Here is a 72,089-nt window from a genome sequence, read left to right on the forward strand (position 1 = left end):
TGAGGGACAGGCTGAAATCAGAGTTCCCTAACATTTAGAAAGGTCAGCAGGAAAGAAAAGGAAGGATAGAATAAGGAGAGGAAATAAGAATAATTAATGCTTAATGTAGTCCCCTTTCCAAAGACCAGGCAGCAAGGGCAGCTATGACAGCTGTAACATTTCCATTTCCTCCTGCTCTAAGTAGTGCCACTGGGGTAAGTGAAGGACAGCAGTGGTCTTGGAAACACTGCAGCATGTAAATTCAGTTAGCATGACTGCAAAAAAAACCAGCAGTGAGCTACAAGGGCAACGAGTGAGATGTCACAGGCAGCCAGCACAGACACAAAAAGGCAGCAGATTTTTGTGCATGATATTTTTGAGCTGGCATTTTCAGTCACATTTCCCTTATGAATAAAACGGTAGGATGTGCTGAGAAGCAAAAGACTGCAACAAGGAAGCAGAAAGCAACCTGTCGGCTGTGCAAGGACTGAAAAGCAAAACTGCAGACTCCTGCCATCACCTTTACCACAGTTAAACACTGCTGTAGGTCTGACATTGAAGTGAGCCTCTCCTTCTCCTCCACTCACTCTATTTCCAGCTCAGGAGAGACAAAATGATGCTTTGGGCAAGGGTGGGATATTACTGGGAGGAATGAAAAAATGCAGAAGTGAATTACCTACTGTGAATTTGCTAACTTTCTCACATGCTTGTGTCCAGCACAGCTCTCAGTTCCCTTCACACACAAAGGATAAAAGTAGGCCCCCAAGACAGGGCGAGTAAATACCCCTACTGAAACTAATTTTTCTCCAATAACTATGAAGAAAGTTTGTGATGACTATCTCAGACTTTCATGTTCAAATTATAAATGTTTGGTACTCAAGAGAGAAGAATCTGACCCCAGAAACAAAAAAAAAAAAAATGTGGAAGCCATCTACTCCTTGCATTGTCACAGCTGAAACACAGTTCCTTTGCCTCATTCCCAATCTCACTCACAATGAGTAATAACTTATGAGAGGAATATGATAGCAAAGAAAACAAGCAGGAAAGTCGTATGTCCTGCCAGCTGAACCTTATCACTGAAGTAACCACAGGGTATAAGCAGCTCTGCGGGAAAAAAAAACCAAGATAGAATTCATATGTGTACCATGTGCACAGAAAAAAGAAAAGAAAAGAAAAGAAAAGAAAAGAAAAGAAAAGAAAAGAAAAGAAAAGAAAAGAAAAGAAAAGAAAAGAAAAGAAAAGAAAAGAAAAGAAAAGAAAAGAAAAGAAAAGAAAAGAAAAGAAAAGAAAAGAAAAGAAAAGAAAAGAAAAGAAAAGAAAAGAAAAGAAAAGAAAAGAAAAGAAAAGAAAAGAAAAGAAAAGAAAAGAAAAGAAAAGAAAAGAAAAGAAAAGAAAAGAAAAGAAAAGAAAAGAAAAGAAAAGAAAAGAAAAGAAAAGAAAAGAAAAGAAAAGAAAAGAAAAGAAAAGAAAAGAAAAGAAAAGAAAAGAAAAGAAAAGAAAAGAAAAGAAAAGAAAAGAAAAGAAAAGAAAAGAAAAGAAAAAAAGAAAAGAAAAGAAAAGAAAAGAAAAGAAAAGAAAAGAAAAGAAAAGAAAAGAAAAGAAAAGAAAAGAAAAGAAAAGAAAAGAAAAGAAAAGAAAAGAAAAGAAAAGAAAAGAAAAGAAAAGAAAAGAAAAGAAAAGAAAAGAAAAAAGAAAAGGAAAGGAAAGGAAAGGAAAGGAAAGGAAAGGAAAGGAAAGGAAAGGAAAGGAAAGGAAAGGAAAGGAAAGGAAAGGAAAGGAAAGGAAAGGAAAGGAAAGGAAAGGAAAGGAAAGGAAAGGAAAGGAAAGGAAAGGAAAGGAAAGGAAAGGAAAGGAAAGGAAAGGAAAGGAAAGGAAAGGAAAGGAAAGGAAAGGAAAGGAAAGGAAAGGAAAGGAAAGGAAAGGAAAGGAAAGGAAAGGAAAGGAAAGGAAAGGAAAGGAAAGGAAAGGAAAGGAAAGGAAAGGAAAGGAAAGGAAAGGAAAGGAAAGGAAAGGAAAGGAAAGGAAAGGAAAGGAAAGGAAAGGAAAGGAAAGGAAAGAAGAAAAGAAAAGAAAAGAAAAGAAAAGAAAAGAAAAGAAAAGAAAAGAAAAGAAAAGAAAAGAAAAGAAAAGAAAAGAAAAGAAAAGAAAAGAAAAGAAAAGAAAAGAAAAGAAAAGAAAAGAAAAGAAAAGAAAAGAAAAGAAAAGAAAAGAAAAGAAAAGAAGGAGGAAAGAGGGAAAGGGAGGAAGAAAGGAAGAAAGGAAGAAAGGAAGAAAGGAAGAAAGGAAGAAAGGAAGAAAGTTATGTGGTTTAATATAGACAACCAATTCTGTCTACACTGGGGGTCTTATTCTCTGCAGTACAGATTCATGTGTGATCATTTACATTTGTGCTAAGGGAAATCCTGAATAAAGACTAGAGAAAACTGGGTTCACTCACTATCTCAAAGGCACATTTTCTGGGTGTCTATGAACAAGCTGGGTGATCTTGTCTCTGTGCCTTATTTTCTCTCCCAGAAATAGTGATGTGTAGTCTGATAATAACACTATAATAATAATAATAAGAAGAAGAAGAATGCTTGCCTATTTCTGTAGTGATAGCATTCTGCACCCTGTGAATGCTGTTTCTGCATAAGAATAAATAAATAACCAGTTATATGGCTCTAAAGTTCGTACCACACATTAGTCATTGTGAAATAATTTAATGGCCTTTGATAGCACAAAAAAAAAGGGCTCCAGTCTGCAACAAGCATATTCACAACCAGGTCTTCTCCTTGCAGCTCTTTTACCAAGCATATAATCAGATTCTTACATAAGCACTTTGAGGAGTTCCTTTTAAAATGTTGAGGACAGGAAGATAAATATGTGGTTGATATACTCTTAATCTCAAGAGAGTGGTAGAAACACCTCAAACTAAAGTTTATCTGCTTTGTTTTCTTAAAGCAAAACACTCAAGAAGGTGAACAAAGGCAAATAAGGGCAATGACACCCTAACTCTCAAGTTCCCACTGCAACAGCTGAAATTCCATGAATCATCCTATCAGTCACCATAGAGCAGACAATGCTCCTCTCAACACAAAAATCCAGTGTCCACACAAATCAAGCAAAGGGCAAAACCCCAAACCAAGCACAGAATCAGATCAAAAAGTAAAACAAATTTTGGCTTTGTGATTGCATATCAGCCCTCTAAAACTTCAGATTTAGGAGAAAACAACACTTAATAAAAAACAATAAATAACATTTAATTAAAAAAAAATCAGGAAACAGGCAGCAGAAGCCAAGCCAAGCTGGAAATTCCACATCTGATGCAACATCCTTCAGTGTTACAATGCCGCTCAAGACCCTAAAGTGCAGATGCTCACTAATGGAAAAACTTGTGGATTCCTTAGATCCAAAAAGGGGAAATGACTGATTTCCTCTCCCCTTCCTCCAAACTATGCAGTGCATAGGAATGTGGCATCCTGCTTCTTGACTGAAATTCCCAGAAGCTGTGCTGTCTATAAATAAAAAGCCTGATCATTTTCCCAAGAGGAATAGGCATGCAGACATTCCCTGTGTCACAGCATCATGTCATGTGAGGGTTAGGCTTGATTTCTTTTCTTTAGCTTTAGAGCCCAGAAAGGGGAAACACAAACTCTTAAGGAAAAAAGCAAAAGCAAAAGCAAACCAAACCAACAAACTAACCAAAAACATCCCCAAAACCACTGAGAGAAACCTAAACATGGAAAAAAAAAAAAAAAAAAAAAAAAACAAAACCAGGAAGAAAAAAGAAATAGAAAGCTAAAGCCTCATTTATATCACATTTGATCTCTCCTAAGTTTGAATATCATCCCTCTGGCATCCCTTAGTTGGGACTAAGGTTCCACTAGACACAACTGAATGGGAAAAAGCATCCGTTGAGCAGTTCTCAATAGTTCCTTTCTACTGCTAACAAGGATGCTCAAAAAGGGAGAAAAATAGCCATGGTCCCCTTTAAGACTACCAATATATGCAGGAGGTGTGGGGGTTTTCAGGTGTCTGATGATTATTGGGAGAAAACCTTAGTTATGGATTTCCTACATTGTAGGGATAGTAAGATGGGCTCTTTACTGAAGGATTGCTGCTACCCAAGTTGAGCTTAGACTGCTAGTTGTCAGAGAATTAGTGTGAGTTTACTCAGAAGGAGAGGGTAAACAGGGCTGAGGATTAAAGACCCTTCTCCATGTGGAGGGTTCGCTGAGAGGATATATCAAATGGGTGGAACAGCAAATTAAAAAGCAGGTTAACCCCCTTGTGAGAAGGGACAATCAAAACTCCTTGGAATGGGGATATGTGTGATGCAGTAAAGGGGTTTAGGGAATTTAATGACTAGTGTCTTTGGTCTGATATAAACTTAGGTCAAATGAGATAATGACTTCTTACCTTAGTACAGATTAGCTCAGTTGCTTGGTGCTAATAATGCCAAGGTTGTGGATTCAGTCTCTGCATGGCCCATTTACCTAAGAGTTACACTTGATGATCCTTCTGGGTCCCTTCCAATTCAGAATATTCTGTGATTCTGTGATCTTTAATTAGGTTTATGCTCCTAAACAGCTGCATTAAAGCTAGTGTAGGAAATACTGTTTTCTTTCCCATTGAAACCAACAAACTGTAAATTTTTCACTCCAGTTCTGAGCATATGCACGAGTATCATAAGAAGTAAATCTTAGCAGCTTGTTACCAAAATGTTGCTCTGACTTTGCAGGAGCAAATGAAGGAGAGCTATCAGAGTGTTCTTTTCAGGGTCACAGATTGTTGTCCTCCACATTCTTAAATATGTTGGTTTCCTTATCCAAAAAGAGTCTCATTCACATCCACATTTGGAAGGCTTGACTGAGTGCCCACCTTACACAACACTTAGCAGACCTTATTGGGTAACTAAAGAATTACATCATGTATATTCTACAGTGTCATTATAGGCAATGCTGTCAAATATTAACTTGTCAAATGCCCTACAAAACATGGCTTCACGGATGTCTTTCAAGGACACTCTGCTTCAACTTCCTCATTATCAACTTTACAAACCTTTCCAACACAACTCATTAATTCATTACAAGGTTAACTGCTCTTGTTACTTCATTAACTGAAACAACATGATTTTTCTTGTGCTTTAATAGAAGATTCAATTTAATAATTTAATGCAATTTATTTCATTCATAATCACAGACAAAAATATTCTTATGACTACCAAATCTAAAATATTTTCAGTAAGGCTGATCAAAATTATTTTCTGTTTGTACAGTCTTTGCTTCAAAAAGCTTTACTTTAAGCAACAAAGATTTTAGTATAGTCAATACAGGAATAATACTTGACCTACAACAGCCTGTGGAGGAAAATATTAGAGGTGAAAGGCGATTAGAGAGATCTGGCTCTGCTGCATTGGGCCTTGTTGCTAAATTCATCAGATGTTTTCAAGAGAGCCTACCCTTATTTGCCTGCAAGAAAATATTACAGCAAGCCTTTTTTCTTTATCTTTGTAATATGAGATACTCTGATGATAATGTTCACTTTATAGACAATATAAACCTGAGGATATCTGAAATCAATGAAGTTTCATGTGCAGCAAACAGAACTAAAATCATGTGGAGTTCTTGGTTTTCTGCCCAGAGTTCTTCAGGTATGTGGCAACCTCAGGAATCAACATCAGCAATAAAATTTCATGATGTAAAACTCATGGGAATATATTGTCTATTGCTGTAAGCTGGCAAAGCTCCATTTAAATCATTACAACAAGAGAAAATTTGACCCAAGGACTAGCAGTAACATACCGTAACCCTCTTCAAGGATTCCTAGAAAAAAGATTTCTATTAAAAGGATTCCCAAAATAAAAAGCAAGGTTTCAGGTCAACCTCAGAAAAAAGAGTCAGAAAAAATGAAAACCCCCTTGATGTTAATGCTGCAGAGAACATATTTGATCTCTGTGGCCAAGGTGGACTTGACCTATGCATTTATGGCCTGAGATGGTGAAATTTAAAACTGAAGCAAGAAGAATGGCAATCATAGCACATTTCTGGGGGTTATTAGTACATTCCCCTGACAGCTTCCACCAGCTCTGTGTCTATGGGGACCTTGGAGCTGCTTAAATGCTCTTCCCACTCCTGTTCAAAGGATTGCTTTTAAAAATACTCTTTAAGCTGGCAATTTATACTGTAAAGATGGATTCAAGGCCAAAAATGTATCCACAGAATAAGAACTTGAAGCAATAATGTTGTCTGACCCCTTGGTTGCCACCATTAGATGCTGTTGTTTAATGCACATTGAGTGATTTATTTTGGGCTGGTTTGGTATTCAGCAAAGAACATTTGCAATGGTTATTAACCCCGTGTTCTACACTTCTACTGCAGCAAATATTTTTGGTAGATATTACATAATAGTAATGATACATTGTGGATGTAAATTTTTCTTGGGAGCTGACCTCTTACTCGATTAAACAAGTGGTAGGAGGTTATTTGCATGTGCTGTTTCAAGATCATCTTCCTCTTCTAATTCTGTATGAGAGATTGTTTCCTCTCCTACAGTGAAGGATATTAGGGAGCAGATAATTTAGATTCAAGGTCATCATCCTTCAAAGCAAGTAGCCTGAGCTATTGCAAGTAATCCTATGACATGCAAGGGAATTGCCTAATATAAGTAAGATTGCAAAATCAGGTCATGACTGGACTGATGATGTTGGGAAACACGAGGTATTTCCTTCCCTTAAATGACCTTGTGGGATATTACACACCCAACCTTAACCAAGAATGCAACTGAGGAACTAGCATCAATTTACAAAACTAGGCTCCCACTTAATGGTACAGACTGTGGAAAATGCCACTACTTGTAGGCAGGATTCATTACACTAAATAAAGGAGCTGTCTAGTTACTGTTCATGCCAAACAACATGACATACTCACCTGTGAATTTTCCCAGCTCGGGATAACCACAGTGGTTTAAGCAGCTCTTTGTTGCATTGCATGAGAATGTGAAAATGAGTCATGAAGAAAACCTACTGAGAACCTTGATTGAAAAGAAACCCAACAAAAATCACAGTACATTCCATGACTGGTGATATATTACATGCGACACAAACTTTATTAGAGCCTTGTATAACCTGCGGGCTGTAATCTCTGTTCAGGTGAATGGCCTGAGCTATATATGTTACATAAATATTCATAAATCCTTTGAGGTCTGCAGTATTCGTCTTAATTAAAGCAAAACAATGTTTGTAAGTCAGTTCATCAGGTGCTGATCATGCTGTTCCAAACTGCAGAACTCCATGTCAGAGCTGTACTCTTTGTACATATACAACAAATCCCAGGCCAGTCTGTATTCTTAATTTCTCAAACTGTATCCTTTAAGTGTAATTTGTTAATCCAGCTGTAAAACCTACTGGATCACGATTGTCTCTCTTCCTGCCCCATTGCAGTGCTCCATGTCTGGCCAGCTCTGGTGGGATTTTTGCAGTGCCTGTTTCCAGCAAGCACAGCCCTGTCCTGCCCCGCAGAGTCCGTGTATGGTTCCCCACAGCTAGTGCTGAGCCAGTAGCAGCACTAACTTTTCTCCTGAGCTACCCAACTTTATTCCTACAACACGAGTGCTTGTTGGTTGTACAGTAGTGTGCAAAAAGCTCACTCTGAGATCTATTACATGGCACAACAAATAACACAGACGGAATGTGGAGGCAGTGTTTGATGGCAGGCTTCCCAGCTCACGTCCGCCTCTCTCCCGAGCTAGAGGGAGGCTCATCCTTTGCTACCAGAACCACATTACTTATATTTTCCTCGCAAAAGTGAAGTGGGATTATTAATAAATCTACAGAGTCTCTCAACTGGAAGAAAACTTGTATCCTAATTGCAGTGCCTCCTTACATATGGTCTGAAATGCTGAGGTGGTGAAAGGCTTACGCCTCTTTGTGTATATTTTGCAGTGCCAGGGAATTACGCTCTGCAGCCCAATTGCAGCTCAGCTGTGCACAAGCTGCCTGCGTGCAGCCTGGAGCCAGGCAGCTCAGCTTGAAAGCAGCCTTGGATCACACGGGGACTGCTACACACCTCCTGCATCACTGGCCTCAGGCTTGCATAGAGAACAGACCCTTGCTTTGGGGAGATCAGAACCTCTCCCTTCGCTATTTAGAATCCAGCCCTGCAATTCCTCCAGTGAACAATTCCCATGGCTCTCCTTGACTTGTCATTGCATTAATTGGCTCCAACTGCTCTCTATTCAAAACTTCTGTCCTATTAAGACCAAGACTTGCTGTTTCCTTGCTGAAGCCCTGATTTTACAACCTTTTACTTGTGGCATTCCCACTGAAATTGATATGGATAAATCTGCACTGTCTAGTTGTTTCTCAGGCTCTGCATGAAGCACAACTAAATATAGAAAACAGACATCCACAGAGGAAATGATCTCTTTTTTTGCAAAAAGAGTAACCACCTATCCACACTATTGCTGAGTCAGAAACTTCCCCACAGGTGCAAAAAATGTGTGTCATAAATAATTGTTTAATTATGTTAAATTCCATGCATCAGGAGTGTTAGTATAATATGTATATTTTTTACTGAGAGAACTGATACTGAAAACCTGATTTTTCATTGAGAGGGGGAGCAGAGTGGGACAAAAAAAGGAGAATGGAATTTCATCAAATTAACAGTGACTTAAATGAATAGTATCTCTTTGACTACAGGGTTTTTTTGAATGAAAGTTTCACACTGTATTTTAGTTATATCCATTAGAGAAGTAGAAGAGAATTTTAGATCTGAATTTTTAACATCACATCCTATTGTTTCAAGACTACAGCTCCACATTTGATGTGTTTTGAAAGAATAGCATGAAATTATCTTAAAATGAAATATGAGTGTAATTACAAAGTGCTAAGCACTCTCCTAATGCACTTGTTGAATATACTATGCCAGCATAAAATATGTCACAATTGATAAAATTTAGAACATGCTTCAGTAATTTCACTTAACTCTTAAGAGCAGGATAGAATAAAAGAGCTTCTGTGCACCTTTCTTGCTGCAGTTATAAATGTTTCATTGTTACTTTGGGAGACTAGATTGATCTGGAGTATTTTAATTCTCTTTGCATCAGCAATACTAGAGCAGATAGGGAATTTAGGCAAGTTAAAAATAAATGGTAATATTCTCAGATAGCGTAAATCAGCGCTGAGATCAATACAATTATGTCACTTTACACTGGGTTAAAATCTAAGGACATGGGTGCTAAATCACAGCACCTCCCTGCCCAATTAGCTGCTCTGCCTGCAGACAGACAAGATCACCATTGCTTTGCCTCTGTGAGAAAACATTTGACTCTCCTTGGAACATTTTTGTTTTGCCCGCTAACTTCAGAATAAAAGCAAGGAAATTATTTCACTATAGCACTTCATGGAAAAAAAAAAAAAATCTAAAATTTCCTTTGATACATGAGGGTATTAGAAGAGCAAATGGCACAGCAGCTGAGCTGGAGGTGAAATGTTGGAGTGTTGTGGCCAGAGGCTGGTGATGAAGAGGGGCACAGCCAGGGCCCTCCTGCCAGGCGCCTGCAGGAGCACGCGCTGGAGGAGGAAGCTCTGGTGCTCCCCTCTGCCACACAATCCCTGCTGCGTCCACAGTACAGTTTGCAAACTCACAACAGGGTTTGAAATGAAGTTTAATGAGCCACATTATCCTAATTAAGGACATGCTTTCTGCACACCTTAGAGCTGGTGGTACCATGTTCTCAAACCAGTATCCGAATATGAGTGCATGGTGGAGCATGAGCAAAGCCCACATTTATAAAATGAACCTGAGTAAAGCAACATCTAGATTGGATTACCAATTATTTAATTTGTTTTCTCCAATGTTTTCACACAAAATGCATTTGCAAACAATACATTTAACAATGCAATAAATCAAAATATATATGTGTTCCTTACTACAACTATCAAAAGTCTTCAAGAAGTGCAATTTTGTCTTTGATCACACCCAGAAAAAAATTGTACTGACCATCCATTGTTCAGTCAGATAACAACAGGACATCACTAGAAGTTGTAGTCCATCTGTAGACTTTTTAATTTTTATATATGCAAGTGGCATCAAATGTCACCAGTATCTTGCACATCAGGAAAACTGCAGAACTGTAGAAAAGTTCATACTAGACCAGACCTCTAGAAATCATCTAGTCCAGGGCATTTTCCAGCTGAATTTTGAAAGTCTATGGGTGGAGATTTAATGATTTCCTGGCAGCCAGTTCCAGTGCTTAACCAGTCACACGTTTTTCCCTTTATATTAATGAGAACTTGCATTCTCTTTCTACATTCAGAGGCTCTCAGAAGTGGAATCTAAAGCCAAAGATCTCTGCTCCAACCTTAGAAGCACAATATTGGCCATAAAATTTCACCCATTTATTCCAGTATTAGTGTCAAAATTTTATTTCCTAGAATCGTCTCTTTCAAAAGAGATCCAGTCTTTTTCTGCAGACATCAAAGTTCCCCCTGGTTTTCTTGGCAAATTGCTCCAACAGCTAATCTTCCTCTTTCTTAAAACTGTGTTCCTTCTCATTTGAATTTGTCTGATTCCCTCTTCTAACTACTGGTCTCTTTCGTTTCCCCCACTTCTAAATTAAAAGGCTCTTTAGTTTTCAGTGTTTGCTCATGCCCTGTGATCACATGACTTAGAGGCACATTCTGCTATACAGGAGTGGCTACAACTGCCTTTTAACAATGTAAATAATAAAGGCTGAGGAAAATTAGCTCTGGAAAACAAGTCATTTTTTTACTTCTGTCTTATTCACCTGCAGGTGTGAGAGAAATTATTTGGGTTTTTTTTAGGTGCTGTAAACAAGCTTCCTTTCAGTGTGTTTTTTGTTAAATTAAACAGACTATCATTGTGATATCTCTCAGGGTGTGGCATCTATCTTTCCATCTTCCCTAATTTATCAATTTCTATTTTAACATATGGCTGAACAGAACTGAACATTTAACATATAACTGAACAGAAATAGTTTTACAACACCCCCCCCCCCCCATACATTCCTGTTTATCAGCCAAGGATAAACGTTTACAAGCCTCTTGGTATTTTTTTCTTTTAGCACATTATTCCATTATTCTGCATTCTTACAGTTGCTTGCAAACTGACTTCCACCATATAGTCCCTTATTGTAAATATATGGTCTAGCATCTTTATTCCTAGAAATAAGTTGCTTCATTTGGTATTTTAAAATGCATGTGTGTGAAAGGGAACTTCTCCCTTCATCTATTTGTTATTATTTGCTTTTCTTTCCAATGTTGCTCCATTAATTTATTTCTCAATAATGGCTTTATACTTACTCCCAGATTATGAATGGAAATGTTAAGCACTACTGGACAACATATAGGCACTTATCAAACACGATTAAAGCATTCAATTATCATCGCAGATGTCTGGGCAGTAAGGAGTTAATGTGTGGCTGTGCCTCAAACAACAATGGGGACACAAGTGGGCAAGTTAGAACAGGATGTGGCTGGAACAGGGGCTGTATGGAGGTGGGGCAGCACCTTTCTGGGGCTGACTTTCCTGTTCTGATCCACAACACAGAACAGCACAAGCCCAGGAATGGGGCCAGGGAGCAGGCAAGACCAGTAGAGGGGTGCCAAGAATACCAAAAGACCCTCAAAGCCCCTTAAACAATTTCCAGAAAGGTCCAGAAGAACAAACTGCACATGCTCACTCATTTGCATGAAGAACAAGAAACCTAATCCCAGGGTGGGGAAAATTTACCTGTGCAAAGGAACCCCCACAAAGTGCAGGTGGTGCCTTGTCATCGGGATCCAGGCTGGACCCAGGATTGGTGATGTCCTTTTCTCTCCTATCTGATCTCACTTCAACTTCCTCTTTCTTCCCTCTCTTCTTTTTTCTTTCATTAATAGGAAATAGAGGCAAATATATACCAATTTCCATGCTGAGTGTGCAGTTTGCTAATAAAATTTTGTGAGAATTTTTTTCCGGATCTTTCCGTCTTTTGCCATTCTTTTTAGACCACAGGCATCTATGAATCTTGGGTGCTCCCTTCTGTGTAGGAGTGGAATGCTACACCCATAGATGACTATTATTTGAGACTTGCCAGTTAATTAGTGGTTAACTCATTCAAAGCATGATTTATTTGAAATTAAAGTATCTCATGGAACTAAGACAAAGTATATATCCATGGGCCAAAATTACCATTGAATATCAGATAGGAGCAATCATACTAAAGACTAATAATGATGAGCTTATAAATATGTATAGCCACATTATTATTATTATTTTGGAGCATTTCATTCTGCTGCTCTGAGAGAAATCAGTTCCCTGCTTTAGTTCCAGATGATTGACAGTTCAAGGGTCACACATTGGTCTGTTTCTCTTCCTAAAGAAGGAAATCTAATTTTAGTCTGAAAGAGACTTAAAAAATCCTAGAGCAAGAGGTCATCCAGCTTTATTAACTGCTCTTTGGGCTAAAATCTTTGATGGAGAACTATGAATTTGGAGGTGTAAAAAAAGATTTAAAAAATGTTGATGCCTACCCAGATAGCATGTTAGATCTTAAGAGCCCCACAAGTCATGTGAAAATGAAATGCACTGGTTTTATCAGAGAGTCTTTCAGGCAGCAGGAGGAAGGGGAAGGAACTTGTTCTTGTGAGCACACAATATGTGGCCCCAGAAATACTGCTTTTGTTTCCTTCTCAAGTACTGAAGGCAAGGAAGGAATTCCTAGAGATCAAAACTGTATTAGAAAAATCTTCAAGAATCCAAACTCAGCAATCAACCCCTAAAGAAACAAGACAAAACTAAACAAAAGTATGGATGCATAGGCACAAAGCTACCAATCCTTTACTGTTATAAGTACACGTGGGGTTTTGTGGTTACAGTGGAGAAACCAGCAACACATGTCATCCCAGAATAACAGACATGTAGGTAGCCATGTAGAAAGCTTACTGGAGTTATTGGAAGGATTACCTTGGCTTTGGATGGATTAGGCTACTTCTGCATGATCTGTAAAATTCCATTGATCTGTACCTGTTACACAGAAGTTCAGAGTCTGACATCCTCACGAAACCAAGCCATTGAATTGCACCTGAGTTCCCCACCCAGCTAACGTGCTAATCTGAATGTAGATTCTAAAACAAGACTAAAATATTTAATGAGTATCTCTCCCTAATTTCAGAGGCCTGGTGGTTAAGGGATTCTTTTAAGTTAGGCTTAAATTCAAATGTGGTATTTTTCTGATTTCAGATGTAGAGATTTAGGGGTTAAACAAGCATGGAGAAAATAACTCAGGAGATTTTATCTTAGTGAGATAAAATTTCAGTCTCTCTTTCAATTAGAATTTTCTTAATTTATATTGAATTTAGCAATTCTAGTTGAATACTGAATTTCAGCACCATTCCAGAATTCTCCAAGGAGAGTGATTTTTTTCTGAACTGTGGAAAACATTGGTGCAATTTCTTGCCCCAAGTGGGTTTCAGAGATATATGAACATGGATCTCACATATACCAAGAGAGTATCACTTCTGGTCTTTGCAAGAAAAGATGAAGCTGACAGATGAAACTAATTCCAAGACTCATTTGTAGCTGCAAATCCAAAATGGGAAAAGGTGTTTTCCTGTAACCCTGTGTTCATTTAACAACCTTTGATGGCAGAGCAGAAGTCTGAACATTTCTTTGTCATTTCCTACTGTTTAATACTTCACACAAAGCACTGGCTTCCTTGAACCCTATTTTTAGGTGTCTTGTTCTGCCCATAAATTATAGATAGAGCTCTGATTTCACTAGGGAGAAGGCCACCTGAATAAATGTTCTAAACCTTTTTAGTCTTCATCATTTTTCCTCCTTCAGCCTATTTCACTCTAACAATAACTCTAAAAAGACTACAGACTGAGATTCAAATGCAGTATAAATTGGTTCATCTAGTGAGCTACCCTGGCTCACATTAGCTGAAAATAGAACTCCAGTCTGGAAGGGACAGTGCAGTATCATCAAATCGGACAATGTTGTAGAATAATACTATGAAGTAAAGCAGGGCCAAAGGCCTCATAAGTATTGTGTGAATTGAGCCTGTAAAATAAATTAACCTGTAAAATAAATTAACCTATAAAATATATAAAGTGTGGTTTGGTGTTGGTTTTTGCTTCTTGTTTTTTTTAATGAAAATTAGGTCTTCAGCAGGTAGCTGAGCTGTCATGTTTGGAGATGTGCTGATTTAAACAAGGCAAAGAGAACATATAATTTTTAAAACTGTTCTCCCTTCTTAGCCATTCCATCTTTTGGTGGAAATGGACAATAAGCAGTAATTTCACTGAAAGGAAGAAAAATAATGAGAAATTAAAGGTGATTCTTCATGCATTATGGAGAAATTTTACTGATGATATTTACCTCGTTTTCACATTCTTCTCAAGGGAAATAAAAACATTCTTTTACAATAGTTATAAAAGAATTTAGAAGCATATTCTTTTACTCTTTAAAGGTTGAAAATATCAACCTTTAAAATTGACAATATATTGTAAGTACACTTCTGGGAGGAGAAAATGTCATTTCCTAAGGGTGAGTTTGTCAGTGGCAGGGCCAACTCAGCAAAAACTGAGTAATTTTTATCAAATGAGTCTAGTATCAGATTAAGGAAAAATAACATGTGGAGACAGAAAGGTATGTACTATATATTTTTACTCACCCATACACTAATTGCCCATTGTCTTAAATCCTACCTTCAATCAGCTGACTCATTTGACCCACCAATAAAAATAAAATATCATGAAACTTCTGAGGTACCACATAGTGACTCATTCAATATCTTTAGCCACATGAATTCTCAAATAGGATATGTTTTGCTTTGTTGTTTAAGTCAGTATATAATGTTCCTATTTATTTCAAATCTACTTTTCTTGTAAAAGTCAATGACAGCGAGCTACATAGCTTAAAATGCAATGTATATATATATACATTCAGGCAGATAGATAGCCCTTATGACATTGACTACCCAAGAGCAAGATTTTTGAAGAAAATGTGTTAGGAGTGAGCACAGGGAAGGACCTGAACATCTACAAAGTGGTGTGTTGTAGTTTTAGGTGACTGCCTCCCAGGTGGTTTAAATCAGACCCTGGTTTATCAACATATAGTGTCTGTACCATGTACAGGCAGACTTAGGACCTTCATACTGAAACCCAAACTAGACATCTACAGCTGCCTTCCTCAGCTGGTGAGGATGATGCCCTGTTTCCAGTTCTGCCAAACCACTGCCCAGGAGGGTGCCTGGCAGTGGGGGTGAGCCTGAGTCTCCAGGGCTGGTGGTCTGAGCACAGAGCTCTGAGGTGTGGGAAGGGCACCTCCTGCTCCTCAACGAAAGCCCAAATTTGTATCTGTACACAGCTTAGTCTCTGTGTGCATGAGATACGCTCTGAAACTGCTGCAGTGATGGCACAGTGCAGAAGATCTGGGTGGACTAACATTGAGATCAACACTAAGCTCGCAGATGTTTTTCAAGTGCAATTCTTTGGCAGCTATGCCTTCCCCAGAAAACAATATAAGTCTGTTTATTATGTGTGGCCCAAGTTCAGTCTTTGAATTGATGAAGATGGTAGATGTTACACAAGCAGGCAGGATCACATCCTACTATCATGTCAGTTTTACACAGCTCTGACTCCACTGGTTTTGATGGAGATATCCCCAAATTTAAATTGACACCAGGGGAAAGAGTCCATGATATTTCTAAGGAGCTAACGTCCTTAGACAGACAGTTTTATGCTCATCTGACATATTATTCACATAGGTATTATCTTGGTTAGATTTAAAACTGAAGTTGTAGCTTCATTTTAGAGCAGATATGTCTTTCTCTGCTTTAGCTAGGAGCTAGGAGCTGTGAGTGACAAAATACTATTGCTTGCCAGAAATATAGGTTCCTATTTCTCATAACAATGCAAAAAGGAAATCTGGGTCCCTTCAGTCATTTGCTTCCATTAATAGTTAATGTGAGTTATTGCCATTGAAAGTATTCTAAAAACAGGGATTTTATATTTTTCTGCATCTCACAAGCAAATAACAAAAAAAAGATATTTTAGTCAAAATAATCAAGAAATCTTTCATTAAACAAAACTTAAATTTGCCATGATTTTTTTTCATGGAAACATGCTGCTTCTGATTTTTATGTAAAACCAAGATTTTTATACAAAGCTCTTTCCCCAGAATATCTGCTTTAAGAAGAGTCGTGGTTCCCTGTGCTGCAAAAAGAGCAGGGGGGAAGAAGAATCCTTTAATGTATGTACAACCAATTTCAAACCTAATAAGTTGAAGAAAAGGGTTTCTGACAAGAGGAAACTTTGAAATCTAGTTGCTCCTGCTGTTCCAGTTAGATTCCTTGCCACCTGCTTTTGCTGAATCAACATTTCTAGAAAGCTGGACCAGATTCAGCACAGTGGGGCACAGGTAGGCTAATTTAATTCCCTCATTCCTTAGCAGCTCTGACTGTTTGACATTCTTTTTTCTCAAGCCTTAACGACAAATATACAACTTTTGTGCAATTCTTTCTTACTGTAGTCTGTCATTAGGAACCCACAGTAAAGAGGCTGGGACTGCCAAAATCACTGTGAAACGCTGGTGCAATAGTGATGCAGATGATGAAATACTGTGTTACAGTAATGTTAATGTGGACAGACACAGATGTATCTGCCAGAGCGGGAAACATCCACCCTCCGCAGGTGTGAAGGCAAATGCAGGCAAAGAGATGGGGCAGCAGGGCTGAGGGTTCCTGGGAGTCACCCCCACTGCCACAGCCAAGGGACAGCCACTGAGCCTGCCCAGCTGCAGCAGCACAACCCCATGCCCAGGGTTGTCCTCCTGTCCACTATCCCTGTAGCAGTGTGATCACCAACAGATGTTGTTTTCAGGGACACCACTGCCGCGTTCTTCCCTGCGCTGAGGCTGAGGATGGAGCTGCCTTCCAGACTGTGCAGCCACCTTCATATCCACAGGACCTCCATTTTCATAACATTCCTACAAGGCAAAGGGGAGGTAAGGAAGAACTCCCCTGTGTAGATAATAGGGCTGTTGGACGTTTTCAATACAGTGTTAATTTATTGTTATCACTGGTTGTATCTGTGTCCTGTTGACTCCCCCCTGCTCTCCCCCACCACCACACCCCTCCCCCCCCATCATCCCAAGATTTTATTGAAAGCAAAATTATTTTGTCAGAGTAAGAACTTAGGTCTTGGCTAATATTTCACTAGTTGCGCAGCTGAAATCACAAATAGACAGTATTTCCTTTTGAAGAAGTGGCAGACTGAAAAAGGTGAAAGATAGCAGGGCAAAACCCTGAGGATAGATTTGTCCTACTCTTTCTGAGGAATTAAGAAAGGAGGAGGAAGCAAGAAAGATAAGTAGAGAAAAAACCCAAGCATATACTCTATGTTGAAATCTTGAATTTGGAAATGAAGAGTATAATGTTTAAAAGTATTATTTGTCACTCTATGATCCCTCTTCTCTTCCTTCCCTTCCTCCAACATTCCCTCCCCCATGCCAGCTCGATCTCTTTGTGTGTGTGTAATAATAGATATCCCAGCAAGGCATCATCTTTGTTAACATGCTTCTGAAGCTCTTCTAAGCTGCTGTTTTCAGTGGAAAACTCTGCAGCTTTATGATATGATATCTTTCAATATAATTTCCCTGAATGATTCATATAATGATTGTGGCTACTTGCAGGCAAAAAAACCTCATCCATTATGCCCTCAAGAATTGCATGACAAACCCTACAGACACTAAACACACATGTCAGTCTGTAGCCCATACACTGCTTGACTCACTCACATTTTGGACTGACTTCTGAGCAGTGATTCAGCTAAGTCCTGCCCAGCCTTCCATGATGATAACATAGGAAAAAAATGAGAAAGCAGCAACATTAGACTCATTGTATTCTCTCAAAACCAAGCAAAAGCCTCACTGTTTTTCTGTTGCAGTTTTGTTGACACTTCCTTGCTGGGTCCACAGTATTGGCATATGCTCATTATTCACTGCCTTAAATATACTTTCCTCAAAAGTCAATTAAGTGACAGTGAAATTTTCAACACATGTTACTCTTCCACAGAGTGCTAAGTTTATTGTTTTTACTGTTGAGAGGTTCTTATAGACCAAAGCCACAGGAGAATGCACACTAGTGATTTGCCCATGGAAATGAGACATGATAAAATAGCATTTTCTTAGCAGGGAGATCATCCTGAAGGATGATGGAATCACTGGAGCTGGTCTCCCTTCCCAGGAGAAGAAGCCCCTGTTCAACAGCTGGGAGAGAGCTGGTGTCCCCCACTGCTCCAAAAATCACATCCACATAACTCCTCAGCATAAAAAGATTCACCTCTTTGAAACTGAACAACCTCCACTGCCCTTTTATTGTCTCAAACCCATCCACCTTGAACATGATAACTTAATTATATCCCAAACTGGGCAGACTGAAATCTCATTTATGACATGATCCTTTTGGTGTATAATAGTCTTAACAAGCCTTAATTTTCCACTCTGTCTTCCTGTCATAGTTACTTACCACTGCTAAGAATAATGAGATAAAAATGTGAGGTTGAAGCGCATAAAGGAAAAAAGAGTCAGTACAGAGCAATGCTCATTTGGACTTCCCACAGAGGAATATCTAATGACACTCCTTAGGCACTTCTAAGACTCTGCTGCTTCTCTGGACTTCAGGTGAAGAAGGACCATGTTGCCAGAATTTTGGGGTGGTTTTGCTTTAATATCTTTTTTTCCCGGACATTGTCAGCCTGAAAGACATGGCTCATCCCTTCTGGCCCATGAAATCAAGGAAACTACCTATCTACTCTAGCGAATGATTTCATTTGCACACACTTGCCTCAGCATGACCAATTCACACCATTTCATTGTATGACCTTGAGTAACTTGCTTTTTTTATTTTTTAGTTTCATAATTTTCATTTTTAAAACAGAAGTTTCTAACTTCTATTGTAAAAAATATCATGAAAATGTGTTCCAAATGCACTCTGCTGGATCCAAAATACAGAATTTAAATTTGTAAACAAAATCCCAAAAATATAATTTTCAGACACTTAAGACAACCTTTCACTTAGTGATTTGTATTTTTAAAAGAGCTGGTCCCTAACTTGTGGAAACTAGGATCTATGATTCATTGAAAATAACCATCAACAACTTCAATGTTGATGTATTTACTTACTCATATTCCCACAAAGTGTTAGATTAAAAAACCAAACCAAACCAAACCAAACCAAAACAAAACCACCTTAAAAGTTGGCTTTATTTTTTTGCCTTTAATGTTTTTTGGTGTTGTTTTTGGGGTTTTTTTTTCATCTGTTTCACTATAACAGACTGTTTGATTTTGTTTAGTGTTTTCAGCTTGTTTCACCTTACACTCTAGGTTAACTCTGAAATACTATTATCAATCCCACAGATGACTCCTTAAGGACACTGTTCTATTGGAATGTGATATTACACAGAAAATAAAAATCCTAGACAAGAAAATCTGTTTCCATTTATGCATGTGTGTGCACATGTATATAAATTTTAAATAAAAATATTAAATTCTTGGGGTCCTAATAGTCTGTCATTATTTTTTCTTTGTTAGTGCCTTCATATTGAGTTCTTTAGACTTAAAATGTAAGCTCAAACTTACATGTCATGGGCCTAAAGGACACAGCAAAGCATATGGGGGTTCTGCTTCCTTTTCTGGTAAGGGGTACCTAGGCAGGCGTAAAGCTGAGCACCTCTTACCAAACACTGACAAAAGCCAAGTGTTACTGTATGAAGGCTGAAGGTTTTGTCTCAGCGCCCTTGCTCTAATTTGTGTTTTCAAACACCAGTATCACAAATATCTACATTCTTCCTGAAGCTTGACCACTTTTTCCACTTGAGTTTATCACCTGCAGGGTCCTGGTGCACCCCAGACTTTGGCTGAGGACATCTTCCTCTTTCTGGGACTTCACGTCCCTTTTCAGAGATGGCCCCTGTCCTTTGGGGTGTTCCAAAGCAGTCCTGTATGGTTTGGGGTATCTCAGGTGGGGGTCAGAAGGGTGTGTGCACAGACCTTATTTCATAATTGAAGCTTAAATCTGCTCTACACTGAACCACCTGAGCAGACTTTGTGTGCCAAAAGGAGCTGTATCCCACAGCTCTTCTTTTATGAATGTTCTTCTCTCTCCTGGCCAAACACATTAGTCTTTTATGACCTCATTATCCCAAGATATTTAATGTCTAATGAAAAAGATATTTTTTAATATTGAATTACACAGTTACATTTGTTTGGTGGCTAGCAGTTTTAGCTTCTCTGACAAAAATTCTAACTGTAATGCCTTATCTGCTTGGATACATGAAAGAATATGCAGTCCTTTTTTTTTTTTTTTTTTTTTTTTTTTTTAAGTTATCCATTATAATTAAGATAAATAATGTCCTGTCACAGAGCACAGAGACCAGAGTCTGGGTAGATCCCATCTGTGTAAGTGCTGGAAACCTTATTGCAGAAATCTCCTTTAGTCAGCTTCTTTGTTGCGTGTTACCACATAATTTTTACCTACAGGCATCCAGGCTGGTTTTGCCTGATGAAGCATTCGGGGATGGAAATTAGGAGAAGCTACAGAGGACTTCAGAGGCCCTGTGCAAACACTGCATCCCTTTGTCTCCTCGCTGCCCTCTCCCTGGCTGGCGGAGCCGGGGCCGGCCGGCAGCACATGGATAGCGGGAAGCACAGGCTATGGATTTCACCTGCAGTGCCTTGTTATACAGACCCACTGTGGCGTTCAATGCCTCTCTCTTCTGCTTGATTAAAGATAATAAGGGACAAGTCACTGACAACCCTTTGAGGCAGGGTGGTTTCTGGAGATAACTAGGGGATGGATTTGTATCATCACATTTATATTTAGGATTTGATTAGTTTTTTTGCTTATAATTCTAGTGATATTTTTAGTCTAGCTTATTGAGCATTAGAGCAACCCTCTCTCCAGTGACCAGTCTAATACCTCCAAAGCCCCATAAGGGGCGGCTAGGACACTAAAGACCATCAATCCTTATGAATAATGCATCTATTTCCTACCAAGGCTCAAATCCCATTAATACTATAACATTATTACATCTCTTATTTACTCCTTTCTATCTATGGGATAAAAGATTAATTCTGAACAATTTTTCAAATTAAGAAGAAATATCAGTAGACCCAAATAATTTCACATAGAATTTACCAAAGTTATTGACAGAAGGAAGTTAGAAATAGAAAACAAAATTATGAAATAAGAAATAACTCAATTATGTGAGAAAGGGGTGGGCATTATAAAGTCCCACCTAAAAATGCCCACTAAAATGCATTGGAACCCCATGCTCTGCATGGGGATTTCCCATCCTGGGGAGAATGAGTCCAGAGTTAATCCATCTGTGACAGACAGGGGGACTGAACGGAATTATAATATGGATATTATAATATCACCAGGGTTATCTGTCTGACCAGAAAAAGAAAAAATGCTGAGATCATCAGAACAGGTTGTAAAACTTCTTTCTCTTTCTTTGGATAGGGGTAATTCCAAATGTGTCGTGGCCTAATTAGGCAGAACCTGAATGGAAGAGCCTCTCTCCCTGTAAGGTTCACAACAGCAAGATCTCAGCCTCCTCTGCATGTCTGACTGCTGCTGCTAATACCTCTACTGCTGATGAATAATTAATTACAGTGAGGATCTACTAAAATCCAGTTGCCCTCAATGTCCTCTTCATACTTAGCAAAAACAAATAAAGTAAACCCCAGAAGACTGAGTAACTTGCCTACCAGAGCTTGGAAATGAGCATTAGTCATATTGGTGCATGTTCAAAGATAAATCTTATAAATGAAAAAACATACTACTGCATGTGTAAGGTGAAGTACATAAAACTCAGAAAAATACAGCTTTGCATGCATAACTAGATTTTTGATATATTCAGTATCAAATCCAAAAGGTAGCACATTACAAGAAAAATATATTACTGTATCCAGTGCAGATCTGCAACCTTCCTGAATTATTACTGAGCTGTTTGCTACAGAATTCACCAATATATTGCCTTCCCCAGCCCCATTAGATAATTTGCCTTTGTCCAGAACTGACCACACACTCTGCTTCTGAAATGCACAGAGGCAATAAAAAGAATATGGAGGTTTAGCAAGTAAGGCACTGAGGGACTAATATTCAGCAATGCTAATTCCAGCTAAATTTATATTGTATTGAAAGAAAGTGCTGTTAAAGAACAGCTTGGCATACATCGAGACATGTGGTTACCAGATTACTTTCTATCTCCACTCAAAAACATTTAGAGAATTTCTCATTAAAATTATTTAAAGTGAAACAAGTAAAATAAATCTACTTAAGCTGTTGTTGCATTGCCTCATTTGTGCTGAAAAAACGTTGCTTGTTTTTTACATTCTATTTTAATTGTACAGATGAGGCTTTACTCGCCCATTAACAAAATACATCACCTCCCAATTGCTTTCCATACCTCCTTAAATGTTAAATATAAACATATATACCATCTGTTTCCTATCATGACACCGATCCAAAATGGCTGTACTAGACACCTCCACATAATAGATCATCTTAAAACACCTTAGCGGTTTTGCTTTATGGAGTTATTTTCCTGTGACAAATTATAAACCTATACTTCAAGAACACGACCGATCTGTAGCTTCAATTGCAAAGTCTGAATAGTTTCTCTCCATTTTAACAAAATGTGCTGGCTCATATCTGATGCAGCAATTTTTTTTAAAGCCATAGGCCACCTTTGTTGCTATGGTATCCTACAAATCCAGTTAATTTCTCCAGTTAATAATTCCTCAGCTAATACTTCATGAAGCATTCCAATTGAAACCATTGCAGTTTAAAATAGTCACTGCTATAACTTACAAAATTATTATGTAGCTGTTGTGTAAGTGAAACTGCAGAACAAATTACAGGGTTTATCATCAGTCTGCAATCAAAAATAAATTTCAGAAGGAAAAAAAATCACACTTCTGTTAAAAGAAAGATCGTCTTTGCACCGCTTGTATTTGTGAACTCCAGCTATCAAATGTGCAACAGGAAATGGACAAAATATAGTCATAAATGTCATTGAGTGAAAATTTGGTTCTGAATGGATTTCAAATGTACTTTCTCCTCAGGTTCAGCTCTATGAAAAAATGACTGTGTGTGGAGCAAGTCGAATTCAGTGAGGAATTTCTCCTTGACTTAAACGAGCTTTTGACCAAGGCCTCGCAATATTAATGTATGAACCTGCAAACCCTTATTTCCCAGGGTAGCTCCAATGAATCCTAGACTGATTAAACCTCTGTAGACCTGTGTGCAAAAGCAATACTCTGTCTGCTCATTCTCCCTTAAATGTACGGGCTCAAATGGTTATGAGACAGTATTGCTACAGGTTTGATCAAAAATAAATGCCATATATCTAAGGACCATGAATAAGGGATGAAACAGCCAGTGTGGAGGTAAAAGAGCTAAAGGGAAAAAATATAAAGATACCATTGCTTTGGACTGTATAATCTCAGCAGAGTTTCTTGCCATGTCAGGGGCTTTATTTCAGAAGTACCTGTTAATGCCTCTTGGCTACACAACCCCATTTGATGAGGCAAAAGCAGGCAGACTTCTGTGGAAGTACGAGCTGCTTGGTAACCTCTTGTCACCAGAAATAAAGAACTGGAGTACTGGTATTGTTGCTGAGTCTATAAACCAATGCTACCAGAGGGGACAAATCTGCAGCAGCTTGAGGAAGAAATAGTGCAGAGATTTCCTATCTAAGCCATTTCTTCTCCAAGGAATTACTGAAGAAATGGAGGAACAAAGAAGAAATACCAGGCCTTTCATTCTTTAAAAAGTGGAGGGGAAACCTTTTTTACCTGTGTCCCCCCACACAATCTTGTGCAGTGAGAGCTCCCCTTACTGTTTCAGCCTACCTGAACTCCACTCTCCAGACAAGGCTGAGGAGACCTCCAATGGATGGACCATGAAGCTTTCCTCTTATCAAATGTTGTCTCCCTGTTGTGTGAATATGTAAGGTCACGTACTCCTTTGGTGCTGCATAAAGAACACTCAGCTACTTTTTGAAACAATAGCCATAGTGTTCTTCCTTCTCCTTGTTTCAAGTTTTGCAGCTGCTATTTGTGTGATTTACAGAGGTTGTTTTTTCCTCAGAGCTTTCAGAGCAATTAAAGAAAATAAAGAGCAAATGCTCAGGTAGTTGAGAAGAATGGAAGACGTAAGAGATAGACATGAAGGCAGAGATACCATTAGCAACTCCTAAAGAGGAAAGAATAAAATACAGCTTGTTTTCAACATGCCTTAACAAGCACAATTCCAGACTCAGTCTATTTCCAACTGTGATATGGTTTGAAGGAGAGACAATCAGTAACTTCTAAAGAATATGAACATCCAATTTAATAAAACAGTAATCATTTGTCTATTGTGAACTTCAAAGTCATGCTGTATTTATAATAAACAGTTGTTCAAATAAGTTGGTAAACTGTGATACGCCCTACTTGCACTGACCACTTGTATGCCTGGATTTTTCACACTCAAAAGGATAAAAAAAACCCCAAACACACACCCAAATGGGTTGTTATGGGATTTTAACGTTTCATCTTGACCATTGCACAAACATGCCATATCTAACCTCTGTGCTAACACATTGGCTCACAGGCTCTGTCCTCCTTTTCACCTTTCTAACCTCAGCTGAAGCTGTTGGAACTTGCAGAGGCTACTAAACCATGTCCATACCTCAGCAATCTGACTTTTTCACCCTCAAATTCATGTCTGCTCCCCTCTGCTCTGCATTTCAAAATCCAGAATTAAGCAAACCTGCAGTAGATGTGCATGTTGAAATGCACTATTGCTTTCTGCTTTGTAGTTTCCTTGTTGCCCAATAGCTGTCAGTACTTTTTTTCCTGCACACACTGCTGTTTTTTTAGTACAATCTGAGAATTAAAAAAAAAAAAAAAAAAAAAAAAAGTGGGATCTCAATAACATCCTTAATAAAGGAGTTTTCAGACTTTTTTTTAAAGGTAGAGTATGACACAGCCCTAGATGACACACACCAAATAAACAGGAAAAAATTTGCCAATCCTTGTTCTATATTACACACCCACTGAACATTTTGGGTGGAGAATCTCCAAGGAGGTCAAGCTCAGTTCTTTAAAAATATTTCCATTTCTACATGAGAAGGCAAAATATCTCAATCCCTAAACCTCAGTAACCTTTTCTATTTCTATTGAAACGTTAAGTTTCCCAGAAGACTACTGCATTTCATTATTTGAAATATCATACCAGTTGTAAAATTTAATGTACCCCTCCCATTGCAGATCATTAATTTGCTTAAATTACCATTTCTGCCATGCCTAACGGAGGCATTCTGTCTATTTACTAGTCCACTGCAGGGCTAACTGAGGAAGGTGGCATGGGTCCCTTTTCCACATTGCTTCTGCCTTAACCTGTATTTATTGTTCCAGTTCTTTTGCATTATTTTAGACCATTTCTAAATCATCTAAATCCAGGATATGTTAACATGAACTGAATTCACATGTTCAAAGCCAGTTTCTCAGCATAAAACTCTGCCATTTTGCCAATGTTTTTACTCGATGCTTGAGGGACTTTTAACACCAGCATGAGTGAAGCAGGAGCCACAAGGCAACATCAAACAAGTTCTGCATGGGTCCCGAGCCAGGGTGCATGCCACACATGCTTTGAAGAGCCACTGCTCTGAAAGAATGTGGTTCAGAGAGGCTTGTGTTCAACTGGTTGAAGGTCACCACCACCATATGGGTCAGGTCAGCCCTACAGCAGCCTCGGATGTGTGTCTGGAGCAGGCAGATCGGATGCAGTTCCTTCCCACAGCTGCACCTCAAGGTTTTGGGCTTGCTTCCCCATGGACCAGGCAGCTCCAAAGTCCACACTCTGCAGCCACTGCCAAGGACAGGTGCCTGCCTGCAGCCCTTTCTGGCTTTGTCCTTCCCTTTGAATGCCCACTGAACCTCCTTTCCCACACGCCAAACTCGTCCCATGTGCATTCACCTCTCCAGAACAAACGATTTGAAATGAAGGTGCAGTCTTGCAGCAACAATCACATTAACTATTTATTCCGCTGAGACAAACCATGAGTCAAGAGCAGCTTTTCAGATATGGAAGAACTTCTAGTTTCTACTGCCAAAATTATTTTCCCAACAGGGTTTGTCTTCCACAAAGTGACCTGACCCAAAGGTGTTTGTACCCGTGACCAGGAGGGACTGAAGACAAAGCAGCAACATAGTACTTGACATTGTTTGGTGTATAAGACTTAGAGAGGAGAAATATGAAAACAGACACATGATGCTGATAAGAATTTCTTTTTATGTTATTCCAATAAAAAATACATTCATACAGAAATATAACAATCTTGCAAAAAACAATTTCAAATAAAATCTTGTAAAACAAAATTTTTACAAAAATCTTACAAAGAGATTCTTTAGATAACAGGGTGCTTCAAAAACAAAAAAAGAAATTTCACTAATAGAAACTTTTTCTTCTTAAATTTCAAGCAAAAATGTTTTATTTTTTTTTTATTTTTCAGCTTGATTGAGGCTCAGTTATCACCTGAACAAAATGTACTTGCTTATTAAGAAAATTACAGGCATTTGACATATGGCACACAGCCCCACCCCATCCACACAAGTCTGATGGTATTTCACAATTGAGACAAGCCAGTGCAAGTTTTTTTTTTGTTTGGGGTTGGTTTTTTGTTTGTTTGTTTTTGCTTTTCTTTCCTTTTTTTTTTTTTTTTTTTTAATTTCTTGTTTATAAGAATTACGGCTAAGCCAAGGACAATGCAAACAAGGAGTTAAAAACACAACAAAACCCAATCGTAAATAGAAATCCATTTTCTGGAAAATTTTGTCTGTTTGGGGGGAAGAAAAAAAAAGTGCATATTCAGGCAATTTAAACCAAAAATGAAATGAGAATGATTTAAGCCTGTGTGTTCCATAGAACCAGATCACTTGCATATACTTTTTTTAAACCACTTATCTACATACATTTCCAGGAAGATATACCAAAATATTAGCAGAGTAAGCAAGACTGATAATTAATAGTAAAAGAAACAGGTCACATGTTTCATTGCATCGACTGTAGTGAGCTGGTTTAAAAAAAACAAAACAAAACTGGTTTTGGACAGACTATACCTACTCTAGGAAAAAACAGTCTTTATTTTAGCTGAACTATGTAAAATTAGAGCTCAACCACCACAACGACTAGCTCACTTACAGGTCCTCCAGTAAGCTGGAAGGCCAAAACCCGAGTGTACTTCTTCTGCACACAGCTAATATTCTTTTAGCATGCCAATATTCGGTTCATATCATTCTTAAATGGCCACAGATACGCTATTCCAGACAACCTAATAACTACAAAACACAGTCAGCAGTCTGAGAAGGACTGAATGCCAACAAAGCCTTTAGCATACCATTAAGCTAAAGGTAAAGCCTCTAAAAATGCTAGATTTTAATTAACTGTATCTTTCATTTCTTTGTCTCCTTAATGACCGTATTGCGGGGGGGAAGGGGGAGCGGGAATATTTTGATGGGCTGTGGCATTTTCTAGCTATGTGTTCTAATTTTTTCCTTTTAAAAAAAATATTTATATATTATCTATATATATACACACATACACAGACTGTACACACAAATATACATACACAATTATTTTTCTGCCCACTTTTAAAAAAAAAAAGTAATATAGTTTCTTTCTGTATGACCAACAGATAGCTAGATATATAGATGTGAAACTTGTGCCTTTTAAGCAAATACATCTTTTAATACTTCTGTATCTTTAATATGTATGAAAACTGGACATATTAAGTACAGTTGGGGTGTGTATATACACAGTTGTTGTGCAAGGTCAATATAAAAAAAGTCTCAAGGTGGCAGAACTGGTCAGGTATTCAATTGGCATATGCATTATACTGTAACACAGTCAAATTGTCTAAGTTAAACAAATACTGTACTGACATGAATGACTTTTCTCTATATTTGTCTTTGTGAAGGAGGACCCTGGAAGTAACCTTTTTTTCCCCTCATATTATACATTTGATACAGTACAATGCCAGGTGAAAAGAGAGCCTTAATAAAGCATGCATCACCCATACCCCTGTATAAGACCCCCTGCAAGAGAAGGTCACTTGCATAAGGCACCATTATTAAGGTCAACAGTGCATTAACAGCTAGAAAACCAGAAGTTAGTCCTCAAGGCATAAATAAGAGAAAAATTAGCTGCATGAGAAAAATCAGTTTCTAACCAATAGTGGTTTTATCCACCCAACAAAAAAATTATTCATGTTCCATACATTATGTAACATTAGACCAATTGTATTTTAGCTGCTCTTAACTGGAATCAAAACTGCAGTCCTGATTAAAGAATGGAAAAGCATATAGTTCCCCAGAACCATGCAATAACCTTTGTATTATAATGAAAAGTTATAGTTGTGTTACATTTGTAAATACACAGCTTATACAATGGATTACAAATGAGCTCTGTAGCAAGTAAAACAAGCTACTTGACACATTGCACGTTTAATAGCTGCACCAGACACCTAAAGCTCCTCTCACACAGGAACAGGGAGGTCCCCCATTTCCATTCTGGCATCCTGACTCTTTTTATTCCCCCCTTTCCCCTCTCAGGTTTTCCCTCTAAAAAGGTGCAGACACCCCTCCCCCCACCCCTTGGAAATGATTGGTGGTCGTCCCATCTCACAAGATATTCCTCACATACAAGACATTCAGACTATTTTTTTTCTCTTACAGTTATAAAACAACCACAAGAAAAAAAATGTGCCTCAGCATACAGTCATCAAGAGATCCTCATCGCATACAGTCGCCCAATCATTAACATTCTCAGTGCACATGCTCACGGCAAAGGCTTAGGAGCCACTCAGAAGGTTAGATACCAGTGTATGAGTCCAGGAAATCCCAAACATCACGCACCGCGGTTGCTATGCCGTTCTTACATGACTTATTAGCCCTCAAAAGACCTTCAAGGAAGTGAGGTCCTGGAGGCAACTGGGTAGGGTGCAAAATGGCATGCTTTGGCTGGAACACGCATCCCTCCGCTCAAGGCTCTTCAACCTTGACGCCTCTTAGCCCGCAGGATTCACCTCTTGACCCATTCAGAGGTGTCTCTTCATGTGAAGGGCCAGGTGGTCAGACCTGGAAAAACACCTGCAAGGCAAGAGTGAGGCTGTGCGTTAGCCCACGGCCGCCGGCACACGCGACGCAACACGCGGGGCTGAGGCACCTCCCCTTGCTCTGCTGCTCCAAAACACAGCTGGTGGAGGAGGGATTTGGCATTCCCGGGATACACGGGAGTACTCAAGGTGTCTCTGGGCACCCAGGAGCTCTGCAGATGGGTGGTAACACTGTGGACTTCTCGACATTCATCTGCAAGATCAGGCTACAAACCACTTCCCAATGATCAGTAAAATGGAAGGGTTTTTCTAGTCTAAATATGCAGTAGTTCCTTAAAACTACCAGACGCGGTTATGTTCCCAAATAATTCCTACACAAGCAAAAAGCAGCCTAGACTGGCTTTCCAACAAGCATTAAAAATAACTATTTAAAAGGGTGCACTTCAGTCACATACCTGTCACAGTGACTACATTTAAAAGGCTTGGCACCAGTGTGCTTTCTGAAGTGTCTGGTTAATTCATCACTTCTTGCAAAACGCCACTCACACCCTTCCCATGAACATCTGTAAGGCTTTTCCCCTACAAAGAAAGCAGATTACATGTTAGTCATGATTTCATTCAAAGACAGGTTCTATCATTTTCTATGTAAACCTCCTTCACTTCCCCAAAGACAGACAATTTTATTTAACCTATCTGAATGCTTCAGAACACGTAAGCATAGAAGGCTCAGAAAATTCACCCACGATTCCTACTTACCTTGCTGCAACATCACATCAAATAATCTCACTCTTACGAAAAATATTAATTTAAAAAAAGTGATTTAACAGGCTTCCAGGAAACAAAGGAATCCAGCCCTCTACCATTCCTGTTCATCCATAAATGGCAGGCTTACTCCCAAACAGGTACCATTCACCTCATAAAGGTGATTAAAGACAGCACAGCTAGGCTCCAAAATGCAATTAGGCTACTGTATTGCATCAAAGTCCTCTGTCACTCACTCATCTGCATAACATGCAACCTCCTTTCTGCTGAGCCACTTATTCTTGGAAAAGCCTGCATACCGCTTTGAATACTGCTATTTCAGCATTCAAGAAATACCACTTCCATTCACAGGAACGTTCTCAACCAGACAGCACCAGAACACCAGTTCTGCAATACTTCTGAGTCTGGCAGCTATTTATGTCTGCTCAACAACCACGGTTTCAGTGGAAGTTGTTTTTTTCTCTTGAAATAATCCTGTTTTATCTGACTTCTGCATGACAATGGGAGCATCCGAGCTTGCTCAGACTTCCCATAAAAGCCACAAAATGCTGAGCACATGAGTCAAAATAGAATCTTTTCCTTGAATTCTCTTTCCCACATCTTAGGGGGAAAAAAAAAAACAAAACAACCATCCATATAGTTGTTTGCATTGGTACACCAGGAACAGCAAACCAGCTCCTCACATTAAGCCATGACTATTGAGCCAAGGCATAGCTCTATGCATCTAACTGCTGTCATAAAGAGATGTCAAATAATAATGCTCAAACAAGCACATCAGCACGCTAGTTCAACCATAAAATATTTATAAAAGCCCTGAAGTGTCTATCTTCCTCACTTTCTTTCCCAATAACACACAGGATTGTTATTTGTAGTTCAGGTTTCATAACAATAAAATGCTGTTGCTCAGTAATTTGGCATCAAATTATACAGTAGATGGTGCATTTTTAAGTTGGGCAGATATGTCAGAAGGACAACACCATACAGTGGCCTTCCAAGATTTTTTGCTGTTGACACGCATTAAAGTGTTAAACGAGTTACAAATATAGCTATACTTAATATAATCAAGGCCTTGGTATGTCTGATAAAATAGACCCGATGTGGTCTGAAGCATAAAAACAAGTTCTTAGAGTATTTAGTGATCTGACCGATGTTTGCATATACATCCCTTTTTTTTAGTAATAAAGTCATAGCACACTTTTTCTTTAGAAATAATCATCAAGAAAGGCCTGGCACCTATTTTTGGCTGGACCTTTGCTCCTGAAGACCACGTGCTGCTGCAGCTTCCCAACTACTGCCTGCTTAGACAAGTGGCTCCTATTTGCTATGACAGCAGTCTAATCCACCACCAACTGCCCTGGCTCATGAAGAGAATGAGGGAGTGATGTCGTCCATGCTGGTAAGCCTCTGCTACTATTACATCATCTCTCCAAACCTGGGCTACCACCCAGTGATTGAGTAATGCCGTGACACCACTACCACCACCAAGGGGTATTCCCTACAGTAGTTGCCAGCTCTTAAGAAGCATAGGGTTACTAACCTGTATGAGTGCGCTGATGTGCTTTCAGATGTGAACTTTTGGTGTAAACTTTTCTGCAACCGTTAAAATGACACCTGTGAACACGCCTTCTGCCATCTGGCGAGGTGTCACCATTGGAGGGTGTACCTTTTTCTGCAGTCTTTCCAGTGGTACCGGTACGGATTTTCCCCGGTGAATGCAACTCACCCGGCGTACAATTCCATATCTGGGAAGAAGGCTCCTTGCTCAGCTCAGGAGACGAAGGGGGAGTGGAAGTGACAGATGAACTCAAGTTTCCTGAACTGGCTAAAACATCACTTATAGGGTCAGAGGTAAACTTTGTCGTGGGTGAGAGCTCCTCAGAGCTGTCTGAAGATTCACTGCTCACATCAGAATTCAAACTGTTGGTCTCTAAGTTCTGACTAGCAAGATTGTCCTCTTTCGGGACACATGTGTTCTTCAGTTCAGATTCCTCCTTTTTCTCACGTGCCAGAATAATTTTGGTCCAGAGATCCTCCTGGCTATCAAATTTGATTTCAGATGCAGAAACATAACAGGGTTCACTCTGAAGATACCGTTCCAGCTCCAAACATGTCTACGTAAAAGAGAAGTAAGAATAGAGAGAAAAGTTACAGGCCTGTTTAAAAATAAACCAAATTATTTTACACTTCAAAAAGCATGCAGGAATGTAGTATGTTCGATTTGAGGTTTCTAGGTTCAAAACAAATTAAAGGCTCCTCAAGCTGTAACTAGGTGACTGTTACGATGAAAAGAAATCAGTTTTCGAGACCTGGGCAGGAGTTCAAACACACAGCTGAAGGTGCAAGTCAGCTTTGGTTTCCAAAATAGCATTCTAATGACTCAGTCAAATTATCATAGCTCTCATCATAAAATCTGTGTTTTCAGTAGGCTGATGTTGAAAACGACCATAGAGAACCACAACATATAACCACGCTTCGCTCCTGCACCTTGACTAATTTCAAATTGTTTTGTATCTCTCTCACACAATCATGAGGCTGAAAGGACCCAACTGAATACAATGTGCTCTGACACCCAGTAAAAACCCTAACTCTGCGTCAGAAAACAAAGCCACATTTCAGCAAGGCTGCGGAGCTGCCGGCCTGTCTTCTGGGAACATCAATGGAGCAGCAGACATCCTCCCATTTCCTGTGCATGAGAACACAGCACACTCGACTTTCAAAGAATGTCATTTCCAAGCGCACTGGCATGCACACCACATAACTCAAACTGCTCCCATGCGTGTTCAGATGAACATGGAGAACTTCAACAACAGAGGAGAGGGGAGGAAAAAAGTTCCAGAATAGAAATGTACTGTTCTATAGGATGGGACACGGGAAATTACTCTGAGGTCCTGCTGGGAGTCCCACAATGAACAAGAACTTTATCTACTGGCCAAGAGTGCAACTGTATGAGTCATCTCTTTCTTTCACGCAATGCCAAAGGAGACTTCCTTTTAAAACCATGACTATCTGCCAAGAAAGTACTCTGCAAATGTACATGTAACAGTACATGGACAACTTACCCCCGACCACATTCCCCTCGACTCCATGAAACAAAACAAAAAACAAAACCACCCTAAATGGGTGAAACTGTGGGTTTCAATTTCAATTCACCCTGCTGACTTTCTAGCCATTTTCAGAGAACAAAAAAAAAAAAAAAAAAAAAAAAAAAAAGAATGTGAACTGTTATGGCAACAAGCTGATGTTTTGGGATTATTCTTTCCACTATAGGAAACGAGCCATATGGAAGCTTTACACAGAAAATGGACACACCAAGTTTCCAAATCAAACGCGACTTATTTTAGCTAGATCATATTTTCCAAGCCCGGTAGCAAAACCTGGTCCCAAATGCCACACATTCCCCTCACAGCCCCTTTCCATCTGCCCATGAGCAGAGCCGCCATGGGAGCAGCCTCTTTTCTCCCCCAGCACCGCTCCAGCAAACGGGGTCACATGCTCTGGTCAGGCTCGGAGTGTAGGCAAAAATTGGACAGAAAAATCAGAACCACAAACAACCCCCAAAACCAAACCCACTGTTGCACACGGTATTTATGTATCTGTCTGTAATTAGGGAACTGGGTTGCAATGCTGTTAAAAACAAAAAGGGTTTCTACAGAGACAGCACAATAGTGCTTTGATTTTCCGTGAAAACAAGCAAAAAAAGCATTTATTAAGATCTTGTTAAACTTTCATATCCCCGGCTAATTTAAATTCCTCATTAGATAGATTAGTAATGGGGAGCAGAGTGAAGCTCTCCGAGTTTAAATGCCTCTGAAGGCTACTGGGAACGAGGGCTGGCGCTTCGCCAAGCGCCCGAATGCCTGAAGGAAACTACTTAGCTCCATTTCAATCACGTACTATGGAGCTGCCGCTCTGAAAGGGGAGCGGGGGGGAGGGAGGAAAAAAAAAGTCATTGCATACAATTAGTAGGCATGTGAAGGTTGCAACACTTTGCATTTCAACCTTCTGGGAAAGGCTCCTTCGGTCGTTCTGCAAAGCCAGCAGGTATCTGATCCGGTGGCCGGGCTGAGCAGCCCCCGCTGCGGGGCGAGCGGAGCGGCGGCCGCGCTGCCCCGAGCTCCGCACGGCTGTCAGACCCTGCCAGCCCGCTGCTTGCATCACAGTAAGGAGAGAAAGGGATTAAAAAAAAAAAAAAAAAAAAAAAAAAAGGGAAAAAAAATTATGTCCATTAAAGGGAAGGAGCCTCTGTTCTTCTCCCTTCCCGGCCAGGGCAATTAGCACAAGGGGATCGCTGTCATATGACTGACAACTCACGGGCTCGACAAAGCTCCCTGCTCTGGGAACAGCCACGCTCTATACATGTATTTACACATGCACACACACAGACATGTGTACCGACACTCCTGGAGGGCTTTTTCTCCCATCTTCGCCAGGAACAAAAAGAATAATAGTATAAATTTGCAGGAAAAAATTAAACAAAACAAAAAAACACCAACACCAGCAGGGGAAGAAAAAAAAAAAAAGAGAAAGAACAAACCCACAGCACAGGGCGCAGAGCAGCCCTTGGCCAAGGCAGGGAGCTCGGATGACAAGACCCAGCTGTGGAGTCTGGACCTGGTACAAGCGCAAAACTTTTGCCAGGACTCGGTGTGGAGCGAGCGCCGGCTCCGCGCGGCTGCGGAGCGGAGCGGCCGCGGGCGCTGACAGCCCCCGGCAGCGCCGGCGGTAAACAACGAGAGACGGGGATGCGCAGCTCCTTCCATCCGCCTCGGGACTGTTCCCCCCAGACAGCCGTCTGCTCAAAGCCGAAACACCTGCTTCAAAACATCTCTACACATTTGTGCTGAATTCTCCCCAAACTCCTCGCTGACACTTGGGCTTGATTTTTTTTTTCTTTTTTTTTTTTTTTTTCTTTCTTAAATCCGCTCATCCTTTATCCTTTAATACGGCTTTAAAAAAAAATCCCCGACAACAACAACAACATCGACATCCTCGTTTACCTGTTGCCAATATTCCTCCAGGGACGGCAAGGCTGAGAAGTAACCCGTGTCGTGCACAATCTGGAGTTCCTGGAAGATGCTGCACATTGGGAGAACATCCATGTCTCAAGTTGCAACAACAAAGTCAGTGCTGGTTACCAAAAATACAGATGCCTCCTTTATGTGCAGGGGTTGCGGGGTGTGTGCGGGGGGGTGTCAACCTCTGCTCTCAGTTTCCAAGCCCCCCCCCCCTTCCTCCAGAGATGAAAAAAAGAAAAAAAAAAAAAATTGTATATATAGAGATATATATTAATTCCTTGAGGAGCTCGGGGAGGAAAAAAGACCCAAAGTTTCATGCAAAGTTTAATCGCACAGCAGGGCAGGACGTCTCCCGGGGCGGGCGCGCGGCTGTCCCCCCTCCCGCGGCCGGCGGACCTGGCGCAGGAGCGGCCCCAATATTTGCAAACACGGCGCGGACTCTGCGAGCGGAGCCCCCCGCAAAACTTCCCTATTCAAAGCTCTGCCCGGCCGCGCCGCCGCCCCGCCCCCGCGCCCGCCCCCGCCCCGCGTGATCCCGGCGCGCCGCCCGCCGCCGCCGCCCAATCCCCGCCGCGCGCCCCGCGACCCGCGTGCCGATGACGTCAGAGCCGCCCAATCGCCGCGCCGCAGACATCGCGGCTCCTCCTGGCGTGACCGAGCCCGGCCGTGACGGCTCCCGCCATTGGCCCGATTCGAAATTCGCCCCCTCCTGATTGGCCGGCCCGGCGGCAGGCTATTTTTAGCAGGGTATATAAAGCGGGGCAGCAGCGCCTGCTTTTTTTCCGAAGGGGCGGTGTGCGCGCGCGGGGCGGCCGCGCGGGGGAGGGGAGCGGCGGGCGCGCGGCGCTGCCGGCGTTGGCCGCGGGGGGCGCTGCGGGGCCGGGCCCGCTCTGTGGCGGGGCTGTCCCGTGAGGCGGGGGCGGCCGTGAGCCCCGGGCCTCGGCGCGGTGTCCCCAAGTGTCCCGGCTGGCCGGGGGCAGCCGTGACCCCGCCGTGTCTGTGCCGAGGTGCCCCGTGTGACCGGGGGTAACCGTGACCCCCCCCCGGGCCTGTGCGGGGGTAGCCGTGACTCCCCAGGCCTGTGCTGGGGTGCCCCGTCTCTCCAGGGGTAACCGTGACCCCTTCTCGGCCTGTGCACGGGGTGTCCCGTGTGACCAGGCTGACTGTGAGCTCCCCAAAGCGCCTTCCCCAGGAGGCTGCAAAGCAACATCCACAGGCGCTGGGGCTGCCCTGGGTTGTGCTTTCCCGGGAGCAGGAGAGTTTGGATGTTTGTGTCCTTTGTACCCCGAGGGACAGCTAGGGAGGCCTCAGTGACACCTTGGAAGGGGAGCTGGGTCTCAAAGCATCTGGACCTTGGATAATGGTCCTGGAGCTTCGCATGGAGAGTGATCTTTGCATGAATGGATACCACTGTGGATGCTCCTGGCCAGCACCATCTGACACTGCTTCTCCCAATTCCACCTGTACAGATAGCGTTGTTGTTGAGCATTAGCTTTTTTAAGATTAGACTTGTCAATGATAGGAATGCCTTAATACAATTTAAGAAACTGTGGTCATTAGTTTTCCAAAGGAGAGTCCAGTACATGGAACAAACAGTCCTAATGTGTTCTGGTTTGGTTTTTTAATTATTAAAGGACTTCTAATTTTCTGCTGATGTTTTTATCATAATCTCAGCTCTGTTCTTTTCATTTCCCCACTTTTCTCTGTATCTGTTGCTGGTTACCTGCAAATGGTAACTGAAGTGTTTAATGTATATTTCTTCTGCCTACTGTCTTCTGTAAGCTGGTGATTGCAGGTGTGAAAATGTCAGTCTAACTTTCCATCCCTGGGCCCCTCATAAACTATTAATATGGTGATTCCTTAAACAAACAGCTGGTGTTCATGGTTGGTTTTCCTGTGTCTATGGAAAAAAAAAAAAAAGTGTAAGGTCAAATAGAGCATTACTTTATGTTTAGAAAAACAAGGCGATGCTGAAAACACAAAACATCTAAATACAGATAATTATGCACACTTGGTTGAATCAGTAATTCTTTACTTGGTTTCACATGGCCAAACATGTAAATATATATCCAAAATTGCCTTGCAGGCAACAGATAGTGCAGGTAGCTTTGTGTCTACTTGTGGCCAAAACTAGATCCTCTGAGGAAAAGTGCAGAAGGCAAAAAAAGAAGAGCCCTCTTAAGTAGATGAATTGTACACCTTACTTGAGCCTGCTTTTAGTTTTGTGGAATAAAAAATTTTTTTGGCCTGAAATGTGGTGTGGGCTCCAGTCAAATATAACCTGGTAACATAACTCTGGGAATTATTTGTTTGTTTTTTTTTTAACTGACCCGCTCCCTGTTTAGAGCAGATTTTTATTTTCAAACACAGTGACAGTAAATGCAACTATCCACTCTTTCTATTTTACACTTGTCCCCTTTTTAGCTGTGTGTCATGTCAGAGAAATCTGGGCTTGTCAGTGGCTGGATGAGGTTGGCTCTGCCCACATGGAGTTTGAGGCATAAGGATCTTATTTTGTATGGGCAGTATTTCCCAGTGAAGGACAACTGGAAATAGCAGATGCAAATTAATGGAGATTCAGAGGTCCTTAAATGAAATGCCTCTTTAATAAGTAATGTTTTCTGCGCTGCTGTCAGTCTGTGATTGGTTAAGTGAGATGAAGAATCCTGCTGTAGGAAAAAATGAACCAAATCAAGGAAAACTATGGCACAGATGTGACTATAGTGCAGTAAAAACTGTTTAAATTCTGGTTAAATGATGGCCTTCATTAGACAACTATCAATGGGCAAAAGAAAATTGACATATGTGTCACTGGATGAGTTGGTTCTAGATTGCAACTGTACTAACAAATTTTAATTTCAAGTATCAAAAAGCATCGATAGAACTAAAGGTCAAACCCAGATAAGAAAGAATGGATCGGACTAGAGAGTGAAGAAAACAGGCGAAGTGTTTTTGCCCAGTATGTGTTTAATCAGGAATTAAAATGAAATGGTGAGTCAATAGCATGCTGTGGTTTAGGAGACTGTTCCGTGGAACACAGGCTGAAGGGAAACTACTGGCACTAATAGCAGCCATGTGGAACGAAGGGATGGTGTGTGAGTTGAAGGGAATTTATTGTAGTCTGTGGAGGATAATAAATGTTAGGACAAATTTTAATAGGCCCCAAAATGAAAGAAAATGAAAGAATGAGCTAGTGAAGATACTTGAAGATATAATTTAGTCCCTAATGACTTTCTTTAAGCTATACAAAGCATTTAAGTTTCAAATATCTGTTTTATACTACTGGGATTTTTTCAGTCGTGAGCCAGGATGGAATTTACCTTGAAAACCTTAAAAGAAAACGTGCTAACTTTAAAAAATCCAAAGCAATATCAGTCAGTCTCTTGGGACTACACAACTTTATTTAGATGTGCCAACCAAGGACAAAGACCCTGATTTAGAGCAGAGGCCTCTTCATTTATGTATGTGAAGGATACTGAAGTGTGTGTACTGACTGGACAGTGCTAGTGAGTTAGGAAGGAATACAGCTACCAAATTCCTTGGATGATTTTCTTGTCACTGCCATACACTTAATTCATGGTGGATACCTTTGATTACATAGTCACAGACTTACTTCCAATTCTGTAAATGTTCCCTGTGTTTTTAACTCTGTATGATCAACACCATTTATATAAGTAGCAAAAATTAGTATAAATTATATAGGATATCTCTGAATGTCAGAGCTTTGCCTGTGAAGTTTCACAATGGCTTTTAAGTAGGACTGTCCACAATTTAGAAGCAGCCTATTTACTGCTTTAAGGCTGCTAATTTTCAAATATGTGCTGGAAAAAAAAGCCCTGTGTGCTTTTTTTTATTTTCTTTTGCTTCATTAATTTTGGTAAGGTTCTGTCTGAAAAGCTGTATTGCCACATTACATACCCCACCACTTCTCTGTAGTAACCACTTTTGTCAGGAATGGTGGACTGTTCCTGGAAAATCTGCTCTCTGAAGTAGCAGGTGACAGACGGTGTTTTCCAGGTGGGCTGAGCTCCACATGAGACAGGGGGAGCACCTGTTCTGTTCTTAGAATATTCATGCATTTTTAGAGGACACATCAGCTTGGTTTGCATTGTGTTCTGTGTTGAGAGTAAAAAGAGGAGAAAACCTCCTGAAAATGGTTCACATATAGCCAGATGCAGGGAGGTTAGATGAAATAGGCAGGAATCAATTGCTTTTGGTTTGATTAGAATAAATGGACTTTAATAGGGAGAAAGACAGAGAGACGGTGTCAATTGCGTGAAAGCATTGCCAGATAGATAGCAGAGAACACTACTTGAAACAATCTGCTTCTGAGGTGGCAAGTTGCTAAATCGAAAACTAGCATGCAATGTGATTCTACCACAGATAAAGTAAATGCTCTTTGAGGATATATAAATAGAACTGTAATGAGTAGGCAAGCAAGTGGGGTGATTCCTGATCTGTCACTCTGGCAGAGTTAGAGACTTACATTTCAGACCATAAACTAGCCTAAAACTAGCGAAAGGCGAATGAGTTTAAAAGACATGATAAAAATACAGTAAGGAAGAATTTAGGTAAACGTGACCTGAACTTGTTCAGCAGACACAGAAAACAGGAGAGGTGATGTTTCCCTACAAATACTGGTAAAAAATTAACCAGAATGGAGGGGTAAAAATGGTTGTTATCAGCTAACGTGAACAGGACATGAATCAATGACCCACAGCTGAGGCAAAGAGGTGGTGTGCTGTGAGTTTTTTGTCATTCTGGTTTGTTGTTTTTTTTTGCTCTTCAGATGAAACCCACAGCTGTGTAATTTCTACAGTTTACCTGCAACAGAGCCTTGGAGTTCATGCCTTTAAACTCCTGTTTTGTTTTCACTTTGATTCTCCTAGATGTGCCTAAATAGTCAGTGAGAAGGTAGCACTCTGGGAACTGGTCTGTGATCCCAGTCAGCACCCAGAAACAGCATTAGAACAAAAGATGTCAACAGACAGTCCTTTTTCAAGCAGATGTATTGTAGAATGTCTTCCTTAAGTGTCTGTACTCTCACCTTGAAGGCAATTACATTTTCCATTTCCATAACTGGCACTGGAAAGGTGATTCTGTCTCTTGCTGCCGTAGTTACGAGTGATGATCCTGTAGTGGCCTAGTTGCAAACAGGTTATTAAATCTGTTTCCTCATGTACCCATGTTGTCTTTATGTTTTAAATAGGTCTTTTTTTCCTCCCCAATGCTTAGCTGCTGGACATATTTATGAACAAAACATATATTCACTTTTCAGCTCCTTATTCTGTGACTGTATTAGGACGAAATTAGACCTTATTTGCACAAGAGGCTCAGTGTAACCGTCTGCTTAATAGTACACAAGAGTATTAGTAATAGGAGTTATAAGTCCTAATTGAATGGGAATTTCATGGGTTTTATTATAATAAATATCATGTATCGTTTCTTAAAGTATTTAAAAGCACTCATCCTATACAGGGTAAATAAAAATTGAACTTATAAAAAGTTAACAGTTTTCATTTTTGTGAGATCTGAACTTTAGGGTTACTACTTTTCTAGCTGTGCATAAAATCTTCCATGATGTAAAAAATCTTCTATTCTTAAAAAAAAAAAAAGCACCTTCTATTCTAAAGAAAAAAAAAAGGTAGCCTCCCAGACCTTTCTTTGTAAATATGAGTAATCTGTAAAAAGAAAAGCACTTTCGTTGCAAAGCATCTTCATGAAAGATGGGGTTTAGGGTGAGCAGCCTAATAAGTAACAAATCAGAACAACTGGGACTTGTCTGATGCCAAGTTCTTTGGCTGATTTTAGGAAGTTTACTGACTGCTGCTCCAGGTGGAGGAGCAGAATTTGCTATGATTAATCATTAAAAAAGCAGCTTGAGCTAACAAAAAAAATAAAACACCTGTGACACTTGGCATTTTTTCATTTTCATATGACCAGGTTTTGTTTTTGCTACTGCTAATTAGTGAGTATTATTTAACAGAGCATTAAGCTGGGAAACTTAATTCAGACCTATTTTGGAAGCTGTGAGAAAAGGAGCCCAATAAGAACCAGTCATTTTGTGACGCAAGAGACTGGGGGACTAATGATTGTTAAAAATAGCTGGACTGTCTCACTAGCTGCTTGTGAGGCTTAGTAAAAGTACATAGCTGCAAACTTTCATAGGAGAATGCAAGGAAGTATTTCTAAGCAGTGATGCCAATTAGACACAGGGCTGGCTGGCCGGGGTGTTTGTGAAACTGCCTTTTCTGGGAATTAGTCATGGCAAGACTAGACAAGGAGTTGTGTGGAAACCTCAGCCAAGAACGGCAGACCTTTGCTTGGAATGAACTAATGGCCCAGGATAGCTTTTCCAACTTGTAACATCTCTGCTCTGACTTTACATGAAGTGCATTGTATGGGTTGTAAGTTTTGTAAAGGGTTTTAAGGGTTTCTCTGTGTCACAGTACTCCTTTCTGTGGTGCATGGGAGGGGAAAAAGTGCCTATTACTCTTTCAATAGGGATCTTTTAACAGGGCATGGGATGAACTTTTTGCCCTGGCAACTTGACTTTCCATGGCACAGGAGAGCATTCTCATTGTGTTGCTCCATATGAGAAATGGGAGTCAGTGCTGATTCACCCCCCCCCCCCGCATTAGCTTAAACTGCAAAATTAGATACAGGGTCTGATATGCACATGGCCATATGTCCATATTTAAGAGCAAAATGAACTGTGGCCTTCTTTGGGACACAAGGAAATAAACACAGTCATTAAAGAGTCAGCACCATTTACCACATAGTGAACCTTTACTCACTGTTCCCACCTATTGTTATTTGAAATACCCCATTTCCTGTTTTCCGTAACTGTTGCCAATGCTCAGGATTCAGATCTCATTCACATCAGTGTAACTCTAGTAGCTTTGGGACATCGACAGGGAAAAGGAAGTGAAAAGCAAGTGACTGTGATGAAGTAACCCTGAGTTTCCACTGATGTGCTCAGGGTTTAGTCCCAGTCAGTGCCAGAGCTCAGACTGGTGTGTAGGAATTCAGGGAAATTGCTGTTTGTTGTGTAAGCCCCTGTCAATACACTCACACTGTCATCATTATTACTATTGTGCACTAGGGTGATAGCAAAAATAAAATAAAGATACTTACTCTGCATCTGAGATGAATGGGCATATATACCATATAAACACACATAATAGCTAGTTACTTTTTCATTCATGGAGGCTTCTTGGATCCTCGTTATGAGACTACAAAGTCAAGAAAATTTTAAGTGACTGTGTAAAAAGTATTTTTTAATTGATTTTTTATATTTCAGCCTGGTAAGAAAAAAAGAAACAAAATTTAAAAAAAAGAACAACCTTCCCCCCAAAAAAATTAAAACAAAAAACCCCAGCCAACCAACTAACCAAAAAACCCAACCAAACAAAAAACCAAACCAACAACAACAAAAACAAAAACAAAAAACCCCCACTAACAAAAACCCAACCAACAAAACCCCCCACCCTTTGTTCAGTGTGGGAGAAAAGATTTTCATCTGAATTCCGTAATGAGGGAGTAGATACACTCATAACTGGAGGATCAGACCCACAGATGCCTCTCAACTCTCACTCATTTTTCTCTGCATGGAAATTTATTGGAAATATAAATGCCAGTAAAGCATTGTGAATTCCTGGTTAGTATTATCTCTGGGTCTCAGTTCCCTAACTATACAGAAAGGATACTGCTTCCTTCCTTCGCTCTATGCCAAGTGTAAGCTCTGGCCCAAAATCACAGAGAGATTATGGCAGAGCCAAGAAATGAACTCAGATCTTCTGAGTCCTAATCCAGGCTTGATATCATAAGATCATCTTTCATTTGCTTTTGAATAACAACCAAAGTGTTAACCTTATTCCTACACATTTGCAACCTGATGGAGTTCTTATCTGTGGGGGTAATTTCATTTCCTGCTGGCAATTTCACAGCTTTTTAAAGCTTTTTCCTCCTGAATATTTTTTTCCTTTCCCCAAGAGATAGGCAGCTTCCTTCAATACTCCTCCAGCAAAGCTTCCCTGTCTTCTTTGGTGGTGTGTGCTGAGTGATCTTCACCTGGTGCAGAAATCATCTATTATCATTTTTTAATTGCATGATGATGTTCTCTGTCTTCCTTACCTGTTATTTGCATCCAATCCCCCTCCCTCAAAAATATGTAGAATTTTTTTTAGAAGATGTCCTAGAAGTTTTTTATCAAATAAAAATGTTTTGCTTTAAATGAGAACTTTTTTGAGTTTAGATGCTCAAGGCAATTTGCTTTTTTCAAGGGACAAACAATTAAGTTAATAAGCATACGCAAAAGCCCAAATCTTTCTGTCTCAATCTTTTCCATTTTCTTGCAGTTTATGAAATTTATTTGAGTGGGGAAAAATAAAAATCTCATTTGGCCTTCATTTGGAAGTCATAGATTTTAGAGTCATAATAGAAAACAAAAGTTGTATTATTCTAAGCAAATACATTGTCTTGTTGTTTTAACAGGAGGGTGAAAATTTTTAACCAGATGATCTTTTTGGTATCATCTGATTTAATAGGCAATCACACTTTTGTTTTATAGAATGCTGATGGCACCTTTGACATAATTGTGCATACATGTTGTAAATTTGAATGTAAATGTTCTCATTTTAATAGAAGTAAGATGTGCTTTCTCATTCTTTTTAAATGTCGTGATTATGAATGTCTTCAGTACAGCAAAACATTTAAGAGTTTTTCTGATTTTCGGGTCTTGTCCACTTGAAAACTAATCCATGAAAATGAATGTGGAAATAATTTGATTATAACATTACACACATGAATATTGTTAGGCACCCATCCTGCACATGTGAGTTGCTAAATATTTACACAGTGGTAACCCAAACTATGCAATAGTCAAGAAAATTGATATAATATGCCTACAGAAGCAGTCATGCTAGGAAAAAAGCATGAAATTTATACTTCTGTAGTTATTATTCTTCATTGCCTATATTGTGATAACACCTAAATGCATCATCTGTGTTGAAGGCCATTGGGCTACATATGTAAAGAACAAACACTAAGTGACAGTCCCCATCCCAAAAAGGTTAGTTAAACATGATGTTAGGTAGGACTGATTGGTCCCTTTACAGAGTGTTTTTCTCCCCCTAACTATTTCAATGTACAGCATATTAATTATGAATGCATTTTTCCCAGCTTCATCAATAGCCCATCTCAGGGATATCTTTAGGGGGCAGGATGTAACATGACAGTTTCCCATCTTTCAAGGAGTCCCAGCTTGTCCTGTAGCTGAGTCCTGTAGCAGTGGGAGTGGAAAGGAGGACTAGAAAGGTGCTGCTGCTGAAGGGCCTCAGGATCACGGCCCTGCCACTGGCTGACTTGGTGGTACCCTGTGTCGCTGCATTTGAATGCTTAGCTTTTGATGAGAACTGCTGGATTCATGAGCTGTCTTGGAGGCCTCGTGGTGCTAGCCAAGCTGTAAATACATCCATGCAGCCAATCTCTTGCCTGACCAGCCTGTTTTTGGAAAAAAGATAACAGACAAACACAAAGGGAGCTGCCCTGTTCCCTATTTCCAGACTAGGAGATCTGAAAGGCTGAAAGTTTGTCTACACAGGGAGAGATTTACACTGCTGTGAGATTCTCAGTGGAAATGTTTCCTGCTCACTGACAAGCAGTATCTGTGTCCAGATGAACAGATGGCTTTTGCTTCACTGTGACTCATGGTTGTTACACGGTGGGAAAGTCCTCTGAAGTAAGAGCTTTGGGGGTTTCTATCCTTTGCTCCTTTGTGCTGTTGCTGGGCCCAAAGCACTGCAGAATTGCTCTCTAGCTTTTGGCTGATGTTCACAGTGTTATTTTTTTAGTGATATAGGCAGCAACTGTTGAAAAGGCCATGTTTCTTTTAGGGAGGTTGTCTCATCATTTGAAAGGGGATATGCCTCAACATGATCACAGGGGAGAATTTGTAGAAGGAAAAAGGATAACTAGTCAGAGTGTTGTGGAGAACAGCGAGGGAAGTGAAGCACAAAAATGTTGGGCACTCTCCTTGTTCAAAGGCAAGTAAAAACTTCTTATCTGAATGTTTAAAGACACAAGTACACAATGGTGCATGTGTACAGATAATTAAAATGCCATCAATTCCCTGCCTCCAGGAACTGTAACTCAGAGCATGTTGTGTCTCGGCACTTCTGTAAAGTATCAGACAGTGCTATAGGTGCTGCTTCACAAATTAAAATGACACAAAAATAAAAAATTCAAAAAAAATGCAATTAAATGTAAATAAGGTCTCCTGGAGGTTTTTCTGAAATAGAAACACTGCTTGCTCAAGTAAAATTCCTTTTAATCCAGTAGCTTTCAATCTTCCCACATCCCTGTGGGATGAAAAGATGAGCCTTGTGGCATGCTTGGAAGGTTAATGAATGTGGACTCTGAACACAGTCTCAGGAAAGAATTATTGAAAATATGTTATGGAAAGTGTTTAAAAAAGGGCACTCGTATGAGCACTTCTGTGGCTTATAACGATAATTCTACACAGAGAGCAAACACGATTTTTTATTAGCTACTTTCTATGCTGTTGAAATACACTACTGTGAATATCATCCACAAGTAAATAGCTCCTGCAAACACTAAACTCAGCTGGTTTCATGCAGTCCTGCTTTGTCAGAGAGCAGCATTCAGCAATAGCTCTTAGAGCTGAGTAACCACTGGGGTAGCTTCAGGTAGAGGGCCCAGCACCAGGAGCTCAGTCTGCGCATTGCCAAAGGGCAAGACACCTGCCACAACCTCTTCAGCTGGAATAAGTGGTTGTGCTTGTCTGGCCAAGGAAAGAGGTCTTTGCCAGGACTGTTATTTAACCTGCAAGGTGCATCCCAGTGTCTAGCAGTGACTCAAAACACAAACCTCCCATCTCAGACGGTCACCCAAAGCAGTCCTTTCCAATCAATTCAGTTGCTTCCTACAGTGTTTCAGTGTTGCTTTATTTTTTTTCAGTCTTGAGACACATCTATGTATCCATCATCCATGCTTCAGTCTTGGAATGGCATATGGAACATACCAGAAGGCTGAAGTAGGACATAGGAGAGGTAGATAAATACATAATATGTGTAATTCTTTTATCCATCGTAATCTCAGTGGATGTACTTTTATTTCAGTACAATTGCAATGGTACAGATGACTTACATAAAATCTCTAGAACAACAATCACTTTATCAAATTACTTTTCTTTGAAAATTCAATATAATGGCAACTCTTAGTATGATATTTGATTACTTGTAAAATTCTCTTTTTCCTTAGCCCCTCAAAAGTTCTGTGTGTGCCTATCTGACACTCACACACTGCTAAAAAATTTAACCTTTATTTTTAATTTTAAGACCATTTTCCTAGAGACAATTGAATAGGTGAAAATCTGAGTTCTGACATGAAAACGGATAGGATGTCATTGGATTTTTACATTTGAGGAAATCCTGAAGTGGCAACCAACTGGTCAGAAACTGCCCAAACCTGACACTGACACACCTGTGTGATATAAGAAAACATGGAGTTTTAGACTAGTATCATGAATTTTAAGAAGCCTGACCGATAATATTTAGGATTTATTTAATGTATCTGTTGGATGTTGGTTTTAGTATTACAGATCATTTGGATTCTTTTCAGGTTTTAATATTACCTCAATCAGATTAAAAATACAGAATCCTGATCCTTTTGCTGGCTTCCCAAGAGACTTCTCTGGTGTCTAATTTAGATTTCATTAGGCTAACATATATCATTAATTAGACATTTCACTGATAAAAGAATAGATTTTCTCTTATCAAGAGGAAAATCAATAGATTTTTCTCGAGGGAACTCTGACAGATCTAATTTTCCTGGACTTCATGAAAAAATTCGAACTGATATTGCATGTAGAATTATTATTAATATTTCCATTCCAGATCTTGGCACAAGAAGTAGGAAAGTAGTGATGAAGTATACTGGTGGCACAAAGCTGGGAGATGTTGTCAATACTGAGATGGATTGTACTGTAACACCACGGGAAGAGAAATGGCCTTGAGGGCTGGGGTAATACCAATGGAAAGGAAAAACCAGTCTAAATTCAGGGTCATGCACTTATGTACCAAACCCAAGGATTTATTTTGCACTGTAGGAGATCATCAGTTTGACTTGACAGAAGAACAAATAGGTCATTTAATCACTGATCAGGAGATCACCTGACCATGAGATCATGAAGAATCTCATCCACTGGCAGGAAGGTAAATGAAGTTGTGGGGTGCAAAAGGCATTTCCAGAGTTAGATGCTAATGTGCAAAGTCCTAAATTGCATCATGTCTGGAATCCCATATCTAACAGGAAATATACTGCATGAACAGGTAGCAGAGAAGGGTGACATGTGGCCTAGAGAACTTTCGAGGGAGAGAGAAAATACAAAATTATGCTCATCTAGGCAAAGAGAGATTTTGTCCTCTGAGTGAAGAGGAAGAAATATCAAAGAGGAAGAGCATTAATAAACATGACAGGCAAAAGAAGAGTTGCATAGAAAGTAGTTATGCAAAGGTCTAGACTGGAAACTAGGATGTTTTATATATTTTGTTTAGAATGGGAAATCTTGTAGTAGGGGTAGTGGAACAAAAATCTCATTATTAGCAGTAAAAGAAGGCAGCCCTACTGGATCAAGTGAGTGGTGTATCAGTTCCAGTATTCTCTCTTCAACCATGATAAAATCTATGCAGAAATGCCAGAAATTCTACTTCAGAACTTGAGGTAAGGACTAGTTTCACATTCTCCCTTTAAAATTACAAAGACAAAAGCCCAGTGGCAATATTTTTGGAGAGGGAGAGTTTGTGAGGCTACGTGCTGTCTGCAGTCCATTCCCTTTGTACTCCCTTAGCATTCAGAACTGCTGGACTAGTGATGTTAGATGCTACATCTGTGCCTTGAAAAATCTGTTTGTAGGTCTTATGTCCATGAATTTAATTTCTGTTCATTTCTTTAGTGTTATTTTATCGATGGTTGTCTGTTTTAGGGGTTTAGGCTCTATGCATGGGTATGACCCTTCCACTCATCTCACATGTTGCACCTCTGAGCAGCAAAAATATCTACCCTTACTGGACTTCTGTGATTGCTTGTGTCACCCTTGTGTCAACATGAAAATTGTCTGCTATGTGACTCTTTTAATATTAAGATATGCTTAGCTTATTAGGAGCAAAATATTATGTTTCTATAGCATAGAAACTAGTATTCTGATGGCATCACAAGTTCTTTAGTCACTAAGCAATATTTGAAACAAATAAACATGCATTCAATTTTTAAGATACATAGCAGACATATTTCAGCCTTTAAATAGGCTTTTTGCTTTTTGAAATAGCCACTCAACTAGAGTTGTTATCCAAGTTCTCACTTTCAAGCTCTATCAAAAAGCAAGGACCGGTGGTGATTGCCCAGCAGCTGCACAGTACACAACAGGAAAGAAGGGAAGTTTAATGTAGTTTGCAGTGCCACTGTTTAAAAGACAGTCGAGATTGTCCTTGCGTGAGTTTCAGATAGCGGAGCTGGAGGCAGATCTGAGCTGGCACTTACTCACCTCCAACACACCTTAGTCTTTCAGACTCTCTCTTGGGAGTGGATATTCCATTGTCTGGCATCTTCTCCTCAACGAGATTGCTGTTGTCATCAGGGTGACTGTTCTCCATCAGCACTGGCATTTTGCCTGTACCTGACACGTGTCCTTGGATGTCATGTTTCCCGTACAACTTTACTCTTAGAGTCATGACTCCTATCCTTATTGTTTATGAGATTCAGATAGTCATAAAGAACTCAGGAAATGTCTTTCTGGGAACCCCCAAATATTTTTAAAGGCCTGTTTGTTTGGTTTTTTTTAACTTTTCTTATTCAAACTTTTTTTTTGCTTAGATTTTCCAAATAAGGTTTGCTTTCCTCTTTTGTCCATAATATGTCACATTTCTCAAATCAAAGCTGCAAATACTTTCATAAATAGGCAGAAGGGTTGTCTGCCTTCACTTCTGTTAGTAGAATATCTCTGTTGCAGTAATTTTAACAAGAAGTGCATTGAATTTATTGAACTTATTCAAAAAGTGTGTTTATGACCATTATAGTGCCTGCTCTGCAGGCTCTCACTCTTCAGAGATGGAAACACATTACTGTTGCTAAGAACTGTGTACAATGATTGCTCTTTACCCATTTTGTGGCTAACAGGAAATATGTTTAAACTGCAGCATGAGAAATAGACAGCTCAGAAGAGGAATTGGAGCAGAAAAGCCTGTTGCATAAATGGTACAATTTTATAGTATTGAGTAAATGTTTATAATCTGCAGTGATGAGTTTAGAATTCATGACAAAACTGCAAGCATATGATTTTTATTTTTTTCTTGGGGACAAGGATTAATAGTTGAAATCCTATTTGTACTGGCAAGAGATTCATGTTTGCAATTGACATCCAGAGGTTCTGGTAGGTGCTGGACTTGTGGCTCATTGGTTAGACAATATTGAACACAATTCTAACCTTTTCCAGGCATGCACAACCTCAGATCACAATCACATTAAGAACTGAGGAAAGGGATGATTTGATGTCTTTAAAAGTCAGTTCAGTATCCTGAGCTTTAGTTTGTCAATAAATCTCATGAACTCTGTCTGTAACCTGGGAAGGGCAAAGAATGTTTCTGAGCTTTCAGATTCAACAGTGCAGCACAGCTGCATCCCAGCTCTCTGTTAGCATTCCTGTGTCCTGCTTTGGACTGCATTTTTTCTGGTGCATATTGCTGGGTCATGTTGAGTTTCTAATCCAACAACACCCCCAAGTCCTTCTCCTCTGGGCTGCTCTCAAGCCATTCATCCCTCAGCCTGTGCTTGTCCTTGGGATTGCCCTGACCCACATGCAGAACCTTGCACAGGACTATGCTGAACTTCAGGAGGTTCCCATGGACCCTGCTCTCCAGCCTGTCCAGGTCCCTCTGGATGGCATCCCTTCCCTCCAGCATGTCTACACCACACAGCTCGGTGTCAAACCTGCTGAGGGTGCACTGATCCCACTGTCCATGTCACCAACAGAGATGTTAAACACCACTGGTCCCAGTACTGGCCTCTGAGGAACAGCACCCACCACTTTTATACAGTGAATACAGTGAAGCATTATTATACCCCTTAGGGATGTGGACAATATTAGCAAGAGCACACTTTTTCTACATTAGGTCAGTATATAATTTCAATATAATACATTTTCTCTATTAATTCTTGGGATTCATAAGAGTTTGTTTTTCTCTCTGACTATTGCTTCTGTGGCCCTGTTAGGATCACTTTTAGAATGAGTGAAGCAAATGAACACCACTTTCTGAAATGCTTTTTCTGACTAGTCTTTCTGTGTCTTTAGTTTCAAGGAGAACTTGTCTCCTATGCAGCCCATTTCCTTTTTCAGTTCTACAAAATTTCTGCACAGTTTCTTTATTTCCCTTATTTTATATGATGCAGTACATATTGAAGAGAAAAAATATCAAAATATTATTTAATAGGTCTGTGTGTGTGTGTGTGTGAAATTTGTATTCCACCAAAAGCTTGTGTATTTTATAGAGAATTCATTCTGCATGCCCAAAATGAGTTTTCAGAATCTTTCCATTTTAGAACTCAAGGCCATTAAAATGCATTACAGCAGCATCCCAAATGTATACAACTGAAAAAAATATTTTGTTCTTATGAAAATTCAACCTGTATTATCTTCCTAGGTTTACAAATCATGAATATTGTTGGTGAGTACTATGCCTTTCAACAAGTTAAAATAATATCCTGTCCCAGAAAAAAGAAAAAAAAAAAGGGAAAAAGAAATAAAAGGCCACTAATCTGAAAAACTCAGAATGCTTTCTCTATCCCCAGCTCTTGGGTCAGCCTGGCCTGACATGAGGCTGGGAGGTGCACACATTAACAAGCACGTTACAGTTTATCTGTTCCTGTCAACTGCTGCTCCTGGCTGAGTGTGCTAAATCAGAGCTCTGGAGGCTCTATTTTAGTAAGAAATATAACATCAGGGCTGAAACTTGTCAGTTCCTAGATTAAGGCTTCACATATGATGGAGGCTCATTAAAACATGAGTACTTTTGAGAACACATGCGAATGGAGGATTTGTAATCATAAAACTGACACAGTGCCAATGGAAGATGGCAATATATTCATGCCTGTTGAATATTACACAGAGAAAGCTGACTCCAAGCATTCATATATTAAATTTGAGGTCCCAGAAAAGCACAACATTGGCTTTAAAGTAGTGAAATGTTGATAATAAACAAGTTCTTTTTATTATCCTTCAAGTGTTAAAGCACCGAGGGTTTATGTTTCAAGTCTGTCTGAGCAAATATGAGATATACAAAAAAATTACATATCTGTGTGTGAGTGAGTATTCAGATATAAAATTGCAGTTCCCTCTTGTTTTTTCAGACACTTGCAGCAGTGTACCATGAGATTAGATATGGGACAGGAAGAATTTTGCACTAGAGCTGAAATTATTTTCATATTGTGTTCTGTGGTTATACAGTTGGAAAAAGAAACATGGTTTCTCAAACTTAGTTTTAAGTTATGAATAGATAGCAAGGCTTTGTCCAGCACTTCAGGATGTTAAAATCACCTAATTCATAGCAGTGCTCGGGTGGGACAGCTGACTGAAAGCTAAACAGTGATAGCAGTTAAACCCTGGAAGAGTTTGATTGAAATACCTTTCTTAAATAATGTGCCACAGTACTTTGAAAGTGTTAGGGTCTGATTGTCAGTATATTTAATAGGTATAACACTGGCATTACTTAAGCTTCTGCAATTTGAAATCACAGAAGTACACCCTGTGGTTTAGTAGTTTTTGGCAGATGGTGGAACAAGGTAGCTATTTTTTACTGCTAGAAGATAAAAATGCTATTTGACAGAGCACAGAAAACCATGTTGCTTTAACAGCAAAATTATGGAATCTTCTGTTTTCATGGGCTGGAATTATAAAATGTTGCTTGTGTCACAAGGAAGATAACAGTGAAATGATGTAGGGTGCTGAGGCTTTTCAGGATGTATTTGACTTTATGCTGAATTGTAAATTCATATTCACTGCAACGGCTTTTCAAATAAGTTTAATTTTTTACACATTTAAAAAAGTAGTGTGTTTTGATTTCAAAGAAGAGTGCTTGAGGCCTCGCTGTGTTCTTGCAGTGCCTGTTGCAGGAAATTGTCCAGAGTTTTATTTTTAATACCTAAAATTAGGCTCTGGGCACAGTGTGGAGGCAATAGATAAACACTGTTGCTATAGAGCTTTTAAGTCACCCCATGAACTCTTTTTTTGGCTGCTCCCTGCCCAAGAGAAAAAGCTGGCATTACTACTTATATGTTATTTATATGTTTGTATGGGATATTTGAGTCATTGTAATGTGGATTATAACGCTTCCTTGGCATTTTGAAAATACAAAACTGACAACAGACCAGGAAAATATTCAGAAGATGATGAAATCCTGTTCCAGGAGTGCTGCAGCCGGTGGCATGTTTACTCTCTGTCGTTAGAGGAAGAATTTGAATTTGGCTAGCACAGTTAGTTTCTTTTTGTGCAACCTTTATGCAATTGTAAACTGTGCTAAAAGGTACCTGAGTCAAAAGTGAGTAACAGCAGTGCAGCATTTGAAGGAAAACTGTTATTTCCCTTTCCACATAGTTCTGTGAACTTATATGTAATGCAAAAGATACACACTACAAGTAACACTGCAAAAGTGGAGAAGGAAAGAAACTGTTCTGGGCTAGGCTGGATGCCAGGTATTAAGAGAATTTTTCTTTTATGCTGATTTTAGGGGAAGCAGAATAATATCATGTGCCATTTATGAGTACTTGATGAAAGATCATGTAATAGGCCGTTACAACAAGGCATGTATTTGCTTCAGCTGTAATGTCTGTGTGAATTAGTTTTATTTTAACTGTAACAGTGACATCAGTCATGTTAATTGTCATGGAAAGTTACTGGTCCAGACACAAATCTCCTCACTCATCCTCATTCTCATGATGATAATGTGGCTGGTTATACTTTACTCACCCATGTGGGAGAATTCTTGCCTGGGGGGTTGAATTTTGTACAGGCAGCAAATTTTAAAATTTGAGTTAAAAGCACAAGAGGTTTCCAGATGCCTTGCATGAAACTGAGTGGTTGTTCCTAACCATAAATGTTTAACTACACTCCCTCAGCAAATCACTTTCAAAATAGATATTTATTTTCAAACAAAACCAGTTGCCTTGTGAAACTGTTGGTTGGTTAGGGGAAAAAAAATGACCTAATGCTTCTGAATAAAATATCTGATCTCCTGTTGCCAAGGCTGAGTCACTTCCTGTTACAATAACAAGACTGTCATCAGCAAACTTCTCTAGCCGCACAGTGGAGCTTGCCAGGGTGTGCATGGCTTTATTTGTCCTTGTTGTTAGAAAGTTACCGTTGAAAAACACACTGTACTAAATTTGGAGGCACCAGCTTTGTGTTCAAGTGCATTAGTGTCGGATCTCGGTTGCTTTTACTCCTGATAGCATAATCTCTTATTTCTTTGTGCAACATTATAATATCCACCCAGCTGTGTACAGTAATGTTGTAATTCTATCAAGGGATTCCAGACACAGCATAATGCATTAATATCATCAGAGCTTTCTCAGCTGGAATTTGCAGGATCACAGTCAGCTGTTTCTTATTTACAGGAACGAGATTTGAAAAGTACCTGGAAGTTCATTCCACTTGTCACCTAACAGATAACCTCTAGTGCTTTCTAGGCTCTGTGGTGAGTTTTAAAGACACATTTAAGTTATCTTTAAAAACATTAAGCACACAGTGGTATCGATCACGTTTGAGCAGGATGGGCACTCGCCTGGTTTGCAGGCAGTGGGGGTCTGCTCCTGCTGCACCGCTGAGTCAGCAGAGCAGGAATTCCTTAGGGCTTTTACATCACAGCTTGGAACTCATTTCCTGGGCAAAATCTGTTGGCAAAGGCCCTTTCTGCCGCTAAAGCAGCTAGAAAATAAAAGCTCAATCCAGTGCTTAGCTTCAGTACTATTATTACCACCTCCATGCCCCTTGTTTCAAACATTATTTGGGAGCAGTGTCTGGCAGGCTGGATGATCTGTCAGATCTGTATGTGAATCACAGTGACTGACTCATTCTGTGCAACATAAATGACTTTTCTGAGCCTGTTAATAAGGGATGGGGAGGAGTCCATGTTATCTTACACATTCTCTGTGGCTTTCATCCTGGTTTTCTGTCCAAAAATTAAGCCTCATATCAGGCCCCCAAACTTAAGGACCAATGGAAAAAGTTAGCTTCTACTTCTTTGTGCCTCAGTTTCCCCCCTTCAGGAAAGAGAAGTTAAAATCTTTTAAATTGATTTGGCATTCATGGATGAGCAGAACTAGACACGAAGAAAAGTCTGGTCCTTTGAAAAGCAAACAAAATAGTCTCTCCAGGTTCTGGTTTTGTTCTACTGTGTTTACTGTGTTTAATATTTGTCCTGCAGAATCATTTATGCTAGTTCTTCCTGAGAGCCGTGTGATGGATAGTCCTACATGGCCTGTGTCTGTTGTGCCAGAGTTCTTCAGCCAAATCCAGAGTACTCCAACTGAATGAATGTACTTGTGAAGTGCTACTCACAAGAGGAAGATCATCACGCTCATGGGAAATGTGTCAATGAACATCCTTTTCATCCCCCCAGTTTTACAATCAAATTGTAATAAACATGGCACAGAACAAGGATCCTGTTAATAGCTAGCCAAGCTCAATCTGCGGTTTTTGTGCTTTCACATTTTTACAAAAGAAAAAAAAATCCATTCTCTTTTTTTTTTCCTTTCTCTTTCGTTTAAAAAAGAAAACAGAAAATGTAAGCTGATATCTTTTGGTCGACTGTGATGAATCTGGGATAAGTTACTATGCTCTGTTCTCTTATAAACAGAGATGTTATTGTGCAGTCCTGGATAAAGTAACTGATTATACTGTTTGGGCCACGAATGCAAAATGTGTTGCAAGGATTTGGATGTCTGTAATTAACTAGTTGTAAATGCTGTAGTTGGTGGCTAAGCAGCTGTTCAGATCACTGTCAGAATTGCACCACTGTAAAGGAGCAAGCATGTGTTATTCCATTGTTTCAGGATGGAAAAAAACCAGTTTGTATAAGTTTCCTTTTTCCCTAAAGCAGAGCAAATGTTGGCTCTAAACTGCACTTACAGTGTTCCAGACTATATCAGTGGAAGGGAATTGTATTTTTCTGAGACTGTCTTTGTTCCCAGTATAACGTATCAGACACCAAAGAGTATCACTGTGACCCAAAGGTTCGTTTTTCACGAGGATTTGCTGCTGCATACCTTGGACTCTCATTCTGCTGTGGGCTCTGACTCACTGCCAGAATACATCTGTGAATATAATTGAGCCCTAACTTTGGATACTAAGAATCTCATACTTTTGGTTAACACATATCATCCTAATACTAGATTCAAGCCTCCTAGGGCAATCTTAAAATAAATCTTGCAGTTTGACAAGGGTAACTCTTTTAGTATTGATGTGTAGACAGTAAAAAACTTTGCCACCAGCAGATTATTTCAGGTGCACCAGGTCAGCCACTGATTGCCTGAAAAATCCTAATACTTGTAGGTGAAACTATGGTGTAAGACCTTTGGCACTCAAACCTCCTGACTATCTAGTTCAGGGAACGGTGAGTTCTCAGTTACAGGGAGTGGGAAGGTGATGTCATCGAAAAGCTATTGCCATGCTTTGATATTAGTAAATGTGTTCAAAGTTCTCTAGGGGCCTCCAAGGACTGAAAACCTCTCCCTGCTGTGGGATAGAGGTGTTTTTCTCTCTCTCTCAACATTTCTTTACGGTTCTTTTTTTTTTTGTTTTGTTTTTTAACTAGAATGCCAGTGAAAGACTTTGAGGAAAATAAGTCTGTCTCTGTACTGTTTAACAGTTGTGTTGAAAATGAGGCTAAATCCATTCTTGTATCATTAATGGAAACAATGATAGGAGCAGAAAAATCCCAGAAGCATGAGTGTGAGTGAGGAAGAGGGGGAGGGGGAGACAGGATGGAGTCCTTTGCAAAACAAAATAGTAGGTGCCAATGTCTTTTAAGGCATTCCTTTCACTAGGCACTATGGATAACTTATTAGCAATCAAAACCTGAGGGGCCGGATTCCTACTTTTTCTTTTCCGCATGCACAGCATAAAAAAGAATAGAGTGAAAGGTCCTGGCAAGGTGCCAGTCCTCCTCCTCCTCGGGTAAGGGGGTGAGCGATACAACACCATGACTGTGTTTCCTTCTCCCATCTTGCCTATCGCATGGGGAAGTGAGCGATTGCTGAGCTTTTTCATGCCTGTACGCTGGACTGGGCTTTGTCCTCCTTGTTCTGGTGACAGACAGCTTTACAGCACTTGTGACTGGGGCCCACCCCAGCTTTGGGGACATCTGAAATTTTAAATATATCTGGAGCTGGGTTCTGCTGCTGTCTTATGCCTTTATAGCAGGACCGTCATGTATGCTAGAGCCACATACCCAGGGTATGTGCTAAAATGCCAGTAGCAAGCATAAATCTCTTAAGTTGCCTCAAACTTCTCCCACACAAGTTGATGAATTTAACTTTTTTAGTTGTAGGGTCTATGTATTGTGAGGTTTTTTCCCAGAATTGAAGCCTGACTTTGTTTTTTGTTTAATCATGGAATACTGGATTCTCTAATATTTTCCATGCTGCAGTGAGGCTTTAGCAGGACAACAAGTATCACAAGACTCCTGATAAAATCACGGGAGTTAGCAAGGCTAGCACTTGGAGGAGCTTTGTAGATTCAGCCTTTTCTGCAAACAGCATTCCAATGAAACAGAGATAAACTGAATGTCTGAAACAATCTTGCAGAATATTTTACTTTACAGGTTTTTTCCTTTGCATAAAGACCCTCTTCAGGCCATCTGAATAGGATGTCAATTGTCACATGCTGCCTCCCATGCCACTTTGTCAGTGACATGACTTGGCAGGGGGAGGGAGGAGATGGGAGAAATGGAAGATTTAGCCCTTTTTGCAGAAGTTAGAAAGCGTGGTGAAGACTCTCACTGTTACCCAACAGTATTGTAGTACAATTTGTAGCATCACTGAAACTAATAGCATTTAGTAATAGCGAGCAGCGTGCTCGGTGTCACCGGTGATGTCACTGGTGACACATCTGATACCTGTCCCCTGCACGGCTGCAGCGGGGCGGCAGCCTGGGAACGTGGAAGCTTGGGATCTGGCAGGATTCCAGGGCGCTGAGTCAAAGGTGAAATGCCAGCACCAGGGAGTGATTGCTGGTTTCGCTGGCTGAAATACCACTCGCATTACACATTTATTATACTTACACGGAGAGAATGCGAAGATAGGGCAAAGGGGTAAACATCGGGAGAAGTGCTGGGATGGGGAGAGGCAGTGTTCAAACATGATAAAAGTGCAGCTGTGATAAAAAAGCAATAGTGTTGGCTGGCACGTATTGTTGCTGATACAGCATTGGACGTTTATAAGGGTATTTTTGTTTCCTGAAATGGGGGGGAACGCATGTTTTTCTGTGTGTGTGTTCACCACATCTCCCGTGCAATTCTGAAAACCTGCAGCTGTTCTGATTCATAGTAGCAGAACCAAAGCAATATTTATGACAGGCATATGGGCAGTACTTGCTGAAATTTAGGTCCCAGGCATGCAGCTAAACCCATGGACCTGAAACACACACTGGACCCCAGTTCTTATACTTAGTCAGGCACATACTTCAGTGACTGTAACAGAATTACTTTGCTTTGATTGACTTCTCCCATTTTCCAAGACTGAAATGTATAATTAATACTGGATTACATTTAGATAATTGCTCTTGGAAGTTCAGGAGACTTTGTTACTTGTGACTTTTTTTTTTTTTTTTCCAAAAGCATAAACTAGCTCTGGAAATAGAAAAATATGATATATTACCTGGTTTTCATTTTTTAGTCTTCTGTTATTTTGTGTGATTGTTTCAGTTTTTAGAACTAGCCCAAGACAATCTCCACACTTCATCCTCTTTTAAATTTCTTTAATATGATCTGTCTTGAAAAGGTACTATGGAAAGAGTGAATTTGGTTGTACCGTAGGAATACTTGTTTGAGGGAACAATTTTGAGGGAAGAAGCTTCAACACATTTAAAAATAAAACCAGGTACTTTACAAGGTAGGGATACCAGTAAATCAAAGAGTTAAGTGATAGAAAAATTTTACCATTTTTCGCCACAGACCACGATGTAAGAAGAATTTTCATGCATTAACCTAACCTACCATAATAGTTATTGAGTCCTCATTCTTAATGTAAAGATTATAATTTCCAGAGGGGGAAGTAGAGAAGTTTAATGAAGAGAAAGAGCCCAAAAAGTTGAAAAGAAAAAAATTCTGATATGGTTTATTATTGATACCAAGATGAATGTAATAGCTGTCTCTCGATGAAATCTAAGAAGTGACAGATGTGGTTATGGGGTGTCCTCTGAGCAGGCATACACATATGACCTCTCTTTAAGAGCATTCAATATCCCAGTTCCAGGAGCACTTGGTGCTGGGCTTAGCTTTATGCACGTGAGGAGCCACTTCGATTCAAATTACACACATGCTTCATGTTTGCAACCTTACTCTTCCAGGACTTCTTCCAGCGAATTCAACACTCCTTTCATTTCTTCCAAATGTGAACTCTGTTACATGCTTTCCTCCCTTCCAGTCACTGAGGAAAATATGATCTGTTAAGTCAGTAGCAGAACTCCCACTGACTTCTGTAATGCTGGGAGTTAAGATCTCTGCTTATGAGACTTACACATTTCTTTTTAGAAAATTTTCCAACATTAAAAAAGGGTCATTTCAGTCCTGTAGCTCTCCAAAATGCTCAGTGAGAGTCTTACACTTTTTCCTTTTATTAATATAATTTATTATCAGCATTTATTATACTATTCTTTGTGGTTTTTTGGAGGAGATGCTAAGGATTGATGACATGTCTACTTATCTCAACATTTAAAGCTCTCATGATAATATTTATAAGAATTTTTGGGCTTTATTTCTCAACCCTGCCCTCCTTTCCAAGATGCTGGATGTCAGATTTTTGCTCTATCTGCACCAGAATTTTCTTTTATCCTCTGATTCAATTTTTGTAAAAGATCTTAGTGGGAGTTCTGTCATTCAGAGACAGTGGTCAAGAGATGGAAGGCGCTGAGGGTTTCTGTTCATTTGCAAAGAAATATGGAATGAATTTATATTTATTCTCAGTCATGCCAAATTTGTCCATATCTTTTTTCTCACCCTTGAAACAGAGGCATGCTGGAAAGATTTTTGTGTTCTTCATGTATCCTCCTCTAGCTTTGGCACTGCTAAGAGGTAAAAGAACATGTTTCAGAAGAAATAAAATGAAGCTGTGAAGAACTGTGGAGTTGTTACAAATGGATTTACTATGTTCAGTTGCTTCACCATGTTGGTTCCAAATGTACTGTCAAATACAGGGCAGAAGATGGCCCTCAAAGCAGCAGAGCTGACATCACATCTGTAGGTTCAGAGTCAGAGGTTGACGGCTACTGGAATCAAGCAGTGGTTCTGCAGAACACAGATCAATAGGTAAGATGGGTCCTACCTTTTGGTTCAGATGTAGATTCATTAGTATTTTCAATTTCTCTTAAATTAATCTGAGTTGAAAGGGCTCTGAAGTAACAGTGCATCGGGAAGAATTAAACTTTAAACCTTTCCTGAGCACACTGAAGTAACCCTCTAGTATAGCTACACACTGTTCACCTCCATATTCCTCAGGAAACAAAAGTATTCCCACTTTGAAAGTCAGTCTTTATGGAGTTTTTCTTCAAGTGGAGGTCGGACACTAATGAGACAGTTTGGCCAGTCAGTGCCTTGACATGTTTCATTTACAGCTTGATTAGACCCTGATTTAATGAGATACTGTACTACATGGAAGCACACCATCTTCAGTCATTTAACACTGAGTGGAGTCTGAATGTTTCATTTTGGCAGTTTCTCTGTACTTTTGAGACTAAAAAAACCCCACAGAATAAAGTATAATTTAAGTAGAATGTTTCATTCCAACTGCAGTAGGCAATTACAAAGAAAACCATTCTGACTCTGCCCACTTCTTTGCTCCCCTTTTCGGTTCTGTGGACTTTACATTAGTCCTTCTGAGGTTCTATTATATGGTATAGAATGTGTTTTGAAATTAAGATTTGTAAGGGGAAAGCAGACGAAAGGTCAGTCTCATGTTTCCATTCACGTTCCCTCTGTGTTATTTTGGGGACCCAAAAGGTTGATACATTGTCTAGATTTTGTTACTGGTGAATTTCTTTGTTACAGTGTGTTTTAAGATATCATAGAAATTTTTGACATTCTCTTTCCCATGGTTTCCAGTTGAGGGGCAGCTCCAGAGTTCTGCAATACTCCAGTGGATTTTCTCTGTTGGATGACATCTAAGCATCCAAAAGCTTCACTAAATTATACCGTAGAATGAGCAGTCCTGGAGTTGTACAGGATCTGAAGTGCTGCTACTGTGTTTTAGACTCACCTCCTTTTGCAGTGGTTTTGCACCAAATGTGTTTCAGTTGAAGCCAGTGACACAAAAATTGCCATGCTAACCTCACTGTGAGAGGTGGACTTGTGAATATATAGCACTCATATGCATCCTTCCATGGGAGCAAGGCATGGTGCCATGTGGAATGACTCACTTCTATTTTTTGGCTCTGGGTTAATTGTGTTAACTTACACAAGAATCTTGAGGAAAAAAAAAAGTATTTATTAAGAACACATTATGTCAAACTGAGATGAGGTTAATTATTTAACATCTGGCAAAAGCAGATGGATTCTCAGCTAACACAGTGGAATCCATTCAGTCAGCACCTTAATAAGCACCATGTCTCTTACACTGTCTCAGATGCCTTCCTGGAGTACCTGTGTATGTGCTTTCCAGTTGCTCTGAAGACCAGCTGTGCAGCACATCAGGACACTTTAAAACCATTGTCTGCCATCCCCTGCAAGGCTTTGATAATCTGCAGGTGTGAATGATGTGGCTGCAGACAGCCTCTTACTGCCTGGCCCCCTTGTCCAGCAATTTGATGCCTTACTGAGCGGGTTTGGTGCTGTACATCAATATCCTGGGATGGATGTTCTCAAAGCTGTAAGTGATTGAGGTGTGGCCACTGCATTCTGCTGGTGCCTATTAAAGCATTTTATTGGAGTTATTTGGGAGAATATGATTCAACACAGAGGCCACACATGATGTTGTTGGTGGCCTCACACAGGAAAGACAGTTTAAGGTTTGCTGGCATGGGATGTGGTCTTCCATGAAAGAATGCACAATAAGTTGTCTCCATGTTACAACAGAGTTTAAATATGTTTAATTCATCATGAGACATCATGGACTCAATGTTGACCATTTTGATCTCTCAAGAGGAATGCCCTGTGGTCACTTGTAAAGGTAATCCTCAAAGAAGTACCTTCAAATTATACTAATTATTCATATTTCTGTGCTCCCCCTGGGTCCCGGGCAGAATATATGCGCAGGATTTCCCATGGCCTTCAGTTTTTCAGCAGCCTTTTGTTATGTGCCATTTGACTGGGTAAGAACCTTGTGAGACTATTCTGTACTAGCAGAAAAAGCTTCAGCCCTGCTCTATTTTACATTCATACAAGAAAAAAAAAGCCTCAGAACTCAGAATGCCAGGTATATTAAAACTTTCTGTGGGCAAAGAACCAAGAAAAAATATACTTGAATGGGAAAAAAGTCAGTGGGAACTTTTTTATACCTCCCCCTTCAGATCCTGCACAGCCCCTGACCCAGCTGGAAGTGCAAGGCTGTACTGTCAGTGCTGTCATGTCACGTACGTGGATCCAAATGTAGAAGAAATGCTTCTTCTAGTACCTCATATTTGTAATCCACTGGATTAAAGTCCCTGACATTGCTTTTTCAAAGTGCTGGTGTTCCACAGCACCTGAAGATTGGTGCAGAAAAGTGCAAGTGCTGGGCATGATGCTCAGAAAGTGCCACTCTTCTCTCATTTCGAAAGGTGTAAGTCAGGGTTTGGTCCACTGTAAGCAGCAGAATTTCTGCAGCTGGTGTGAAGTAACCATCCAATTCCACAGTGTAATGTCTCCAAGTCTGGAGATCCTCAGCCTCGCTGCTTCTGATGCTTTCCGAGGCACGACTTGCGTGTTTCTGACTTAGCAAGTGCTTGCACAATTGATGGCCAAACATTCTTTCTGGGGCATTTACCATTTCCAAATATATTTATCTTTCAAGTAAATCAATTTTGTGTTAATTAGTGACAGCTCTCTGCTAAAATATTCCCTTCATTCTTTTATCACCCTGTGGCAGAGTTCTGCGTGCCCTGCCAGCTGTCCTTCACAGCAGGTCTTAAAGGTTTAAAGCCTTATTTGGTGTCTGCAGTGACCTTTTAAATTCCAGAGTAAAGTTGGGGCTGCACAACTCACAAATATAACACTTGTTAATAAAATGTCAGCTTTGTAGCAGTCAGACTTGCATGGAGCTTTCAAACTGCATTTTCCATCAGGCTAATAGCTCAGAATTGTGGACATGTGCTGGCACAGCTGCAAGAAGGGTAAAACCTTCAAAAAGAGCTCCCTTCTGGTCCCACCATGTAATCAGGTCACAACTTTACCCCCTGGGAAAAAAATCATTTTGCCAGTTACAATCCAGCAAACAGTTGTTAGTTCCTTCATTGCTTAGCTGACCTCAGTGAAACCCAGAAATGCCAGGTTTTAAAGACTAGAAGATTGCCTAAACCTTCAACTCCTGAAACAAGAAATTCCTGAATATAAGACATAATAGAAGCAGGGAAAAGAAAGTGTGTGGGGGAAGGGAAGCAGAAGCAGCAGAATGGCGAGCAGATGTTTCCTAAAGAAGGTATAAACATGGAAAGTGAGCAGTCAGATTTTCCTTTAACTTTATAGTGCAGTTTACAAGTTCATTAAACAGAAATTCTGAGCAGGGCAGCCCTTGATGAAAGATTGTTTAAGTTGAAACATTCTTGATTTCCTGCTTAACTGACTCACTTGGTAAGATGCTCCATAGCGATATCATCAGCCATGGAATGGTTTTAAACCCCTGTAGTTTAGATAGTTCTTGACTTTTTCTTTGTAGGTAATGTTCTATTACACATCTGCAAGTACGCTGAAGGCTCTTTGTAATGTGCTCAAGAAAAATAACATTGATATTTTTCAAAATGTCACTTATTCTTTTAGTACATTTATGATAACAGATTAGATTTTAATGATCTATCTGCATAGTTACCTAAAGTAATTACTTTTCCATCTATTTACTGAAACTAAAGAAGCAATTCACGTGATGTTTTAAAGATTTATCCAAGGTTAGGTGTTGCCTGTGCTCATTCTAGTAAGCATCTCCTGGTGTTACAGTGATGTTTAGCTGTCATTGCACTGTGGCAAGAACTTTTGGTTAGCCCACAATACAACTTATTTTTCTCTTCAATAAAATATTTTTAGCTGCAGAATTCTTATTGTCAATGAAAATTTGTCAATGGGCATAATGGATTTCTACTTGGCTCAGTAAGGCACTTTCATTACTGGACTAATACTAGACAGCTGGAAGTTGCCTTGTACACATGCAATTCTCATTTAACCAATAATATGGAATAATCAGAATACTTTGAAATAATCACAAATGGTACCTCTTAAATTGACAATTGGCCTGTTCTGAGTGGGGAAAAAACATCAAACCTTTGAAAATCTATGTCATTGCATGAAACAATGCAAGACATTTACAAATCTTCTCTTCCACTTGCGGACTTGAGGATGTCTGTGCATAGCCCTAATCATCTGAGATCACTGGTACTCTGGTATTTTCATCACAAAATAAGAATGTTTGCTCCACTGCTGTAGTTAAAATAAAGATATTCCTGTCTTTTTCCTTGCCAAATAGAAGAAATGTTAAAATCAGCTCAAATTGCCACCTTATATTGAATATGAGACTTTTGTTAAATGGTGCATTGCAAACAGTATCCGTGTCAAAATATAGTCATGACTGTTCTCAATTGTATGTTCTAAAATACTATAAATTAATATTCCATAGCTGATAAGGAATGAGATTTTTGAAGAAATGCTTAAGAAATGCTCTAAGGACAGGATATATCTTTCAATCTTTGTATTCTTCCTAAGCTGTGGTGCTCACATGACGGAAATTGGTTTGGAATCTCTGCAAATCCAACAGCAACATTTTGTGTACAGTTTGTAAATTCATTTGTTGTGTTTGTAAATCCTTTTAAGTGCTCCTGATGATCTTAACAGACATAATTTCTCCCTTTCAGTATGAATACTTCTATGGTATTGGCAGTCACGGCTTTTTTTTAAAAACAGCATTGAAGTCTTGTAAGGAATTGAACTATAGCTCTATTAAAAAAGCAGGCTCCACAAAGTTCAAAAATTAGCAAACACTGCAAGCTATTTCAAGTTTAAAAAACAAAATAAGTGTGATCTGGCAATGCTATTGATTCCCATAATTTATATTTTGTTAAATATTACAATTCTCTTTAGCTGAAGTGAAGGCTACAGACTATGTGTGTGTGCTGGTTTTGACACAGTGTGTTATCAAAAAACCATCTTCCTTCCCAGGTCAGGATCAGCTAAGGTCTGTCTTTTGTGGTCATTTCCTTTTTTCCCTACTTAAGGTGAGGTAGTATCTTCTGGGTAACTTGGAAACATTTTTTTAATAGGGTATTTACTTGTTTAGTCTACTTTTTTTTTGTGAATTGTCCTGTCTAGCTGGAAAAATTCTAGAGCCAGTAATACCTGAATGACTGATTTACTTGATAAAATAATTTATGGTGGCATCAACATCAGGTCCAGGCCTAAGGATAGAGAGACAAGTACCTCGTGCACAGGTCTCTGACAAATGTGCTCGAAGAATCCATGTTAGGTGACATCCTCCATAGGATTAAGTGTTGTAGGATGTCAACTGTGAATACAGCAAAGAGTAAGATTATGTAACATGGTCTAAGAAAGATGGTTCTTAGAAGTTCATCACTCTCTGTTGGTGTCCTCATAGCTGCATAGTGAATTAGTGCTTGCTCTCACTTCTATCAATCAGCAAAGGCTAAGCAAATAAAATGAGCTGTCACATTTTTGGTTATTTTCAGTGTAAAACTGAAAACACTTCTCAAGTTAATAAATTGGAGTCTAGGACTACTGGTATGTGCTTGACTTTCTCAAACTGTATACTTCAAAGTGCAGAGGCTAGATAAGCTAACAGCTTGTTCAGTGAAGTTATTGTGCAGGAGGCAGCATGTCTATCAAATGCTTGCTTTACACATTTGAATAGATGTCATTGTTCTCAGCAGTGTCACCCCCTCTGTGGATGAAGTCATTGTTTTAACAGAGGGAATGGAAGCAATTTTTTAAAAATTTTATTTTATCCAGGGATGCTTTGCAGGAAAGTCAACCATTCTGTCTCTGGATCCTCTTTATCAAAACAATGATGCAAGAACAACTATATTGCTGGCCAAAGTACTGAAGGTCAAGCTGATGGTTTAGCTGCATGGTCTTCAGAGTAGATGAATCCAAGTGTAAGAAGAGGAAGTTGCCATGGCAATAAATGTTGCTTCTCATTTTCAGGGAAACTGGGTCAGAAGGCAGTGTTAACAGGAAGTACTAAGGAATACATCTTTGGTTTCGTTGTTTACCAAGTGTAAGTACAGATGACACAGTGGCTGATTTCTATCTCCATGGCGTGCTAGGTCAGTGTGTTACAGACATCTGTACATTGCTGCAATCTGGTTGTGAGGTGAACACCAACAGCCCAAACACATTCCTTGTCTCAGTAACACCAATACAATCTGGCCCCTTGTGTTTATTTCAGCACTGACTGAATTCTTTTGGTTATTTATAGATCCTTCTGAGATTGTGTCAGTGGGGTGAGAGTGAAGCTGCGTGAGCAGCCAGAGTACTCCAGAGAGGTCTGTTGGCTGGCGCTCGTCCACTGGCTGTGTAAAAGTCACAGAGGCAGAGATGTGGCCTTGCATGTTTGCTACCACAGAGCAAATGCTCTGTGGACTTTGTGCCAGTGGTGAGACACCTCAGCCACAGACTGGAAGAAGAACTGGAGAAGACTCATAGTTCTGTGTTTTCTGCCCTGACTCTCTAGGAGGGAAATAATCTATTTGTCCAATATCTATGATTCAGAGGTGGTATTTTTTGCCTGGTGGTCTTGAGAAAGGCATTGAGAAGGAAACAGCAAATCATATGTAGTGGGCAGGACTTCCCTTTATCCAGAGAGAGTCAAAGTACAAGACAGTAGTTGCTTTACACAGCTGCAAAGTCTATTATTGCTCCCTTATCTGACCTGCCCAAAAACCACATAGCTCTGTGCTTCTTCATGTGTCTGCGTTGACAAGAACCTATAACAGACTGTACCAGGTTTCTGTCAATGCCTTCGGTCCTCCATAGCTCCATTATAGTTCCTCAGGGACTGTCAAGAATGGCTAAGGAAATGGGGTGGACAGAAACCTCTGAGTGGAAGCTTTCTAGGGAATGAAAGGATAGAAAAGTAATTCCATAGGTTGGCTGAGGTCTTGATGAGTTGTTTAATGTTGCTGCGATTTATTTCTGCTGCTAATGGTGCATCAGGGTGGTCGAGCATTTTGGTAAGAGGCTCTTGGTTATTATTTAAATCAAAGGGATTAAAACACAATAGGTATCATTAGAGATCTCTTTCATTATTTTGGAGAGGTTCAGTAGTGCTTTGCATGTATGTAGTACAAGTCATTGGTCCCTATTCTTACTTTCATTAACACATTTTTACAGAGTTTGGTCAGATAAAGGACTCCTGATGTTGTCATAAATTATTAATGTTCTTCCTTTCTGCTCCTGACAGAGCTTTGCTCAGGCATAGTGCCATAGTATGCTGCTTTTGAGCATGCCACAGCTGTGCTTACACTTATGGGACTAGCTCAGGGTATGCAAGTTTGTGTGCCTTTGCCCACAGAGGAGTGAAACCAGACCTATCATCTCTACCATGTGAATATTTTGGTTTATATCTTGCTTGGACCATCTTGTCTTTGTTAGAGAGACTGCTGTGGTTTTTAGGCTATCCATTATTAATTAATGAAAGTCCAAGCAGCAAAGATGAGTGCTTAGAATGGGAAACAGATAGCAACCATAATATTTGTTAAGGATGTGCCATTCTGCTGCAGAGACAACACTCACTGAGTTAAGGTGCTTAATCCTTTAATTCCTGCAACAGAAAATTATCTCCTAGAATTTTACTCTTCGGATTACCTGCTGTAATTGCTATTATTCTATGTAAGAACAGATTCTTACATACAAAGACAAACCCTTTAGTGAGGTTAAAAACTTACTGAGAATAAATTCTTTTGTGTGGACATTAAGGGTTTTTTTTTTGTGGTTTTCACTGTGGTTTCAGTAATAGCTTCTCTTCTCTTGCTTTGTTTTACATTGCACCTTCTTTGTATCTGTAATGTTTTTTTACCTTCCTGAGACATCTCTCAGCTGCTCCATCACTACAACCTTTTCAAAAGAGATTGTAGTAGTGTCTAAAAGATGTTGTTCTACTGATCTCTTAACACATGCTTTTATCGTCTCCAAGGAAGGTAATTTCAGCAAGACAACTCACTCCTTGTTTATTTTGATTGCACACAGATGACCCTTACATGGTTTTCTCACTAGAGAACAGAACAACCTTATTAGTTCCTATTGCAGCATCAGAAAAGTGTATCAAATCCATTGCTGAGATAATGCTGCCTGGTTTTGGAGTCCCAAAAACAAAAGAAAACTTCAATCGCAACTTTTTCAGCTGGAGTAGTTGAATGCGTGTTAAACTGCACAAAGAAAAAAGCACTGCTGCAACTTGCTTTAACTCCAGCTTGAGTTAAAACTTTGTCAGGAATAAGTACTTCTGGAATATTACTGGACTACTGGAATGATTACTATCTCAGTACAACTATAAATAAGAACATATTACTTTTGCATATTGCTTAACTATTTTCACTGTAGTGAGATGGCCACCACTCTTTTGGGCATGGGAATGAACTTTTCCAAGAAAAGACATGAAGTAAAATGTTTATTCATGTTTCCTTTTATTTTGGGCAGGGAAATAATTTCTATTTTTAAAAAAAATATGTGCTTTAAAGCTAAAGACATTCTCTACATTGGTTTCTTTATTTAGCATTTTGCCTGATTTAAGACCTTTTTTTCTTTTAGGATCCAAAGCAGAGAGGTGACCTGAGAAATCTGAAGGGCTTTCAACCACAAAAATCATTGTATGTTTATCAAAGCCAACAATTTTTTTCACAGAAGATTCCTGAAAGACAGTGGATTCATTCTAATAGTGTTTATATTTAATTGCCTCAAAGGACACCAGCAATAGAAAATACTCATTATATCTGACAATTAAAGGTAAGTATTACCAATTAAATAAAAGCTTCCCTCTCAAATAAATAGAAAAAAATAGAGCCAGTCTTCAGTACAATAGTTTCAGTTTCTGTTCTTCTGTTTCTTTATTTCATTCCAGTTGCTATGTCAGCACAACAGTCTTATGGTGATAAAAGGATATGGAGTAGAAACTTGGAACATTCTTATTTATAGTAGATTTGTGGGTCTGGACTAGTTTGTTCATTTTTGTTTAGTCAGTAACAAGAAACTGCTTTATGGGAAGCTCTATCATTGATAAATATTTTTAATCACAGAAACATTTCCTGTATCTTTGCATCTGATGTTACAAATAGCTTTCCACCACTTTCCTGGGAAGAATTTTTTCCCAACCTAAAACTTCAGGTGGGGAGATCCATAATTTATTATTTGCTTTGTGATATTAACTCTTTTCATTGCTGAAAACTTCTGACGGAAAGAAGGACGTGGTCATCAAGAGGGAATACACATCACATAATTTAGAAGTCCACAGTACAAATGTCTGCAGCTGGGTGGGTGGGTGAGTTCCCTTTGTAGTTAATGGGGAGGCAGAGGCATTTTTACTGTGTACCAACTAATATACTTTAGATGTTTATTTGAGGAAAAGAGATGTGGTGTCCTATGCCCCCAGTTTCCTAGGATTGTATTTCCTAGGTACCTATTGACTCCATTAAGCCTGGGAAACTGGACTCTGCATTCTGAATTGTGGAAGTCTAATGAGTAATACAGAAAAGTGCATGCAAATCACAGAGGTGATGACAACAATCTGCAGGGATATTATATGATAATAATTTGCAAATTTTTAGGCTCAGGATTAAACCTTTTGGCTGTTCTAGTTTGATAGCCAGTGAGGAAGGAATACATACTTTGTACAGCTGGAGCAAAATGCTTATGTGAATGCTGTGATGGTGAAGAGAAATCTGATGAAAACTATGTAAGTCATGATGCAGATAATTCTCCATCACAGGAAAGCTGTTTGAGACCTCTGTGTTATGCGAGATGATAAGCAGCTATCTGCTGGCAGAAGAATACTGAATTAGGGACTTGTAAGAACAAAAACATTTGGAGAACAGAAAATATGAGCTGAAATAATGAAATTAAAAACAATTAAAAATCTGACATGCAGACAAAAATACATTGAAAATAAGATAGTGAATTAAGAGATTTTATTGCCCTTGGAAAATCCAGATGAAACTGGGTTCCCACTGGGCCAGACATTAAACAAGCCTAATATGTGAGACATTTCAAAGAGTTTGAAAACTAATTATTTTACTCAGTTTTCAAAAGAACTTTTTCATGTTAAAAGTTACAGGTACATTGACTGGACTCAACACCATGACAATATTCTGTTGGGATTGTTAAGCAGATAATCTTCACAGTAAATTGTTATTTCCTTTCCTTTCCCTTGGTTTGCTTTTTTGTTGTTGCTGTTGATTTTTATTTTTGTTTGTTTGTTGGTTTGGTTTTGCTTTGTTTTCCCATCCTTGTTATTATTTTATTTCATTGTTGCCTTCAGCTACCTGTCTATAATTATAGCAAAAATTATTCAGGAATGTGTTTGCTGAAAGTATATACAGCTCAACATGACAGCTTGATCCATAAATCAGTGACTGTGAAAAAGGACATCTCAACCATTCATTCATGAGTGAGACATCCACTGAGTTGCTTTCTGGTACAGTAATGCTATAAAAAAAAAGCTAGTTTCTACCACAGTAGAATCAAGAAGATTAAAGAACTGCAGGAGGTCTGGAGCATCCATTTTTGAGATCAGTCACCCTGTGTAGCTCAGAGCTGTTTCTTCAGCATGGAGAAACCTATATAATTATAACTGATCCCAAGTAATAGTGAGAACAATATAGGGACTTATTTTCAGAATGCAGAATTGTAGTTCTCTAAGAATTCAGTAGAATCAACAAAATGCAAAGTCAGAAGGCAGCTTTTGTTTCTGACAAATTCAATAGATTAACTAAAACTGGGCCCCATTAGCAATGTTTAAGCATATAGATCACAACCTTTCTATGCAAACAGGTTTTAATTACATGAAATCTACCAGTGCATGTGTTGGTATATAAATGTGTTCCAAATCACATGGCTTCAGTGGGAAAGCTTTGTTTAAAGAAATTCAAATTCAATCAAATTCAGATTTAAGTGGCTCACATATCTAATTTTCATGCACCTTCCTAATAGTTTGATACACACCCATTGAAGTCAATGGTAATCTCCCATTAAACCCTATGGGAAAGCACATGGTAGTAACTGAATTATTCAGTTTTCTTGTAATCAGATACCTATCTATAAAATTGAGATTTAACTGCCCCTAGACAAAATATAGAAGTACATTTAAATATTTATTTAAAAGATTTAATAATAGGTTTAATATTAAATATGTGCACATTTTGCAGTAGAAGAATGAACCTCAGTATGTAGTTACATAATGTGATGCATTAATTCCTTACAGCCTGGCAGTGCATTAAAATGCCAATTATGACATGTAAGAGACAAGGAACAGATATATTCTATATAAGGTTATAAGAAACACTTTCTAATGCTGTTTATAGAAAAAAGTTTAACTGTGAAATTGAACTTAATTAATCAATGTAGCAAGACATGACACAAAATTCTTATATTGTGGCCAGGTTCAGAGCATACTGGTGAGAAGCGCATTTGTTTATCTTTATAATAAATCTTTCCTTTTGATCTCCAGCCTGCCAGTATCAGTCTTTCCCGATTCAAGGAACCTTCATGTGTTTTAATCAGAGCTTAAATGAAGATGGTTGAATCCAATAGCAGTAATGATACTGGGAATCAATAGGAATGTGGAAACATTTACAGTTGCTGTTTAATGTACATATGCACAAAAATGTCAAATAAAGAAATATTGTTAAAAGCACTAATTTAATCATTGGATTTGTGAATTCCGAAGATTCTTGCACGGTCTTTTCTTTGGAACAGCTTTTTGAAGGTTCTTTTGCTACTGGATAAATGGAAGGGACAGGGTGCCAGGACTGAACCCAAGGTAATGAGCAACATTTCCATTTACTTCCTTGGATAGCAAATCCTCAAAATCTTTACCCATATATTCAGGTTGAGCTGATGTGATTTTTTTTCCTGCTATACTTTTCTTTCTCTTTTATTTCTAGGCTGCTGTCTTTCTTAGATTGAATTTTGTCTACCACAACAGAGTTTTCAACTTCAGTATGAAACATATTAGAGGAATAAAACATAAACGACTCTGCAGTTTGCAACAGGGTGTCCATAAGATGTCCTCACATAAAAGCATAGAACAAGAAAATAAGTGCAGTAAAATAATAAGATATCTATCTCACTGCTCTCTCACTCATACAGTAAAACCAAAAGTAATGCCTGGCTTTAGCTGACACACCATATCCTTTAAATAGCTGAAAGGACGGGAGCTGGTAGTAATGATTAGTTTCTCTAGTGGTAGAAGGGAGATTTCAAGGGAATTAACATTTAGCCTATTAGTCCTTTTTTACATCCTTTGACACCCATTTCCCTTGAGATTTCAGGTGAGGTTTTTTTGCTTCCTTGAGTAGCTGGTAATGCCAGGAGTTTTATCTTCAGCTGTTGCTTTCCTTTCTCTCAAAAATTTGGTTCATATGGAAAGAACCTGCTATGCTGGGTTCCTACCCAGTAAATCTCCCCGGCCTTGATGCCTGAATTAGAGGTATACCACAAATATGCAGGACAAGACCCCAAGCAGCCGTAACTTGCTTAGGGCCATAAATGGAGTTA

At 39.5% G+C, this 72,089-nt stretch overlaps 1 protein-coding gene across 1 annotated transcript; it reads right to left on the reverse strand.

Annotated features, from left to right (window-relative positions):
• Positions 1-26,290: 26,290 nt before the first annotated feature.
• KLF6 (KLF transcription factor 6) lies at positions 26,291-35,380 on the reverse strand. The gene is made up of 4 exons (XM_069006466.1): positions 34,891-35,380; positions 31,431-32,004; positions 29,587-29,710; positions 26,291-29,165 (listed from the first exon to the last, which is right to left on the reverse strand). Exons 1-4 carry the CDS (start codon positions 34,990-34,992, stop codon positions 29,114-29,116), a joined length of 852 nt encoding a protein of 283 aa, XP_068862567.1. The 5' UTR covers positions 34,993-35,380; the 3' UTR covers positions 26,291-29,113.
• Positions 35,381-72,089: the final 36,709 nt, after the last annotated feature.

The sequence above is a fragment of the Aphelocoma coerulescens genome, chromosome 2 (genome assembly GCF_041296385.1).
Source record: "Aphelocoma coerulescens isolate FSJ_1873_10779 chromosome 2, UR_Acoe_1.0, whole genome shotgun sequence".
Taxonomy (NCBI): Eukaryota; Metazoa; Chordata; class Aves; order Passeriformes; family Corvidae; genus Aphelocoma; species Aphelocoma coerulescens.

Coding starts and splice junctions, on each gene's coding strand:
- KLF6 (XM_069006466.1), bottom strand. CDS start 34,992: ATGGATGTTCTCCCAATGTGCAGCATCTTCCAGGAACTCCAGATTGTG. Junction 32,005..34,890: donor TGGAGGAATATTGGCAACAG/GTAAACGAGGAT, acceptor TCTTTTACGTAG/ACATGTTTGGAGCTGGAACG. Junction 29,166..29,586: donor AAATGTAGTCACTGTGACAG/GTATGTGACTGA, acceptor CTTGCCTTGCAG/GTGTTTTTCCAGGTCTGACC.